Source organism: Mustela lutreola, chromosome 3 (genome assembly GCF_030435805.1).
Source record: "Mustela lutreola isolate mMusLut2 chromosome 3, mMusLut2.pri, whole genome shotgun sequence".
Classification (NCBI taxonomy): domain Eukaryota; kingdom Metazoa; phylum Chordata; class Mammalia; order Carnivora; family Mustelidae; genus Mustela; species Mustela lutreola.
In genome coordinates, this window is record NC_081292.1 from 124989392 (window position 1) to 125061480 (window position 72089).

Below are 72089 nucleotides of genomic sequence, written 5' to 3' on the forward strand. Positions count from 1 at the left end.
CTAAGCTCAAGTGATATAATAAGGAAAATGATCTGATGCTTTATTTTGATTGGGTTAAAGCCATATTCCAGATAATATTTTCCTTCCTTGATTATATTAATATTTCAGGCTAACATAAATTTGAGTTGAATTATTTAAAATATAGAATCCGTATAGAAAAGATTTTCTGTTAAAATCCTTTTTTCCAAAATTTTCCAGATTATTAGGGACTAGGGGACTTGGGCTGAATTCTTAGGTTGACCCTGGGTCCTTCTCATTGGAGAATACACCTAAAAATTTACTTGAAGATTTGATGGGAACTCATAGAAGTGTAGAAATAACTAAATGTTCATTAGCTGAACATTTTGCATTTTCATGTTTGAATACCATTGTTTTAAAATTATTTCAATATATGTGTGTTGATTTGATATGTGTGTCACATCAAATCGTATGATTATATGTCAGTTTTAGTCTTTTATTCACAAACACTTAGGGTGACCAACTTGTCCAGGCTCACCTGGCATTTCCTACCTTTAGCCAGAAAGTCCCACTTCCAGTGAAATCCCTCAGTTCCTGGCAAGCAGGTACTACACAAACACATAGGGAAAAGAGAATCTACCTCTAAGATTTGCTTGGCTTCTTGTCTGCATACTCTTCAGATTCTGGGAACTCAAAAAGCAAAGTGTTGCATCAGCATTAAGGATTTTACTCTCTTGTTATAACAGCCTATGTTAGGGTGTCAGCGCCTTGGTCACTAGGGTGAAAGATGATCCATGTGATTTTTTTCTTTTGTTTCTAAGCTCAGATGCAGGATGTTTTATCTAAAGAGAGAGAGTGCGTGCAAGCTGGAAAATGTTTAAAAAATCAAACCTATTTTCTTCCTAACTTTTCTCCCTCAAGTCCCTTTCTCTCTAGACATGCTCTAAGATACACTTTAAATCTAGCACCTTGAACGACCTCCAAAATCTCTGAAGCCTAGGTTCTGTCTTATTGCCCAGATTATAGTTGGAAAAAATTATCTACATTGAGTGACTTTCATCTTATGGGCCTCATAACTAAAGGGATTTTGCAAGTATTTTGCTACTTTTTAAATTTGTGGACAGTGACTTCTGAACTTTCTCAGGAAGGAGGTCTTAATAAAAAGCATGCCTGAATCCACTTCTTAATGATTTTTAGCTTCAGTGAAACCGTTTACAGGATTCCTCTTCCTAACAACTGCTCTGCCAAGCATTGTATAAAATAGCATTCTTCATGGTTAGATGATCCCAAGGAAGGTGACCAAAAGATTTTAAATACAGAGGAACGGAACCAGCCACTCAATCAGAATTTGTACTTTTTTCATATGTGTACTGTGTCTCTGGAGTAGCACCCTGTTTGGTGCACGTGTGTGTAAACACATAGCATTTAGCTTCAGAACGCGTCACAGATTTCTTTCCTGGTCACCATGCTGCATGACTGATCCATTTCATATGATGTGTTTAGTATGGTTCATTGCCCACTGGTCTTATTATTTAACAATTTGCATTAAATTGAATTTTCTATTTACAGGTATAAATGGAAATTTTGGCTTCTGAGAATTTATTATTTACTGGCTAGAATGCTCTTGGTTGAATTAACTCTGCCAATATTGGATTGTGTATACCTGGAATAAAGTTTGGGATATTTAATTAGAATATCATCATCGGGAAAGATCTTGTTATTTTTATGGCTAAGCTTGAGCTACTGAGGCCAGATCAGTATCATTAGTCTAGGAGACATTTACCATAATTCTCTAGAGGTTTTTAAAAAACCATGCATGTTTCTTGATGGATCAGAAGAAGTTAAATTAGTGGTAATGTGTATAAATTACTCAAAGGTTCAAAAAGCTTGAAACCTTCATCATCTAATATAACATTTTGTTGATAACTGGAAATCTCTCATTTTAAACTCTTGGTTTCCCACAGATGCAAGGAGCTAATACTTATTGACGGCCTGCTGTTTGCTGGCTTGGGCTACATCCTTTATCTATTTTGTTTCATTAAATCCTCAAAGTATCTTGTGAGGTAAGCATTACGTTTATTACCATTTTATAGGAAATGGATGCTTAAGAAAGATCACAAAGTTGCCAGCACACCTGCCCAGTGAAACAGTAGAGTCACTCAGAGCCATGGCTGTGTGCAACTCTTCCAAGTCCAAAGTGATCTCCATCTCTCCTTGTTCTCTGGCCCCTTTTCCCATGCCCTGCTCCCATTCAACCTGTTAGTGTTACAGAAGATGCTAACACCATTCCCTGTTTTGGGCTATGGACATGTGGTTCCATTCTTACCTTCTGTGCCTGACACACTCTTAGTTTGTTTTCAGCTCCAGCCCTGGAATGGTCACCCACGGTCACTGTCCATACTGGATCTAGGGGAAGTCTGGCTAAACTCCTAGGACATTGTGTGTGTGTGTGTTAACATTTTTATTTTTAGCTTCTTTCTCTCTAATTTTAAAGCAGATTGAGATAGTTGAGCCATTTTAAATCTTTTAATTGGCCCATTTTAAGCCTACAATTCAGTGCTTTTTAGCATAGTCATGGATATGTGCAACCATCACCAGAGTCATTTTTTTTTTTTTAAGATTTTATTTATTTATTTGACAGAGAAAGACACAGTGAGAGAGGGAACACAAGCAGGGGGAGTGGGAGAGGGAGAAGCGGGCTTCCTGCCAGGCAGGGAACCCGATGCGGGACTCGATCCCAGGACCCTGGGATCATGACCTGAGCCAAAGGCAGACACTGAACAACTGAGCCACCCAGGCGCCCCACCAGAGTCAATTTTATTTTTTATTTTTAAGATTCTATTTTTTTTTTTTATTTGAGAGAGATAGAGACATCATGAGCAGGGTGAAAGGGGCAGGGAGAGAGAGAGAGAGAGAAGCCAACTCCCCGCTGAGCAGGGAACCTAAAGTGAGGCTCAATCCTGGGACTCCGGGATCACGACTGAGCAGAAGGCAAATGCATAACTCATTGAGCCACTCAGGCACCCCCAGAGTCAATTTTAGAATACTTTTGTCTCCACAAAGAGAAACATTACACTCTTAGGTCTCACTGCTGCCCCATCTCCCTAGCCCTCACCAACCACTAATCTTTCTGTTTTCAGAGATTTGCCTCCTGCAGACATTTTATATAAATGGAATCACATAATGCATGCATGGTCTTGTGTAACTGGCTTCTTTCACTTAACATAACGTTTCAAAGTTCATACATGTAGCATTCGTCAATACTTTATTCCTTACTATGACCGAATAGTACTCCGTTATGTGGATATACCACCTTGTATTTGTCCAATTGGGTTGTTTCCACATTTTGGTGATTGTGAATGGTGCTGCCGTACTTTTATGTACTATCATGTGTTTGAATATCTGCTTTCAATTCTTTGGAATATCTAGGAGTGAAATTGCTGGGTCTTAAGTCTGCATTATACTTTTTGTGGAACCCCTAAGCTGTTTTCCATAGAATTTTATATTCCCATGAACAATGTAGGATGGTTCAAATTTCTCCACATCCTTGTGGAAATGACACTTGTTATTTTCTGTTGTTTTGCTTGTTGTTGTTGTTAGTGTTGTTGATTTTTTTTTTTTTTTTTTTTAGCCATTTGGGTATTAAGTGGCTTCACTGATTTTTAAGATCTTCTAAAGATTTTTCAAGCAAGCTTTATTCTATTCTCTTTTGTGCTCTCAAGAATGATTTATAATTCCTTTAAATTTATTTATTATCACATCCTATAATCTCTCTCTCTTTCTCTACCTTCTTATCCCTTTCTTGAAACCAGAATGGACAGTCTTGTTTCTTTTGTATTTCCAGGGCTGAGGACATGCTTGAATGAGTGAGTAAAGGAATGGAGGGAGTTGGGAGGTCAAGGAGTGCTGGGAAGTAGCATTTCCTTAGGATCCCTTCATTGTGCCAGACACCAACATGTGTAACACCAACATGTCTTATCTCATTTAATTTTCATAAGAATAGTAATAGCTTGTCCATTTCACAGAAGAAATGAACCAGAGACAATCTCTCATCACCCAGCCACTGAGCATAGAGATTGACTTCAGATCCAACCCTCCCTGAACCAAGACCTGTGTTAATTGTATGACAACATGTCACAACAGAAAGAAAACATAGTAAGGCCCATTCCTACTCTTACTACTTGTTCTAGGACTCCCTTCACTTATTGGATGCTTCCTGGTGTCATACATCATGACAGCTAAATTTTGGATACCATCTAATCTAATCACTTTAAGAATCTAGTGATTCAGACATTTTTACTATTTCAAATAATGGAACTGTCACTGAAATGAAATAACTGCCCAAGAATAAACAGCTAGTAAGCTGTGAGCTCAAAACCAGATTTGCTTAATTGCAAAGGTCCTTCTATCAGCATAGGGAAAATGCTTTAGAGACCTGAAAGTTTCACCTAGTTACCTGACAGTTTTGAGGTCAGTCAGGAAATCAGGCAACCAGAGTTGCCTGATTTTTTCAAGTACTTTCGTTTTCTTAATTGCTCCCAATCATGATTTTGGTGGTATAGGTATTCTACTATGTATTATGAAAAAAGTTCCCGTGACCCTAAAAGAATATTCTGACCACTGGCTTATTATATTTTAAAGCATCTTACCTATAATATATGTAAAATATACTACATCTGATCAAACCTTTTTTAGATAATAGTAAATTGGCTAATCTAGCTTTTAACAATTTGAGCATTCATTCAATATTTATGCTACATAGACATTTTTTCTTTTACTGTGTAAATTCTACCTTAGAGCTGTATGAAGTATTGGGAGGAGTCCACGGTAAAGATAAACAAGAAACATTATAACTAGTATAGAAATTTTAAAAATATAGCCGATTTTATACTAATTTATATACTTTGATTGAAGAGGATCGCTCCAGGATTCACATTACGATATTAAATATTGGGAAACCTCTGCATGGTGATATTTTGGGATTAGGTGTAAGTGGAAAAGAAGAGGCATCACATGACCTTAAATAATTTTAATCACTGTGTTTTCTCATTCCCGGTATCATGTTTTCATGTTTCATTCATTCTTGCGTCATGCTCTTCGTTGCTCTTCATGCGTTTTTCAAGGATTTTTTTTTTTTTTTTTTAAATAGAGGCCTATGTTACCATTTGGCATATGTCTCCCTTGTCAGTGACATCTTGAAAATTAAAAAAAAATAATACCTCCCTCACACGCATCCATGCAGGCTGTAACTGCACCATGCTTCAAAATGTGTCACCTTATTAAATTCTGCAAATTGTTCTGAACATTGTCTCTATAAATGTTTTGGAAGGGCTTTACTGTCAGGTCAGCTTTCTAAGGGCTAGAAATATGTCAAACCTGGCAGCCTTACCTTTATTTAAGAGCCAAAATACAAATAAGTAGATTACAAAGCAATCAATCAATACAGCATCGCAGGATGTTGTGGTTGGCATTGACCTCGGAGTCCGGCACTGTCATTTTACAGATGAATAAACTCGTCTGTGAGCTCTGCAGGAGATGGGGTTGTGCCTTGCTTGACTCAGTTGCAGCCAGTGAGGTAACCCTGGGTGTGCTGTCGTGCCTCAGTTTCCTCGTGTGGAAGAGAGGGACTTTCCTTTCATTAGGTCATCCCTCAGGCTTTTCCCCACTTGCAGTTTCTGTGGTGCATTAACAACTTTTATCATACTGATACAGTTTTAGTCCTTAAAGCATTCCTGACCCTCCACGGAATAACTCTTCCAGTATTTTATGGGGTCTCCTTACACATTCTTTAAAAGTTGGATACACTATCAATTTATAGTTATTGGGCAGAAATCATAACTTTTATCCATTGTCAAAAGAATACAAGGAACGAAGATCTTTCCCTTGTTCTCAACATTTCTTGGCTTTTTACCCCTCCCTGGTTTGTTGTTTTAGGGTTGCTTGGGGATAATAGGTTATTGACCTTTGTCTTTCTTTCGACAAGACGCTTTCACTGAAGTTTTTGTGTGTGGGGGGCATTGTGTAAGAAACAGTGACTCTCACATGCAAGTAATTAAATGGATGGAAGGCAAGAAAAAAAGGGGCACATATTTAAATTGATTAATTTTCTTCCTGGAAACTTGTGGAGCCTAATCTGAAAGCTGTGTGCAAGTGTGCATGGGCTTTCTGAGAATATTTCCTCCCTTCCGTTACTCTGAAGTCTCTGGGTGAATTTAGTCCCCCTGCAAGGCCTGGGCAGGCAAGTTTGGCAAATAATTCTAATCTGATATGATGCCTGCTTTTCTACTCAACTGTAAAAATCTATTTCATTCAGATATCACCTGCTATTCTTATGGCAAGTCTTTGGAATAGAGATCCTAAATGTGTCAAAAATATGTAATGCATTCGTGATCGAAATAAATAGAGACGAGGGGGACTTCAACTTGCTTTCACATGTGCTGGCCAGCACTTGCAGAATTCAAAGTAGGTTATGTTAGCCTTCCCACTTGCAATGGCTTTATGGATGTGGTGTTTATATACCCTAGATTTTCCAGGGCAACCTGGGTTGTAAATATTCTGTCCTGTTGTTCCCATAAGTACAATCATACTTGTCAAGCTATGTGTCATGAGTTTTGATTTGGAAAATATGGACACCGTATGTCCATCAGAGCCTGTTTTTCTGGCTTGATGCCTTATGCTGTTCCTCCCCCGTGCCTTACCCCTTGCCCACTTCCCATTCTCACCAAAGGCTTGTTTCTGCTTTAGTCCACTTGCTCTCAGACTAGTGTCTAGGGCACCGTGTGAACAGTAAACTAATCTGTGCTAATGGGCAAGCAGGAGAATATCAGGGGCAGGACGATCCACACATCTAGAACATTCTGTCTCCTCTCAGGTAGACTAAGTGGCACTTTGGAAATAGTGCCTTGACACTATTATCAATGGAGAGGATAATAAGACAATTGTAGTTGTCTTCTCTCTAAGACAAAGTCGTTCTGTGGGTGGTTGACCAGGACGGATTTCTCAAAGGAGTCAAGGAGCCCCCACGTTTCACTGTGAAGATGGCTTCTATCCTGTCAGTATCTTTGGTGGGCTCTGCATACGTGTCCAAGATATGATTAAATCTCCGTAATAGTAGGAAGGAATAAAAGGCCAGTATAACTTTACTTCTCTACCCACAATAATTTCTTCTGGTATGTGTACACTGCTCAAATGCTCTTTTTATAAAGTTGGAAAGCAAAATTGTTTTATGACAATACTTGCTGAGGCAGCAAGATAAATCTATGCCTCCCCATCGTTAAATCCCTGCCCCCCCCAATACTGAACTCTGACTTAAAATTATTCTTTAATGAGAAGGCTCAGTTTAACATCTGTAGAAAAATGTTTAGGATTATTTGAAATATTTTGTAGGTTTTGAGTTCATTGCCTGCCATTTTCCTTTCAGCCTAACTTTGTTATTTCTGTTTATTTTATGTGATTTTATTATGTAAACACAAAAGATTTCTACTAACTGTCCAAACAGCTTGCTTTTAAAATCTCTGCTTAACCACTTTTACTTGAATCATTTTTTTTTTTTTTTTCTTGTCTTGGTTTAGTACTTAACTGTGATAAATCTCAACTGGATCACCTTTAACTCTTTAAAAAATAACTTCTCATTCCTCTGTGTTAAGCAGTTTACCTTTTAGAAATTCAGTCAACATTCCTATTGGCAATTTGTATTATCTTAAAAAGCCACATTAGTACCTTGACTATTCAGTCCTGGGAGCATTTGCTGAACCAGATGCTTTCAATATCATCTATTATTTTTAATCATACATGGTTAAGTCTCAGGAACATTCTCTTGAGATTGTTGACTGCTTAGGAAACTAGAATAGCAAGCAAGCACATGATATCTTTAGAAACAGCCTACAGATTTAACTTCATTATTATCCTAATCAATATCTGAGTAATTAAGCTGACTTATTATCAAATTCAAGCTTTCCTTACAGTCTATTATCAGTTTGTTTTTCCTGATCCCTTATGTCTACATTCAGCTAATTTAATGCTAACATTGTAGAGTCACCTGGTCTCTCTTGTTAACTGTAATCTTCTAATAATTGTATTCAACTGAGAGATCAGTATGTACCAGACATAGTAACCTCTAAAACCTTAACAATAAACCTGAAAGATTGATACTATTATCCCCATTTTACAGATGGGAACATAAATTTTGAGTGGGTAAATCATACTTTTCCACCTCACAACCAGTGAGAATGAGGCTTAAGTTCAAACAAAGCCTGATTTAAAAACCCCTACTTCTAACCACTGTGCTATAGTACTTCCTATTAATGAAGGATAAAGGTGTCGGCTATGTAAATCAACATAGTCATTGACAATGCACTTCCTTCTTTTATACTGCAATATGCATCAATGAAAGCATTTATTAGTCTTGTCTGGTTTTCCTTTTTTATTTGAAAAATGCTAAACAATGTATCATCTATTCATAAAATCGTATAAAATGAGCAAAAGATTTCCCCATCCCTCTAAGATCTTACAGCCCTTAGTTTGTGTACTTTCTAAGTTCTCTTAGGCATATCTAGACATGGCACTATAAACCTTTCCTTAATGTTTTTTAAAGTCTTAAGGTTTATTACTAAATTACTCCATCTTATCACTCTTGCTTGCATAGGGAACATAAAACTTTACTTTTCTGGGCAAAGACTGTAAGTATCTTTTTTTTTTTCCTCTCTTAATAAGGATTTTGAGAGTCTAAGCTGTGAATTGGTGAGACAAATGGTTTTAAAATACTGATTTCCTTTTTTTTCTCCTGATGTTTGTCCATTGTTAGACTATAGGAAGAGAGGTTTAGTCAAACGCTTAATATTTCATAGTATCTTTTCTGTAAGTGGATGGTTGGATATTCTCATAAATCCTTTCCTCTTTGGGATCAGAAACTTCTTTGACAGACAGACATTTAACATAGGCTTTTTCAGGCGTCCATCTTCCTCTAAAAAGTGAGGGTATTTTCATATTGAACAGTGACAGAGGCAAGAATGAAACGGCTAGAGGAGTATGCTACTGGACATAGCACAGGTACGGAGTTATTTGTCCCCCAAACCTTCCACTGGACTAAGAGTGTGATCTTTTCTAAGTTCTGAGGTTTTGGTCTTAGTGGTCCCTTCTGTAACATGGACACAATATAACTCATGGCCTGTGCTGTTGTGAAGATTCAATGATGAAATGATGCAACATGCTTGGCCCTGATCTTCAGACTACAGAGTGTATTTATTTATTTATTTCAATTAAAAAATATTTCCTTGGGAGCAAAATACACATTACATAAAATTTACCACCTTAACCATTCTTAAGTATATAGTTCAGTACATTCATGTTGTTGTGCAACCTATCTATGGGGCTCTTTTCTTCCTGCAAAACTGAAACTGTACCCGTTATACTCTAACTTCCTATTCTCCGCTACCCCCAGCCCTGGGAACCTCCATTCTACTTTCTGTCTCTATGAATTTGACTACTCAAAGCACGGTCACATAAGGGGAATCTTAGAGCATTTGCTTTTTGGTAACTGGTCTATTTCACATAGTATAATGTTCTTGAGATTCATTCATGTTGTAGCAAGTGTCAGAATTTCATTCCTTTTTAAGACCAAATAATATTCCATTGTATGAATATGCCACATTTTTGTTTCTCATTCTTTCATTAATTGATCCTTGGGTTGCTCCCCCCATTTGACTATTACAAATCATGCTGCTATATCATGGGTGTCAAAATATCTCTTTGAGACCCTATTTCCAATTCTTTTGGGTATATCCCCAGAAGTAGAATTGCCAGATTTTGAGGAACTGACATACTGTTTTCTGTAGTGACCACATTACTTAACATTCCCACCAATAAGTCATGAGCCTCCAATTTCTCCACATCCTTGCCAACACTTGTTGTTTTCTGTTATTTGATCATATCTCTCCTAATGAGTGTGAAGTAACATCTCACCAACTTTTAAACCTTCAGACAAATTCTCATGTTTTACCTGCTAACCATTAGAAGTAAAGTATCTAGTATGAAACAAGTTAGGAATTACATGCGGACAAAATTAAGGAGTACTGACCACAGAATAAGATGTTTACATTCTTATTAGTTGATCTGTCATAAATTATCTGGATGTGAATTTGTAATTGTTCTTACAATGGATTTTCTGTTCGTTGAGTTCCTGTTTAGGGAAAAAGAATAGTGAAATGAAATTAGACCTGATTTCTCTCTCTTTTTAAAAAAAAATTATTTATTTATTTATTCATGAGAGACATAGAGAGAGGCAGAGGCAGAGGGAGAAGCAGACTCCCCGTGGAGCAGGGAGCCCAATGTGGGCCAGGATCCCAGGACCCTGGGATCATGACCTGAACTGAGGGCAGACGCTTAACAGACTGAGCTACATGGGTACCCTGACCTGACTTCTTACAAAGAGTATAGAGAAAGCACCTTCCTTTTCTTGGATAGGACTATTTTGACTTGTCATGTATTGCTTATTGAAAAGGGCTTTTTATTCTTACTCAGAGACTTGAGTTTTCAGACATCGCTATTTTGTTTAGACCAAAGAGGCAAAAGCATGTGAAAGATTTACAGGTTTACTGCTGGTTTTACATTTTGGAGATAAGGTATATATAGACCCTACCTTATGGAAGGAGTCTATTTTCTGCTACTGAATCAGGCCTGGGGCTTGTTGGTCGCTGCAGTGAGAGCACTAGTGAGTAAATGTGCTTGCATTTCAGTGTGCTATAATGTGATTTTTAAACTTGTTCAATCAATTCACTGTTGTCATCACATCTCTTCCGATTTTCAAGTGCAAACTTGACACCATTGTTCTTATTAACAATTAAAAAAAAGTTTTGCCCCTCAAGTCTCTATTATAAGAGACATATCCTTGAAGTTATGCTTACATTAAAATTCTTACTACAAATGAAGCCAGCTAAAAATGTTTACCAACTTGAATTGAGCTCATCATGTTTTGTTTGCTGAATAGTGTTTTGTGATTTTACCAACATAAGAATGAGTCTCCAAACTATTTTTAAAAAGTGGAGCTTTTACTCTAAAGAAGTGCTTGCCTCATTTTCTTCATGCTACTCCAAACAAGATGTTGTTTATTACTTTGAAACACTATATGTAAACCCCAGGAATATGTTAAATATGATTGAAGTCTTGGCTGTCTTTAACAAATTGAAGTTTCCAGAAATTTAGCTGTGTTTAAAAACCAAAGCCATGTTTTCAGGAAAGATTTCTATTTCCAAATATGTGGTTGCCCAAACCTTTTATATTTTCATGTCAAATTCAGCTGCCAAATAACACACACTGTACCTTAGCTATAATAGAAAAACACACATAGACTTCAGATTAAAAAAAAAAAAAACACTGCAAGAACTATGATCATATTTCTTGAACTTATGCTATTCCTATGCATATAAGTGTGTTTTAAAGTATGCTCTGTGAGGCGCCGGTCACTTACACTGGTACAAAATTGACATGCACAGCACAAGATTGGCACTGTGTAACAGCTGATCTGGGAAAATACAGGAATTCCTAGCCAGACCAAAATATGAGGTCAAGGAAGTCGCTTTTATAATAATAGTGGTTATCTGTTTAATGTGTGATCTGGCAGTGATATGATGTTGACCATAGGCAATTATGCACATTTCTAAACTGGTTGTGTGCAAGCCCAGAGTAAGAGAAACCCCCCAGTTTGTGATAAAAGGGTATTTATTGCCCTTTTATTTCCTTCATATGCTTTACTTAATCATTTATAAAAGACAAATTAATAGTGAGTACCAATTTCATTCTGAGTTTTATTCTGTAGTCATTCCTACACATTTGGGATATGTATTAATATGTGCTCTTAATAGTTTTGGCACAAGTTCAGTGTCAACGAATGAGTGATGTACACATTTTATAGTCTTCTTAAGGGATAGCAATGTGGCTCAGTGACAGTGTGTCTTGATTTCTTTGGGGGCAGGGTACTTAGATATGAGTCATATGGGATAGAGACCTATTAGCTACTTTTTCCCAGCTAGTGCAATATGGCACAATTTTTGATTCATTAGAGTGCATTTTTTTTTAAAGAATGGTACCATCAGGATTGTGTATAGATTAATGTCTAAGAAACTGGTTGATTATATGAGACTCTATTTTCCTCTATCATTTCAATGTAACTGAAAATTTATATTCTCTATTTTCATATCAATGACAATGTGATGACACAGCAAAGGAGTTATATTGGCTTGTGGCTCACATCAAATGTAATCTTCTTTTCTTTGTGAAAAAATACATTTATTTTGAGCAAGGAAAAAGAAATTGGAGTGTTTCAAGTATCAGGAAGCCTATGTTGGAGAGGATAGTGATTGGCTGTTGTTTACCTACTCCGTGGGTAGAACAAGGAGAAATGGGATTGAATTTTAGTAAAGCAGGTTTAAATTAGCCATGCAGAAGCACTTACAGAAGACACCGCAATGGGTTGCAATTGTTGCCTCCTTTATTCCCAGGGACTCCGTCTGCTGTACTCACCAGGGCTCAGCATGGTGTCTGGCACAGAGAAGGTGCTCAGCTGATATTAAATGAATAAAGAGAAAGAACAGATTAAGGAGATGCTTATAAAAGACATAGCATTTGTTCTCAATGTAAGGTATTAATGTTAAGGTTTAATGGTGCCATTGTTTTAGGAACATCTACAAGGAAATCAGAATTGTAAATATTGAAAAATCTCTCTGGAATTTTAAATTTAACAATATGCATATTTACCTACATAGTTAACAATTTTCCCCAGACGTTTTTCCTTTATATGTATATAAAAAATATATGTTTATAAAAAATAAAAAATAAAAAAAAATAAAAAAAAAAAAAAAGCAGCACAGTATAAAGGATGTGGAGCTACTGTGTAGGGAGCGATGGGCTGGGAGACTTCTAGCCCCAGCACAGTTCCGTCCAGGTAGGGAGCCTGGGCTATTAGCTACAGTGTTGCCTTCAAGAAGCCTCTGAATACTGAACAGGAAATATTAAGAGATACATGTTGTGTCTATTTATCTCTGAAGGTTTTTCCACTGAGTAATTTTTGGGGCTTTTTTTGTGTGTGAGAGGGAGTGTGGTAAATTATGCATTATTCCTTCTAATGTCAAGCTGAAACTCAAAAGAAGATTTTATTTGAAAGATATAAATACAAAGAGCTTCAGACAAGGACCCACGTGTAGCCACTAGATATTGCGGAGTTCTGTGTGCTCAGAGAGGGTATCCCATCCTCATGAGGATTGCTTGTCAGAAGACGAGTCAGTGTCAAACTATAACCAGCAAAGACCAGTTAGGACTGCACAGTGACCAGTCTTTGGGCTGAGTGTTTTGTGGTCCAGTCCCTAAGGACTGTGCAGGGTCTCTGGCGGGGAGGATAATCTGGGGCTGTTGTAGGTGGGCCTATCAAATTCATTAGGAACTGAAGGCACTCCAGAGTTTCTAAGTTTCACAGGCCTTGGAAAATATTTATGGCCTGATCACACTGACACAGGTTGCAAATTAGAAGAAATACAAAATTCAACTTAATAACTAAACAAAATGCAATATTAAGGCAGCTTCATTCATTGTCAAAAAAGTAGCATAAAAATGTCAAGACATTTGAAAAGAGTTTGTAAGTTAAACCTTTTTACTCTGAAAGCATCCATACTTGATGATCACTTGGAAATCGTAGTTATAAATCAGGCATATTACTTGAAGCCTAATATTTCAAAAACAAAATTATAAAAACCCTTTCCAAATTTTTACAACAAAATGATTGTACTTATTTGGGATATGGGCTCATTTTAATCTGTGTGATATCATTGTACTTCAGAAGTAATGGTGCATAGGGTCTGTGGAGCATTTAAAAGGGTCTTAAGTCTGGGAGACTAGGTGGGAAAAAGTAAGAGGTTAGCTATATTTTATTATTTAATATTTATTTATTTGAGGTTAAGTATATCTTAAAAGGTACTAAAAGAACCATACGTAGATGTCTAGCAATATTTCCTTATAAAATATGAAATGAACCCTTCATGTTTTTTATTGATGTGTAATCGACATGCAATATTACATTAATATCATGTATACAACACAATGATTCAACATTTCTGTATACTGTGAAATGATCACCACAGTAAGTGTAGTCACCATCTGTTACTGTACAAGTTAATACAATATTACTAACTGCATTCCCCATGCTGAACATTACATCCCCATAACTTATTTATTTTATAACTAGAAGGTTGTACCTTTTGATCCCCATTACTCATTCCCCCCATCCACCTGCTCTCAGGCAAGTGCCATTCTGTAATCTGTACTTATGAGTTTGGACTTTATTTTGTGTTGTTGGTTTGTTTTGTTTTTTAGATTCCACATATAAGTATTTGTCTTTCTCTGTCAGACTATTTCACATAATATAATACCTTCAAGGTCTACCATGTGGCTACAAATAGCAAGATTTCATTCTTCTTTATAGCTGAGTAGTATTCCATTGTATATTTTTAGTATATCTTCTCATCCGTCAATGGACTTAGTGATTTCCATATCTTGGCTATTATAAATAATGCTGCAGTGAATATATCTTTTCAAAACAGTGTTTTTTTTTTTTCTTCAGGTAAATACCCAGTAGTGGAATTGGTGAATCATATGATAGCTCTATTTTTAATTTTTAGAGGAACCTCTATATTGTTTTCCATGGTGGCCACACCAATATACATTCCCACCAACAGTGCACATGGGTTCCCTTTTTTCTGCATTCTGCATTCTCACCAATACTTGCTGTTTCCTGTCTTTTTGATGGTAGCCATTCTGATCAGTATAAATTGATAACTCATTGTGGTTTTTTGATTTGCATGTCCCTGATGATTAGCGATGTAGAACATCTAATCCTGTGCTTATTAGTCATCTCTATGTCTTCTTTGGAAAAAATATTTATTCAGATCTTCTGCCTATTTGTATAACTAGATTATTTATTTTTTATTGTTGAGTTGTATGAGTACTTTATGTATTCTGAATATCGATCCTTATCAGATATATGATTGGCAAATATCTTTTCCCATTCAGTAGGTTGCCTTTCATTCATTGATGGTTACCTTAGCTCTACAGAAATGTTTTCTTTTTCTTTTCTTTTCTTTTCTTTTCTTTTCTTTTCTTTCTTTCTTTTCTTTCTTTCTTTCTTTCTTTCTTTCTTTCTTTCTTTCTTTAAAAGAGAACAAATCTACACCTTTATTTATTTACTTTTCTGTAAGTTTAAATCCTTGAGAGGTATAGCATCCCATGGATTGTGTGGCCAATGGCTTTAGCGGGAGATTTGTTTTGGAATTTGGCGCAAACTATGCCACTGTTTCCATGACCATGAGTTACTCTTCTCTAGATTACTCCAGTTTTGTTTGGTTTGCCACCAGGAGTCACTGTGTTTTTCTTTGCTCTGTACGCATAGGCACATTTCTTACCTGGATGGAATTCAGTTTCATTTCAGCATAAACACCTTCAAATTTAAGAAGAGTTCTGTGCTCCCTCTGGTTCTAGAGACCCCACTTATAGCCAGCAAAAATGACCTTGGACCACAACCTTCCAGACCTATTTATCGTTTTAGGTGTCCTCTTCCCTCCACAGGCTCCAAGATGGTAGAGAAAGTTATGCAGAAGCTTTTTAGTTTGATGTAGTCCCATTTATTTATTTCTGCTTTTGTTTCCCTTGTCTCTGGAGTCAGAGTCAAAAAACCATCACCAAGACCAATATCAGGGAGCTTACTGTTTATGTTTTTTCCAGGTCTGACAGGTCTATGTTTTCAGGTCTAGCATTAAAGTCATCCATTTTGTGTTGATTTTAATATATGGCATAAGATAGTGGTTGGTCCAGTTTCATTCTTGTGCGGTAACTATTTTTTTTTTTTTAGCATCATTTATTGAAGAGACGATTCTTTATCCATTGTGTATTCTGGATGCCTTCACCATAAATTTTTTTGATGGTATGAGTTTATTTCTGGATTCTCTATTATGTGCCAGTTTATTTCTGGATTCTCTGTGTGTCTGTTTTTATGCCAATCCATATTGTTTTGATTATTGTAGCTTTATAGTGTAATTTGAAATCAATGATCCTGATACTTCTGGCTTTGTCTTTTTTTCAAGACTGTGTTGCTTCTTTGGAGTCTTTTGAGGTTCCACACAGATTTTAGAATTATTTATTTTAGTTCTGTGAAAAAAGCCTTTGGACTTTTGATAGAGATTGCACTGGATCTATAGATTGTTTTGAGTAGTATGGATATTTTCACAATATTAATTTGTCCAAACCATGAACATGGAATATCCTTCCACTTGTGTCATCTTTAATTTCTTTCAGTTTGTATATTATAGTTTTCAGTGTACAGATCTTTCAATTCTTGGGTTAAATTTATTTCTAGATCTTTTGTTCTTTTTGATATGATTGTAGATGGAATTTTTTTTGTTTCTCTTATAGTTCATTATTAGTGTATAGAAGTCCAACAGATTTTTGTATATTAATTTTTTATCCTGCAGTTTAATAAATTCATTTATTAGCTCTAATCATTTTTGTGGAGTCCTTAGGGTTATTTAAATATAATACTGTGTCATCCACAAATAGCAACAAATACTTCTTCTTTACAGTTTGGATGCCTTTTATTTCTTTTTCTTGCCTAATTATTGTGGCAGGACTTTCAATACTTACGTTGAATAAAAGTGAGGAAGGGGCACCTGGTTGGCTCATTTGGAAGAGCATGCAGCTCTTGATTTCTGGTTCAAGCCCCATTTTCAGTGTAGAGATTACTTAAAATAAAAATTTTTTTTTTAATGGAAATAGTGAGCATCCCTGTTTTGTTCCTGATCTTAAAGGAAAAGATTTCAGGTTTTATATCAGTGAGTATAATATTAACTGTATTTTTCATATATGGCTTTTATTATGTTGATGCACATGACACACACACACACACACACACACACACACACACACACACATTGTTGAGAGTTGTTTTTTTTTCCTTAAGCATAAATGGATGTTGAGTTTTGTCAAATGTTTTTTCTGCATCTATTAAGATGATCATATAATTTTTATCTTTCATTTTTTTAATGTGATGTGCCAGGTTAATTGATTTGCAGATGTTGAGCCATCCTTGTATCACTGGAATAAATCACACTAGATCAGGGTATATGAACTTTTTAGTGTATTGTTGAATTTAGTTTGCTAACATTTTGTTGAGGATTTAAAAAAAAATATTTTATTTATTTATTTATTTGAGAGAGAGAAAGAGAGCGTTAGTGAGTAAGAGAGAGCTCAAGCTAGGGGGAGAGGCAGAGGGAGAGGGAGAAGTAGACTCCTTGCTGAAGTAGGAAGCCAGATGCAGGGTTCAAACCCAGGACTCTGGGATTATGACCTGAGCCAAAGGAGATGCTTAACTGACTGAGCCACCCAGGTGCCCCAGAGATTTTTGTATCTATGTTTAATATCCCAATACAAGGATATTGACCTATAATCAATCCTCCTCTCTTTTTCTTCCTTCCTTCCTTCCTTCTTTCTTTCCTCCTATTTATTTATTTATTTATTTATTTATTTATTGGTGATGTCTTTGTTTTGTTTTGGTATCAGCATAATTCTTGCTTCAAAGGAAGTGTCTGGATGTCATTCCCTCCTCTTCAGTTTTTTGGAGAAGTTTGAAAAGGGTAAGTATTAAATCTTCTTGAATGTTTGGTAGAATTCACCAGTGAAGCCATCTGGTCCTGGACTTCTGTTTGTTAGGAGGTTTTTGTTTTTTTTTTTTCTTAAAGATTTTATTCACTTATTTGACAGACAGAGATCACAAGTAGGCAGAGAGAGAGAGGAGAAAGCAGGCTCCCCGAGGAGCCGAGAGCTCGATGTGGGGCTCGATCCCAGGAACCTGGAACCATGACCTGAGCCGAAGGCAGAGGCTTTAACCCACTGAGCCACCCAGGCGCCCCTGTTAGGAGGTTTTTAATGAGTACTCAGTCTCCTTATTGGTCTTTGTTCTGTTCAGAATCTCTATTTCTTCATGAGTCAGTCTTGGAAGATTGTATATTTTTAGGTATTTATCCATGTGTTCTAGGTTGTCCCATTTGTGGGCATTTAATTGTTCATAGTAGACTCTTATAATCCTTTGTATGTCTGTGGTATCATTTGTTCTTTCTCTTCTTTCATTTTTGATTTTATTTATTTGAGCTCTCTCTTTTTCTTGGTGAGTCTAGCTAAAGGTTTGTCGACCTGATCTGTCTTTTCAAAAAACTCCCAGTTTCTTTGATCTTTTCTATTTGTCTTTTTAGTCTCTATTTCATTTATTTTGAATCTTACTTTTATTATTTCTTTCCTTCTACAAACTTTGAATTTTGTTTATTCCTCTTTTTTTTAGCTCCTTTAGAGTTACATTGTTTATTTGAGATTTTTCTTGTTTCTTGACTTAGGCCTGTATTGCTACGAACTTCCCTCTTTTATTCACTTTTGCTGCATCCCATAGGTTTTGGTTTGGCATATTTCTGCTTTCATTTATCTTTAGATATTTTTTGATTTCTCCTTTGATTTCTTTGATGACCTGTTGGTTGTTCAGTAGCATGTTGTTTAATTTTCACATTTTTGTTGTTTTTCAAGTTTTTTTAGTTTCCTACCATTGTGGTTGAAAAGGATGCCTAATATGACTTCAGTCTTCTTGAGACTTGTCTTGTAGACTAATATGACCTCTCCTGGAGAATGTCCCATCTGCTATTTAGAAAAATTTGTATTCTTCTGTTTTTGGAAGGAATGTTCCATATATGTCTTTTAATAAAGTCTGTCTAGTCTAGGTGTCATTTAAGGCTGATATTTTCTAAGATTATTTATTTATTTGAGAAAGAGACAGAGTGAGAGAGAACATGAACAGGGTGAGGGGCAGAGGGAGAAGCAGACTCCCTGCTGAGCAGGGAGCCTGATGCGGGGCTCAATCCTGGGAATCTGGGATCACAACCTGAGCAGAAGGCAGACACTTAACCAATGGAGTCACCCAGGTGCCCCAAGGCTGATGTTTTTTTATTAATTTTCTGTCTGGATGACCTATCTATTGATGTAGGTGGGGTGTTAAAATTTCCCACTCTTATTGTGTTGCTGTCAATTTCTTCCTTTAGGTCTGTTAATCTTTGCTTCATATATTTTAGTACTCCTATGTTGGGTTCATAGGTATTTATAAATGTTATATGTTCTTGCTGGATTGACCCCTTTATCATTATGCAATGTCTTTATCTTTTATTACACTTTTTGTTTTAAAGCCTATTTCATCTGAGGTAAGTATAACTACATCAGCTCTTTTTAAATCTCAATTTGTTTGCAATATCTTTTTCCACCCCTTCACTTTCAGTCTGTGTGTATGCTTCTGAAGTGAGTCCCTTGTAGGCAGCATATAGATGCATCTTGTTTTTTATCCATTCAGCTACTCTATATATATTTTGATTAGAGAATTTAATCTGTTCACATTTAAAGTAATTATTGTGCATAGGTATGTATCTGTTGTCATTTTGATAATTGCTTTCTGGCTGTTTTTGTAGTTCCTCTGTATTCATTTTCTTCTATTCCTCTCTTCCATTGTGGTTTGATGTCTTTCTTTTTGTTATGTTTAGATTTCTTTCTCATTTTCTTTTTTGTATTTACTATAAGTTTTTCCTTTCTGGTTCCATGAGGTTCTTATATAACATCCTAGTTACACAGTGGTATATTTTAAATTAATTACACTCAAATCTGAATATATTCTCAAAGTATATTTTTACCCCCATTTTATGTTTTTGATGTCACATTTACATCTTTTTATGTATCCCATCACTATTTATTGTAATTTTAGTTGACTTCACTACTTATTGTCTTTCAACCTTCATACTAGCTTTATAAATGACTAAATATGCCATCTTTACTATATATTTACCTTTTCCAGTGAGTTTTTTTTTCTTTTGTATGTTTTTTTTTCATTAATTACTGCTATTTCTTTTTGGCTTGAAGAAGTCTCTTTAACATGTCTTCTAAGGCCAGTTTAGTGGTGATTAACTTTTTGCATATCTACAACAATATCCTTATATTCTGAATGATGACCTTGCCATGTAGAGTATTTTTACTTGGAAGTTTTTTCCTCTTTCAGTACTTTAACATATCATGCCACTTTCTTCTGGCCCACAAAATTTCTACTGAAACATCTGCTGATAGCCTTAGGGGATCTACCTTGTGTGAAACAAGTTGCTCTGTTGTGCTGCTTTTAAGATTCTCTCTTTGTATTTAACTTTTGAGATTTTAACACGTGTCTTGCTGTGAATGTTTTGGCTGCAAAGGAATTATGGGCTTTCTGGATTTGGTAGTTTTTTTTCCCTTTCCAGATTAAGGAAGTTTTTAAACATTATTTCTTCAGATAAATTTTCTGCCCCTTTCTCTCTCTTATCTCTTTTTGGGAGCCCTGTAATATGGATGTTATTCCACTTGATGTTGTTATTTTAGTCCTTTAAGGTATCTTCACTTTAAAAAAAATTTTTTTTTCTTCCTGCTCCGTCTGGGTAAGTTTCAGTGCTTTCTCTTCTAGCTCACTGATCAGTTTGTTTTATCTGGTCTGCTGTTGAACCTGTGGTATATTTTTTTAGCCCAGTTATTGTATTCTTTAGCTCTGTGACTTCTGTTTGGTACTTTCTTATTATTATTATTTTTTTTTATCTATTTGTTAAAGCTCTGTGTTCATTTGCTCTTCTACTGAGTTTGGTGAGCATCCTTATGATCATTACTTTGAACTCTATCATGTAGATTACTTATCTGCACTTCACTAAGGTATTTTTCTGAGTTTTTTTTTTTTTTTCCTTGAAATTTCTTTTGGAACCCATTCCTCTGTCTCCTCACTTTGCCTCACTCTCTCTGCTTGTTTCTATATATTGGGCGAAACGGTTACCTCTCCCAGTCTTGAAATAGTGGTCTGGCGTAGATGTGATCTATGGGATCCTTCTGGGGTCTTCCTTTTCTTCCTCTTTCTCTTTTTCCTTTCTTTCCTCTTTCTTTCTTTCTTTCTTTCTTTCTTTCCTTCTTTCTTTCTTTCTCTCTTTCCTTCCTTCTTCCTTCCTTCCTTCTCTTTCTCTCTCCTAGCCTCCCTCCCTCTCTCTTTCTCTCTCTCTCTCTCTTTCTTCTAGTTTTCCCAAGGAATGTATTTGCACATACCTGGGCACTGGAAGGCTCTACATCTAAAGGAAAGTTTTGGTTAAGTATGGCTTGTGATAGCATTTTAGGACACAGTTGGTCAGTGGAAACTTGATCTTGGAGTCGTGGAACTGCTTGATTGCTGGTCAGTGGCACTTGCTGGCTGCAATCTCCTCCACCTTCATTATCTAGATTGTGCTGGGTGCCTGTGTCTCAGTAGCACTGGGTGACAACATTTGCAGTGTTCAGGTACCAGTATTCCTGGTATGTATTGTTGGTTCCACTGTGGGATTCATAGTATAGCCAAGTGCTGAAGTTCTTCATCTACAAGGGGGATTCCTCCAATACCTGTCCATAGTAGATAATTTCCCCTGAAGACTTCATCTTCTTTAGCAGAGACATGAAGTACTAGAAGCAGGACTTGGTGACATAATTAGGTGCAAATGTTTGCATGTGATAGAGGGGAAGAATGCAGAATTTGTGTATGGGCAGACAGTACCAATCTGTACTCTTATAATGTGCTTGAGGCCTTCATGGCACACACTCTGCTCTTCCTGACATCCAAGAAAGGGAGCCCTTTACTGCCTTTACTGTGGGGCTTGAACACATGACCCTGAGATTAAGACCTGAGCTGAGATCAAGAGTTGGGTACTAAACCCACTGAGCCACTCAGGTACTCTGAGAGCCCTTTACATTCAATGAAATCTTTTATGGTATGGATACGTGTAGCTTTGAAGGAAGTAGATCTAATCCTTTAGTACGAAGTACTTGTAGACAGTCTGAACGAGGAAAAGGTAAGAGTTTCACCTTGTATAAATAATACTGTGCAGTGCATCTTATGATGTATGCTTTTATGTTAAAATGCTGGAAACTTGTTTAATTTGTACAGTCAAGTGCTCTTTGTTTTCCAGTTGTCTATATTCCTTTGGTATAGCTTGTGAGTTGGGGAAGGGTAGTGACAATTCTAGTTTTACTTAGAAGACTTGCAAGTGAATGCAGAACTCTCTCTGGGATAGTTATTTCTTACCATCCTCTGACCCTAGGTTGATGATGTGAAATGACTATTTTGATGTTTTATTCCATACATAACCACACTGTGTGCACATAAACAGATAAGAGTACATGAGTGCTGCCATTTCAGGCTATTCCTAATTATGTTTTTAACATTCCATAAGGGCCGAATTTGTAAATCAGTGAGTCCTTCGGTGCTAGGCATTAAATGTTGTTAATTAATATAATTGTCTAGTGTTTAGGCAAAATAAATTGATTATTTTTATTTCATTATTTTGTTTTTTTTTTTTTTTAAGTAATCTCTACACCCAGTGTGGGGGTTGAACTCATGACCCTGAGATCAAGAGCTCATGTTCTACTAACTGAGCCAGCCAGATGCCCCTCATTATCTGTGTATTTAGCACAAGTTTCTAACTATGAAAGACACTCAGGTATACTTATATAATAATAGCTTTAAGGCCCATTTTATCAACATGCACATGTTTTAAAGGGAATATTTCCATAATATTTTTAGCTTTCACAACTTTTTAAAGTCTTTCACAGAATATTATGATGTATTTGTCACATATTAGTTTCCTTCTTGATAGATGACATAATCAAAGGCATGGACTACTGAAAGAATTACAAGGCTATAGTCTTTATTTAATCCCCAAGGAAGGACTGGCTGCTCTTCAGATTCCCAGATGAATTGTCTCACAGCTTTTGGTGGAAAAAAAAAAGGCAGCATGTAGAGTTTTAGTTATTAATTCTCCAGCTCCATGTTTTTTTCTTGAGTTGACTAAATTAAGAGCATCTTCTGTAGAGGGTAACCCACAAGCTTTGTTAGGAAGGGGAACTGTGCATCTTGTATAGCTGTGTTTCCTAAGCATGAAACTGTAATAATTACTAATAGATATTGCTGAACTCAGTGACTGAGTGAAATAATGAATGGGAGGAATGGCTCCTAAGAGAGGTTAGCCAATGACAACTGGTGCTCTTTGCAAAGCCATGAATGGTGGACCTCCATATGGCCAGTGAACTGACACAATCTATGAGCACACCATGGCCCAACTGGTTCTCTTGGTGGGATTTTGCCTGTTTTGTTCACTTCACTCATTCTCCTCAGGCCAGCTTGAGACTAGGTCTGGTGCAGAAACCATCAGTTTCTATCTGTTCTTTTGCATCAGAAAAGGTTAGGAAGTGTGAATTGTGTTCAGATGGAATGAGTAAGTGGAAGGGGCTAAATGCCTTCCAGGTGGAGATGGGTTGGGTGTCCTAGCAAAGGTATTATGGGAATCAGCATTAGTATTGGATTTTATGCAGGACTTCCTCACTTTCAGCATCATTCTCTTGTCCCTTTGGCCCTTTACCTGAGAAAACTAGCATGCTGTCCCCAAAGAACTACTGTGACTGAATTCTGCCCCGAGCAATGCTGCCACCTGGCACTAATGAATGATGCACTCAATAGCCCAAGCAGTGCATTGGTCGGCAGGCTGAGAGCATATTTTGAGGTGATTGTTCCCTGTTCTGTGCTGTGTCTTCTGAAGGAGGGCCACAGGGACAAGTTTCTCTATGATCTCCGAACCAGGAAGAATTGTGTCCTCCCGAACAAATGGCATGTTCTTTGTTTTAGGGACACTCTGATCCTTGTAATGAATCACATTTCCCTCTTCACGCAGCCTGTCTGAAAACTCAGATTCAAATTTATAGACCATTCTTGGCAAGTATAGAAGACTTCCTTGGAATAATTTTGTCTTTTAATTTCACTGAATTTTCCCTTAGGCTCATTTTGTACACCAATTTTAAATTTAGTTTATTTTATTGTTTCAGATTTTTTGTATGTTTAAAAACCAATTAAATCCTTTTGGGAAAAAAGAAATAAAAATAAAGACTAATATATTCATGCAATACCTTTACTTTAGTTTTTTGGTATCCCAGGTCTTAACTTTACACCTTTTCCCTCTAATCTCAGTATCGATCTACTACTTCTTAGGGGCATAATCCTTTCTGGATTTTTTTTCCCTTGTTTTTGTTTTGTTTTGTTTTAAATAGGAATTTAACTATTAAAAGTAAGTCATTGGGGCTCTTGGGTGGCTCAGTCGGTTAAGCGTCTTTCAGCTGGGTCATGATCCCAAGGTCAGGTTCCCTGCTCAGCAGGGAGCCTGCTTCACCCTCTTTCCCTCTGCCTTCTGTTTCCCCTACTTGTGCTCTCTCTCTCTCTCTGTCAAATAAATTAAAATCTTAAAAAAAAAAAAGAGTAAGGTGTTAGTAGCAATACCTACAGCTTTCTGACTATGTGAATTTAACTAGATTATTAGATTATTTAATCTTTTTCAATTATATAAGAAGAGTAATACTATTTATTTTTTGTGATTGTTGTGAGGGTTATACAAAATACTGCATTAACATACATAGTACCTTATTTGACACATAGTAGGCCTTTTGTTTAAAAGTTTTCTAAGTGGAGGGGTGCCTGGGTGGCTCAGTGGGTTAAGCCTCTGCCTTTGGCTCAGGTTATGATCTCAGGGTCCTGGGATGGAGCCCCACATCAGGCTGTCTGCTCAGCTGGGTGCCTGCTTCCTCTTTCTCTCTCTCTGCATGCCTGTGATCTCTCTCTCTGTCAAATAAATAAAAATAAAGTATTTTTTAAAAATTAAAATAAAAATAAATAAATAAATAAATAAAAATAAAAGTGTTCTAAGTGGGAAATGCACTGGATTTGCAGTGAAATCTCTTTTTTTCCTCCCACTCATTAGTTTATGATCTTGGGCAAATCATTTTACTTCTTTGGAGATTTTTCTCACATATAATTTTATGGCTTGGTTGAGAGAGCCCTTAGGATTCTAGCTATGCTATTCTTGGATTCTTAAGGTTGTCCTGAGTAACATGTGAGAATATGTCCTCACTCTGTTCACAGTAGGAATGACATGAAAACATTCACCTGGGCATAGAGAGGTCTTGGTTAGAAGGGGATCCAGATCTGAAGCAGGAAATTAATAGGCTTATTGTGCTGGTCATTAATGTTCTTCACTGGTATCGGTTATGGTATTTGCAGAGGTAGTAGCATCTTCTGGAATACGCTGAGTTGTTAGTGATTATAGTTCTGAATTCAAGTGGATTTCAAAAGATGTGTTATTGTGGATGTTACTCTCTGTAGTGAATGGTTTATAACTGGCTGCTTGGCGAATACTTGGAGATGTAGCAGAGGAACCACGGGAGCTACTGCTTCTGGTCAATGACCATGATTGCTAATGATCACATTTGGTTCAGTCGTGGAGTCAATCACAACAAGTGTCTGTGTCCAAGATAAAGTTACCATTAAGGAAATATTGGGCAATAGGAGATCCCCCCAAAAAGAGGAAACTCATTTATCAAGAAGATAAAGGAAGGGTTTGTAGTAGATGTAGAATAATAATCTACAGTGAAATGAAGCTACACTCATAGCCGTTCATGAAGATGCAGGGTATTTTCATTTTTCACAACATTTTTCACTGTGTGGTTTTAGCCAAGTTATTTATCTCTCAAAGCCTCAGTTTTCTCATATGTTAAAGGGATAGTGATTCTTACCTCATACGGTTGTTCTAAGGAGATAATGTAAGTGCTGAGATATGATAGTTATAGGTAACTGGTATTATCAAAACTATTAGTATTAATATAAACTACAAATTCACACTCAGCTTCAAGGTTTCGCTATCCCTAACCTAATAAAATATGCAGACTATAAGAATAAATGTAAAAACAAAGCATTTAGAGGGGTGCCTGGGTGGCTTGTTCAGTTGAACATCACACTCTTGGTTTTGGCTCAGGTTGTGATCCCATGGGTTATGGGATCGAGCCCTGTGTGGGACTTCATCCTCAGTGGGAGGTTGGCTTGAGGATTGTCTCCCTCTGCCCCTCTCCCCCTGCCCCTCTCCCCACTCTCTCTGTCTTTCTAAACTAAATAAATCTTTAAAAAAATTTAAATGATTGAATGATCAGAGTAGAGTGCATATGGAGAGAAAAAAGTTATAATAAATTTTTGAATCAATGCATTGTGTCCATTAGTTTTCATCCTATCGTTTTATCCCAGGGATCTTTCAAAAGGTAGCCATCTACTTGTGCTTTTGATTAATTTCATTCTTTCTACATGAAGTGGGATTATAAATTAAAGACACTAGTTTCTATAAATTTCCGTCATTATTTCATAGTCCCATTTTGCCTACTTCTTATGAGGTTTCTTTCTCTTGCTTTTCTGTGGGATAAATTTAAATTTGCTCACCTTGTTCAAAAAGAAAACATTATGACACTTAACTCTGAAAAAAAATCTCTACTTTGTAATCTAACTTTTTTAAAAATGGTAAAAAAATAAAAATAAAAAAAAATAGCCAGAGTAAAGTGTTAAACAAAACAACAAAAACTCTGAACAAAGTGAGTGTTAAGATATGGCGGAATTATTGTTACAAAAACAGAGAAACCACTGAAAACTACTCTGGTTTTGTTTCAAGTATTTTCGTCTCAATGAGCTTCAACTTTTGCTTGGTCCACTGAAATTCACTGAATTCAGAGAAATGTTGAGATTTGAAAGGGTAACAATGGGTGGTAGTTACAGCCTCAGAACACAGCACCTGGGAGTGGTGGTTTTCTTGTGTTTCACTGTTTGAATCTTTCAAAAGAGAAGTGAAATTCTATAATCCAAAGTTCATTGATTTATTTTGTTTTGACCTGCATTTTCTTGTGCAATTTCTCAAAAATTAGTCTGTTTAGATTTGAAAACTGTATAGACAATTTTTTAGGCAGTATTTTCATAGAAAAGAAATTAGGACTGAAATCCAAGAACTTGGTTGCCTAACACTTAAAAATTAGGATAACTTTAATTCAGTTTTCAAAAAATGTTCCATAATTATTAATTTATTATTGAGTTAGATGCGCTAATTCTTTCAAGCAGTTTTACTGTGTTATTTTTTAAATTTAAAATTATTTTTAATTGTGGTAAAAAAAAAAAAAACACATGAAATTTGTCATCTTGACCATTTTGAGTTAACTGCAGTTGTGCTATAGATTCACATTGCTGTGCAGGAGCGCTCCAGAACTTTCTCATCTTGCAAAACTGAAACTCTATAATCATTAAATTAGAACTCCCCATTTTCTCATCCCCCAAACTCTGCTCCATTCAGTTTTTTTTTTTTTTAAGATTTTACTTATTTATTTGATAAAGCAGAAGCAGGTGGAGGGGCAAGTAGAGGGAGAGGGGAGGAGAGGGAATGACAGGCTCCCCACTGAGCAAGGAGCCTGGTGCAGGGCTCGATTCCAGGACCCCAGGATCATGACCTGAGTGGACGGCAGACGCTTAATGGACTGAGTCACCCAGGCACCCCCAGTTTTTAAGTGAGGCATAAATGTTTTGTGATTATAATTTGATAAGGCCAGAGGTCATTTAGGTGGATTGCAAACTGTAGGGTATGGTGCTTTTACTTGAACATGTGGACACATGGCAGGAAATGAATGTTCATAGTACTTTTATTAGTTGAACTATAGGCTACTACTTAATGGCACATTTGAAGTACTTGAAAAGTAGGCATCACTCATACTTTTGAGTAGTGAAGTTTACAATCCAAGTTCGAACCAAAACTGGAAGCAGGCAGCAAGTCCTGATAATAAATGAGAGTAACTTTTGAAATATAAAAATAATTGAGAAGTTATGGTATTATTTTCTGTTGTGATCTTTAGAAAGGCAAATATTCATTTCAGTATATTTTTGTCGAGGTACTACTAGCATGCCAAGGAATATGTTCACAGGTCCTGAGTTATCCCCTCCCTGGACTTTTCAAAGCTGTGCCTAAGGAGGCTGGTGTGGCCACAGTACAAGACAAACTCTAGAAGGAGGAAATGCTGAGATGTAGATAGTGATATCTCAGAGCCCTCATTTGCTTAACTGAAAGCATTTTTTAAATGTTCATGGAAATGAATATGATAGAAGAGCTTTCAGTGCCAGAGAGAGTGAGGGCCCAACTGCCTGGTGAAGTTCTCCTCCATTTACTTAAAATGTCAAGGTGATGAGATACCATCTTACTGGCTACCCCCTGGCATCATCTTCATAGCCTCCATGTTCTAATATGATGGGCAAAATAAGGCAAGATGATGGTGATGATGATGATGATGATGGTGGTGGTGGTGGTGGTGATCCTGAGAACAGTGATCACCCAAACTCATGGATGTTCTATTCTTACCTCAGGTGTTTTACCTCAGATTTTGGAAAGTCAAGGCTCAATGATACTTTTTAAGCCTCTACAGGATTAAATGTATAGATCTTACAACCCAGAGCTGTTTAACACTTGCTTCTAGTGTGTTTCAGGTACATTTTTACATTAAACAAGTTTTTATGTGTCAATCTGGGAATGTAATTATCATTTATAAACTTGTTTCCTCACTAAAAATGTATTTTGAGTCCAAAACAAATAAATTAAAAATTTTAAGGAAATGACCCTTTTTAAGTAGGAAATTGTTTCAATTTGTTCTTGTAATTCTATATCAGCATTTCATAAAATATTTTAATTTGGTTTTGGAATGAAAGCTATAGCTTAATTTTAATAACGAGGAGAATGGTAAGGTAGCTAAAAAATGAACAGTATTACATATATTAATTTCTTGATACATATTGGTTGAATTAATTAAGTACAAAGTCATTTATATTTAGTTATTTGACTTTGAAATATAGGATAAGAGTTTTTTTTTTTTTTTTTTTAAAGATTTTATTTTTTTATCTGACAGACAGAGATCACAAGTAGGCAGAGAGGCAGGCAGAGAGAGAGAGGAGAAAGCAGGTTCCCCGAAGAGCAGAGAGCCCGATGTGGGGTTCCATCCCAGGAACCTGGGACCATGACCTGAGCTGAAGGCAGAGGCTTTAACCCACTGAAACACCCTGGTGCCCCTAGGATAAGAGTTTTTAAACTACAATTGAATTTTATAATGGTACTTACTTTTATATTAACATGAATTTTCACATTACTGAACTCACTTGTTTTGCCTCCTTTGGCTTTATTTGTATTTGGCCACTACTTATTCTGAGTAGAGGGGAAAGTTAACCTAAAGCTATAAATATTGTTCAGGCAATCTACAAATCCAAGGACAGATAATCATGTACAATAGGTGTTAAAACTGCTTATGTAGTGATAAGCTACAGGACAATGTGAGGGAGAGTCATTTAACCAATTCTGGGTTGCTAACATGCTATGGAGAAGGTCTTTTTTTTTTTTTTTTTAAATTTGAAGATTCTTCCTGTGGTGGAATATATAGAGATAAACTCGGTATTAATGATAGCATACTGGCATATGAGGGAAAACTATACGTTACATCTCTCATCTCGTTTCTTGCTGGAAATGATCAGCTGATTTGGCCTCCCCACCTGGGTTTTTTTCCTTTCTCAAAGTCCTATTTGATTCTTTCTCTCAGTTGGTGGGGATAGCTTTCCTGGTTAGAAGAAGACCGCCTTCAAGGAAAGAGAATATGGGTGGCTGCCCTCTTCTACTAGGACCTAAACTAGAGTTAACACAGCGAGCTCACTCTTTCACCCAAATGGTCATCTATACCCTGGAGACATTAAACAATGTGGAAAGGGCCCAGGGAAAACCAGAAATGGCCCCTGGTTAGAACCTGAGAGACCTTGTGGATATGTGTAAGGACACGCTAATAATTTCATCAGTATTTACCATTAATTGAATGTTTTCCATGTGCCAGGTGCTATATATATCACCTTGTTCAAACCCCTCAAAATCTTATAAGGTACGAGATATCTTATAAGATTAATTTTCTAATTAATCTCATTTCAAGATTAGAAAAAAAAAAGAGATTTAGAAAAAAAACAACAACTGTGTTAAAACATATCCCTCAAGCTGATGCAGACAGTAAAACAGACCTAGAATTCACTCGAAGATTGTTAGACCCCAACACAAATATGTCAATTATTCTGCTAGTGTTCACTACCATGGTGGTGGGGATTCATTACAGACATTGTTACTACAGACATCGTTACTATTCTTTGTGTGACTGTTTAATCTAGTTCTTGCCAATTAGTTAAATTTAAAGTTCTTTACATTTCTCATTTGCTCTCCTTCCTTCTTCTTTTTCACCTCTGGTCATTTTCTTCCCACTTCTGATATCATCCCCAAGTTGGTAGCAAAGGCCACGATTCCTGCCCATTTTCTCCTCTTACCACAAGACCTGGATTAATTAGGACAAAGGAACCAAAAGTACGGTAGCCAGTCAGTTTCTCTTTCTGTGTGCTTTAGCCCAGCTCTCAGGATGAATTTAGATTACGCATACTCAAGGATATCCATGAGTAATAACTATAAGCTTTGTCGTAGATAACTGTATTGGGTGTGTTTAAATGTACAACTCTGTTTTTCTATTATTATGTGATATTTCATGTTGACTTGTCAAACTGAAAAATACCCATATTGATTTTGCAGAAAGCTTCACATGTGAGATAAATGCACTCAAAGACTCCTCACAAGTAGCTCTTTGGAGCTTCAGATGTGAAATGGATCATTCCTCAATCTGTAATAGACCCTTCTGTGAAGCTCTTCAATCAAACCTGAGAATTCAAGGTGAAATTGAGGGGAGGATGGGAAACCCCTACAGGGGGATTTGAGTGGACTAGCGGAGAAAGGAACTGGGGGTATTTGCTGCCTCTTTTTCCAGTTTTTTTTTTTTTTTCTTTCTTGAGCATAGGAAGCCTGTCAATCATTGTGTGACCTTACACGCTGTATAGGTATAATACCTGGGCACAAGGAGACAGCCATAGAGGTGCTCACAGAGCTGCTGTCATACATGCCTTTGATTTCGTTCTGCTTGTCATTTTTTTCCTAACAATTTTCAGGTTATTTTTAAAGTGGCTATTTTTTTTTTTTTAAAGATTTTTAATGTATTTGACAGAGAGAGATCACAAGTAGGCAGAAAGGCAGGCAGAGAGAGAGGGGAGGAAGCAGGTTCTCCATGGAGCAGAGAGCCCAATGCAGGGCTGGATTACAGGACCCTGGGATCATGACTTGAGCAGAAAGCAGAGGCTTTAACCCATTGAGCCACCCAGGTGCCTCAAAGTGGCTATTTTATTCAGATTTATTATATAGGATTTCTCTTTCCACCAAATCATTTCTATTGTTATATTTGATAGAGCAAAATTGTTATTTTTTGTGAAAAGCATACATAATCTTTTAAAAAATTAGTGACATATAATAACTACTTTAGTTAGAAAGAATTGTCATATTTTGTTAAGTAGTGATCCTGGTAAGTGCATCTTATTTAAGAATCATGTTTATAGATCATGTAATGACTTTCAATTAGTTTGTTCCCAGTAAAGCAGTAAAAGTTACCTCTTGTAAGGAAAACAGCATCTTCTGAAATTGTTTTGGTGTCACATTTTTAAATTTATTTGGGTGCACATTTTTCGTTGGACATTTCTAGGTTAATTAAAAAAAAAACTCAAAGATTTTCAATGGGCTATTTAGTTTGGGGGAGCAGTGAATCCTTGACACCAAACTAAGTAATAAAAACTATGCTTTGGAATTTATGCTTAAATACCAAATGTTTGATAATAGTTTTTGATGCTCAAGCTGCTACGAAATGATTGCTATCCCCTCGCTGTGTTGTAATTTTTCCTAAGCCATGGAAACGGTGTTGTTTGTAAAGCTCGCATATTAGTATAATCTTAAGAGCATATTAATTGCCCAGGAGGTTTATGTATTTGTTCTGCACATGTGATTAAAGATCACGGCAGCTTATACGGCATAATTTTAGAGATGGAGAAAATGACTATTGTAATATTGCTACTCTCAGTTTCCTCTACAGCAATGCCCTTACACCTTTCTTTTTCAGGCATTTTGTAGCATCCTAAACAGAAAGATATTGAAGGGAGCTGATTCTGCTTTGATCCTTGCGCTTGTTGTCAAAGCGCTTGGGATTGAAGAGACTGTTGGCTACAATTGACTGTGACAATTAGGAGATGATCAGAGCCCTAGAGTGGAGCACTTAAAGGGTAATTTACATGTCAGTTTGTCGAATAAAAAAAAAAAAGATATTCAGCTAAGATTTTTTTTTTTTTTTTTTTTTCCCCTCAGAGCCTTGTAAACTGCAATTTGTGCTCTGGTAAGAAAAACCTGGCAGAGGAGTTAGGATAGCCATTACCATTTGAAAAGAAGCAATCATAAGGCCGCTGCTGAGCCCTTTGTCCACTAAAAATGCTGATTTGCAGGCAGTGAGTGAAAAAAGTGGAACCATCACTAAATAAAACCTTGAGCTAGGTAACAACCGCCCCCCCCCCCCCCCCCCGCGCCACCCCCACCCTTGCTGGCTTTTTAAATGTTGGTTAAAGGTGTTTTTAAAAAACGTATCTTAAATCCAATACTTACTATCATTATAACATTGTTATTGGTCATGAATGTCCTTTCCTAAAAGAAATAATATAAAGGATGCATTGAGGAAGTGGTAGGTGGAAGAGAGGCCAACAGTGAATTCAGAGGCTGATGCAGGTTATCAGTTGTATCTTACTCTGGTGCTTTATACAGCATCACGATTTTCCACCAGTCAGTCCTTTACCCTCTATTTTCCCCCTACTCTACCCTATCACTGTGCTCCCGGGTTTCCCATTTGTATTTATACTTTGATTTTAAAGTGGGAACTGTATTTCTAAACTTCACATATTTTAACTATTTGGGTGCACTTGGCTAAAAATATAAAGCACTTTCCGTTATGATTTGCTCTTCATATGTCGTCATCTGTATACTTTTCTGTTAGGTATCCATATACAGAAGTTAAAAAAAAAAAAAAAAAAAGCCAGAAAGCAAAAAGAAGACAATTGCCAGTAAATATATGGAGATAGCAGTCACACATCATCTATTTGCCAAAAAGAATAAGAAAAATCAGTTATTTCAAGAATTTTTGAGTCCCCTACCTGGAAATCATCGATAATAATAATAATAATAATAATAAACATGTAGTTGCAAGCTTTTCATATGGAAAATTACCTAAAAAATAAGTTAGTGTATCAACACAATCATCCTGTCCAGACATACGCAAGTTTGGTGTGTGTATCTAATTCAGGGATACATGTTAACTTTCAATGGCAGATACATTTTATATTGTATTTTTTGGATACTTGGCTATGGTGACAGGCATTTCCAGAAAGGCAGCAGGTTAGAAATGTCTTTATCAACACCAGCTTTACTGATGAGAGCTAAGAGTTTGCGTGGCCTCCAAAAGCCAGATTTTGCTGCACCTGGATACTGTGTGTTGGGTTTTCAGGCACCCTTCCATTAAAGACATTCACACTTCCAGGTAAGAGGGCTCTATTTCTCATTTGTATCTTTTTTTTTTTTTTAAGATTTTATTTATTTGACAGAGAGAGATCACAAGTAGGCAGAGAGGCAGCAGAAAGAGAGAGAGGAGAGAGAAGGAAGCAGGCTCCCTGCCGAGCAGAGAGTCCGATGCGGGACTCGATCCCAGGACACTGAGATCATGACCTGAGCTGAAGGCAGAGGTTTAACCCACTGAGCCACCCAGGCGCCCTTATTTCTCATTTATATCTAATACCTTAACAACAACAACATTTTTTTCAAGGGATGCCTTATGAAAGGACTTGCTGGGACGCCTGGGTGGCTCAGTTGGTTAAGCAGCTGCCTTCGGCTCAGGTCATGATCCCAGCATCCTGGGATCGAGTCCCACATCGGGCTCCTTGCTCGGCGGGGAGCCTGCTTCTCCCTCTGCCTCTGCCTGCCATTCTGTCTGCCTGTGCTTGCTCTCCCCCCCCCCCCCTCTGATAAATAAAATAAAATCTTTAAAAAAAAAAAAGAAAGGACTTGCTTTCTACTTGTGGGGATTTCTGAAAATCACAATAGTCAGTGGGGCGCTGGTTGAGAGAAGTCAGTAATTCACAGATACTGACACCTCCTCTGACTGCTTTACAGGAAGGCCCTGAACTTCTTTATAAAGTTTTTTTTAACTCTAGTTTTCCTTCCTTGCACGCCCCTCTTGCAAAGAAGAATACAAGAGCCAGGGAAAAAATAACAATGACTAGGTTAGTAAGTGCTAAGAGGATAATGAGACAGGGAGTCAGAGAAGGTCTGGGCTTCCTTAGCATGTGTCTGCAGAATGCAGGCAATGGTAAATCTGTATCAAAAATCAGGCACAGCAGGAGGTGTTCGTCTCCCAGGTAATGGGTAAATGATGAGCAGATGAGCCATCCTTGTATCGATTTAAGCATTTTGTTCCAGCCAGTCACAATTAACTTTGATTTGTTTTTACTTTCCTCTTATAGGTTTGCATTTAAAACACTCTTGGAGAACTAATTGTATAAAATTCTGGTAACTGCACATTCACTTTTTAGAGAGGTAATGAGCGAGTGAATGAAAAGGCAGGGATTATTTGCCATTCTAAGAGCTGGGATTGTCAGAACATTTCTACTTGACTGAAATTGTTTTGGAAGGTGAGCTGGAACAAGAATCCTGCAAATAAAATGAGGTGACTCTGCATGTGATTTTGGGATGTTTCTCTTCATCAAAGAATTCTGTAGAACCGCTCTGGGACTTAAGTTGATTTAGATTTTATTTATGAAAGAATATTTAGGTGAATCCTATGAAAACATCTTAAAGTACACATATTTGACTCTTAACAAGTAAGTGGCAGTTTTTTGAAGGCTCATTTGGTATTATTTGAAAAGAGTTTCCCTATTACTATCACAGTGTTTTTTCACTCTACAAATTGCCATGTTGTGACAAAATAAATTATTGAAATGCTTTGAAAAGTTTTTAGAAATGTGCCCAAGGAAACAATATGTAAATTGTTAAAGTTAATTCACATGTCAGTTTATTGAAATGTTGCTGCTACTGAGAACTCCAAGAACCTTTAGCACAACATTCCAGAATATTTGCAGTTTTATTTTAATGAGTAGCTCTTTCTTTGTATGTGCTTGGAGGTGGCAATAGAGTTGCCAGATATAGCAAATAAAAGTAAAGAATTCCTAATTAAATTTGAATTTCTGATCAATAGTGAATATTTGTTCATATAAACATGTCCCGTGCCATGTTCACTTTTTATCAGGGAACCCTAGGTGGCACTCTGATTGGGTAGAAATTGCAACCACGCATTGAATGGACAATCTAATTATTTATAAATTATAAATTGTCACTTATAAATCATCTTACCTTTCACTGTCAGATTAGATAGGGCAATGAGCTTACCCCCTTCAAATAGAAGCCAAATGCTTTTTAACTCATTAATGTTGAGTTTAATTTCCCCCATCACGTTCCCTGCATAAGCTGTGACTCGTCATTTCAAGTATATAGTAATTTCTGCCTGACTAATATAATGGAGATTTCAGAGGTGGTGGCAGAGGAGTCTGGCTTACCCATACTGATCAGGCTCTGACTGGAGTGTTTCCTGGTTATGGGGATAGAGAACTGAATGAGGCATTGAGAATATATTATCTTTGTGAAGCCACATCTTTCTTTGGTGGCAATATTATGACTACATAGGTAACCAAGTTGGAAACCCCTGCAATTCAGATCCCAGTTGGAGCTTCTGGGAAAGTAAAGATTCTGTGTCCCTACACTTTTATTTTATTGCACTGAACTTTGTTCATCATAATCTACTTGCTATGAAAGAACCTAAGCTAGAACTTAGAGAAAAGTATGTATCTGATGTATCTTTGAAACCAGTGTTCAAGTCTCTCAATAGTTTGAGCTGCTATCACAAAGTATCATAGACTGTGTGGATAAACAACAGAAATTTATTTTTGATGGTTCTGGAAGCTGGACGTCTGAGATCAGAGTCCTGACATGGCCAGGGTATAGCAAGAGCCCTCTTTCACATTGCAAATGGCCATCTTCTTTTGTCCTCATGTGGGGGAGAGCAGGGGACTCTGATCTCTTCAGTCCCTGACAAGGGCACTAATCCTGTTAGGGAGCACTCTACCCTCATGACCTAATTGTCATCTCCTAAAGGCCGTACCTCCTAATACGTATCATCACATTAAACATTAAGGTTTCAACATATGAATTTGGCAAGGGAACACAAACATTCAGTCTGTAACAATTTTTCCCTGTCTTGGCGCTTTTTATGGTCTGTCAGAAAGACTATTTGTGCAGAAAAGTTTTAGGGTCCTGTTTCTCATCCTCTAGGCCCCCTTCCAGTTTCAGCAGTAGCTTCAGGAATGGTTCTTCACAAGCCCAGGCCTCCAGAGTATTGTTTGAGTCTTCCTAATTTCTGTCTCAGAGCCTTTTCCAGAACTGGAGAAGCCTGCTCAATGCTTCCTCAAGGTTGGCATGGAAATGTGGGAGATAGTTAACACCATCAAGGGCAGCCCTCAACGGATGGGAGGCAGGAGCTTGTGGACAAACATTTCAACCACTTACCGTTTAGATAGGTAGATCTGAGAAGCACTCAGCACGGTTATGTAGGTATCTATCTTATGCAGGGATCTTATGTAGATTGTTTGGATTTTCCACCAAGCCTTCTTCATTCTGTACATTTTCTTCAGCCTGTTTCTAGGGGTAACCAACATGCATCCAGTTCCTCATCTCAGGCTCTGTTTTAGGGTAACTCCAACACCCCGATGCTATCTTCTTCCCAGCACCATGGCCCTCTCCTAGCTCTGAGTCTGGATGCTTTGCTTCCTTTGTTCCACCGAAGTTTGCTTTTCTTATTATCAGAGGAAGACCATTCTGCTGATGTCCCTGCTATTAAAACAGAGTCCTATTGCTTTAAAAGCACATCATGCACATCCCCATCACCTAACCTCCATTACTTTTTATTTGGACACATACTCCATGTGAGGGTACATGCTAAAGGATACATGAATAATGTTTTATTTAGTCCTCAACGTATCACCAAGAAAGAATCAACATTTCTATTTCATAGACGAAGAAATTGAGACTCAGAAGGACTAAGGGATTTCCTTCAAGACCATGAAGCTAGTGAGTGGTAGGATAAGCATTGACTTCTGACCTGACTCCAAAGCCCATTTTTTAAGCTACTATTCTATAGAAACTACCATATAAAGCTCTTAGAAATTAACATTTCTTTGACAAATTCTAGTATGAACAGCTAAAGAGATGATTGGGTAGGGAGTAGGGACCAGAACTGGTTTATATCAAAGAAGGCAATTTTTTTTTTTTTAAGCTCTTGTTTTAGAGCACCTGGGGGGCACAGACAGTTAAGTCTCTGACTCTTGTTTTTGGCTTAGGTCATGATTTCAGGGTGGTGAGATCAAGTGCCACCTTGGGCTATGCATTAAGAAAAAATAGGAAGATTTTGGTTACTAGGTTTGGTCACAATGTTTGTGCTGTTGGTGACATTCCTGCAGTCTGCTTTATGGTTGTTTAAGTGGTCAATCCCCCTCTCTTTTGGCTTTATATGAAGGCAAGAAGGAAAGACCAAGATCATAGTTTTTTTTTTTTTAATTTTTTAAAAAAGACTGTATTTATTTGAGAGAAAGAGGGAGAGAGAAAGAGGAGAGGGACAAGTATATTCTACACGGAGTGGAGACCCTAATATGGGGCTCGATCCCATAACCCTGAGATCATGACCTGAGCTAAAATCAAGAGTCAGAAGCCACCCAGCTGTCTGTCAAGATAATAAGTTTTGTTCATGAAATATAGTAGTGATGAATTTTCATACACACACACACACACACACACACAAAGGCAAAAAATGCTTCCTCTATCAACTTACAGTTGAGCAAAAATTTGAAGTTTTGGTTTTATTATGAGACCTGGAGCTCTATGAATCTATGTCTGTTCTGGCTCGTGGTATCTTACACATGGTAGGCCTTGATAAATATACACTGAATGAATTAACTGGAGTCTTGTGGAATATAATTTAAATTGACTTCAGTAAGTTCAAACTTTTAGTGATCTGCTTTACTAAACAATTGACTTTAGCATCTTTTAAGATGTGTTATTTGAAAAAGGTTATATAATTTAAGACATTGTCTGGAACAATGTAATAACATGGTCCTCAATGAAATATGGTGACTTCAGTTAATTTAAATCTACTGGAGGCAAAGAGAAGTGGAAAGATTTCATCTGCAGGCACATGATTAGAGCGGTATGGGCATGCAAGAGTTCAATGGTCAAATAGAGTAAACATGTGCCTTTGTGGAGACAGGGAGAGGCTACTCAGAACAGCCACAACTGTTCTCCATTTAGAAAAGGGTGGAAGAGTTACTAGTCCTCCTTTACAACTTAGGTTGGGAGGAATGTTTCCTTGGCAGCTTTCCTCTGCCTGACTCTCCCAATCTTCTCAAAGTTAACATATTTCATAAATATTAAAATTTTGACCTTCTTACAAACTGACTGCATTTTGGGATCAGTTCTATAAACCTATCATCTTTATCCTATTATATCCCTTGATGTAGAGGTAGGGGTTTACCCATGCAAATCTTCCTGAATTTCTATTGGTAGAATTTCAAATTCTCTTCAAATTGCCATGTAGTGAGGAATCCAACTGTATGGCAGTTTCTAAAAACTTCATGAGGTTGTTAGCTTAGAACAAGAGAAGGGATATTCGTATGCAATTTCTGTTTGTGCTTGTTAGTAACTGTTAGTTTCTTGTGGCAACTATAGTAACTGGTAGACCCTCAAGACTGAAAGTGGAGATTACCACCATCTCAGAGCCATCTCTACTGGCAGCATTAGCTATACCAATGAAAAATAACATACTTAATCTTCCTATAGTTACTAATGGAAGCTATCTAACAAGCAAAAGTAGATTTTGTATATTAGATTGCAGACTATAAAAGAGAAGTCTAGTGTTCTGCCATTCAACATGCGGGGAATACTTTCAGATTCCATAGAAACTAAAGGAACCTCAACATGTGTACAAATGTTTAAAATTCTACTCAATTATATAATTGAGTACTCAAATATATAATTATATGTAATAATTATATAATACATATAAATTTTTTTTTTAAGTAAGCCCTAGGCCCAAGGTGGGGATTGAAGTCATGACTCCAAGATCAAGAATTGCATGCTCTACTGACTGAGCTAGCCAGGTGATCCCAAAGGATAGTTTTGAAGCTTTTGTACAGCAGAACCAAACTTCTCCTTGCCTACAGGTTAAATTATTTTGATTGGCTGAATTGTAGTGGATTATTTAAAATGTAAGTAACAGAAAATAATATGTTTAGTTATGTACCAATTACTATATCTAAACGCTAATTAAGATTAGGATATTCGAGGGGCACCTAGGTGGCTCAGTTGTCTAATTGTCTGCCTTTGGCTCAGGTCATGATCCTAGGGTCCTGGGATCAAGCCCTGTGTTGGCTCCCTGCTCAGTGGGGAGTCTATTTCTCCCTCTTCCTCTGACCCTTCCTGCTTGTGTGCTCTCTCTATTTTTCTCTCTCAAATAAGTAAATAAAATCTTTAAAAAAAAAGGATTAGGATATAGGGGCCTCTGGGTGGCTCAGTGGGTTAAAGCCTCTGCCTTCGGTTCAGGTCATGATCTCAGGGTCCTGGGATAGAGCCCTGCATCAGGCTTTCTGCTTGGCGGGAAGCCTGCTTCCTCCTCTCTCTCTCTGTCTGCCTCTCTGCCTACTTGTGATCTCTGTCAAATAAATGGATAAAACCTTAAAAAAAAAATAAAGATTAGGATATATGAATCACTGTGGCTGAATGTGAATAAACAAATTTACATAATAGACCCAGGTAGGAAAATTAGACTCATATACACCTTTATGTAACTAATGTTCACAGTGGGAAGCACACTCCATCCAGAATATTTCTTAGACCAAACTTAGGAAAGTCCAGAGCATCTTGTCTCAAAGTGCCTAAAGCCATATCTGACATTCAGTATCTCTATATTTAAATTGTTCTTAGGTTAATAGCACCCAACCGATGTAAAGGCATTAGATAAATATCATAGATGGTAAAGCTGTATATAAGAACTAAGAACTATTCAGTATCATCATTGGGTAGACATTTGTGAATTTTACTGATGGAAGCTTTCCCTTCTCTGTACTTATGCCAAGCATTATTTGCTTCAGAACTTTTTGATTCTTGGAATATAAACGTCTGATGAACCCATACCCTTTCACAGCAAAAAGAAACATGTTTTCTTCTACACATCTACTACCTATAATGGGTGGCAGAGTTGGGACCACTGCCAGAAGTTAGGGATAGAAGAGATGAACCATGGACCTCCACCAGTTACTATGTAGATACCAGTGAGCATTTTGGGAAGTAGCTTAATCGGCTTGTGGGATCGCCATGCTTTATCACCTTTAAACTTAGGACTCGGGAAAACTGCTTCAACTTTGTTAAGTAAAGATAGCTTTACTTGGGAATATTGGCTGTTCTATTTAGAAGATGCCAAGAAGATAATAGTGGACTGTAATGAACTTCTAGCTCTAAAAAGCTCGGACCTTTTACTACCTTGCAAGTCAGTGTTGACTTTGATATAGGAAAGCTCTCTAGTTCTTCCTTAAATGAGTCATCTGTGGCATGGTTAGGATTACAAAGTGAGTGTTTTGTCCCTGGATCTCTTCGGTCTCAAGCCAGATCAACATCCTTGGTCCCTATATTTAAGGTATTCTTTGGTTAACAGCATCCTTACATAACTTCTGCTTGTTACCAGGGACCTGATATATTATCACATAATTAACTTACTGACTAATAGCTTAGTTAGCTTAAAGAGGTGCTGGCTTTATAGCTAGGCAACAATTTAGGAACTGGAACTGGCAGAATCTAGTTTATTAATTTTTTTTTTTTTTAGATTTTATTTATTTGTCAGAGAGAGAGAGGGAGGGTGAGCGAGCACAGGCAGACAGAATGGCAGGCAGAGGCAGAGGGAGAAGCAGGCTCCCTGCCGAGCAAGGAACCCGATGTGGGACTCCATCCCAGGATGCTGGGACCATGACCTGAGCCGAAGGCAGCTGCTTAACCAACTGAGCCACCCAGGTGTCCCTAGTTTATTAATTTTTATATCATTATACAATGATTTTCTAAGTGTGATATTCTCTGAACTCTGTATTAATAATATGATAATATAATACTTAGCGAATAGGTGACCAATAACTTAGTCCACTGTCATCAAACACTGCAAGATTTGCAAACAAAATGGTCTGGTAGAATAAAGCAGACCTCAGGAAATACAATTTCCCAGCAATCTAGTTAGGTGAAGTTGCATAGTTCTATTACTTCTCAGATCTCCTTTCCCTAATATTTTAAGTAAATGGAAACAAATGATCTCTTATTTTTTCCCCCAGTTCTATGTCCTATGCATTTGCTGAATGATTATTAAGAACATCATGACATCATATATACAGGATATATTTTCATATTTCTTGACTGTTTCAAAGTTTGATTAAGTTTAATTGAGGCTGAGTACTAACATTTTCTGCAGAACTCTAAGAGTACCTTAAGCTTATGACTAAAACTTTTGTTTTTATGAAGGATAGAAAAAAAATAAGGATTTATAAATGTTTCGGCTTTCTTCACATGTGTGAAAAATCCAGCAGTAAAAATGAGTACTTACTTCATTTTGAGAAGGGTACACAGGGTTTTGTTAGTTTCAAGATGATAACAGGGTGTAGAATCACAGGATGTAGGTCGACAGATTTGTGTTTGGTACACTGCCAGAAAACTACAAGGTTGAAAGAACATGTCGATTTATGTATATTCTCAAGATTTTGTTATCTAGTCTTCGCTGGCTTGACCATTTGCTGTGATTCATATTCTATTTCTAATTCTTAACTTCAGACTAATACTTAGAATAAAAATATGATTGACTCAAGGTTAGCTGAATACAGATGGCAAGAAGGGTAAAACATCAGGAAAAGTTAATTTGTCTGACCAAAACTCAGAAAAAAATTAAATTTAATGTCATGTATTGGAACATACTTGGAAAACATACTCATTCATCAGGTCTGAAAATGTGTTCAGATTTTGTTATTTTAAATTATTCAGCTATTAACTTTTGTGTTTCTGACCCATAGCTTCTTCCTTGTTTTATAGTCACTGTATTTTTGAAGTGGGTCACTTTTATCAATATTTCACACCTAGGATGGCAAGTTTAATAATACTGATGGTGTCAATAAGCTAAGATTTGATTATTCTGATAACTTCAATTGAGCAGAGTTTATCATGTTATTAATGTTTTTTGGCACTTTAATGCTGTAGATTATCTTCTTATAAGCCCATATCCTATACATATTGTGCCTTTCCATGTTATTATAATTGATACTACTTATCATTATAATGTGTCAATAATAAGGCAATAAATAGTATTAATACCATGCTCAGCATTTGTAATTTCCAGAGATTCAAATACCTAAGGGACCTATGCTGGGGCCAAAAGAAGGAATGAAGGAGCCACTCTAGACTCTAGATAGAAAACATTCAAAAATTGATTTGGTATCAAATTTAAGGAAAAAATATGCCAATTAAAAATGCAGTTTTTAGGATCCGGTTCAGCATTTGTTACTTAATAGCATTTGTCATTTTCCAATTTTTCATATGTAGCAAATTAATTGCAAATCATTTTGCTCTTCCAAATGCCTTTGTGTTTTGTGTTTCTTTTTTCATATTCTTTTGGATAACATTTGAAAAGAAAATAAGACTACAACAGTCATTGATTACAGTCAGGATGGAAGACAGTTGTAAGACCGAGGAACAGGTGGGGCATGGATCATGGGAATATTCACGTTTTGTGCCACCATTTTGTAGCTGCTCAAAAAAAAATTTTTTTTTTCAGCAAATGGTGGATATTGTGTCTTTACAAAAAATGGTTCTGTACTGGATCCATCTGCGAAGTATAAACATGTCATCAGCACTCATTTTCCATCTCCAAAAAACATTCCCCGTGTCCATATTTGATTTTCAAGTGCATCTGTGCACTGGTGGAAACCCTCCCAACATGCTGCCACACAATTGCAAAACCCACACATTTCTGTCTTTGAATCAAGCTTTCACAAGAGCCTGGCCTCCTCTGGGTATAAGCTTGTTTCGAGTTGCAAAGGTCTGCTGGGTGACCCCGATAAAAGGAGCTTCAATGTCCGTGGTAAGGCGAAATTATTCCTTTTAAGGGGAGGATTTCATTCATGCAATTTCTTCTACTTTGTCCCAAAACTTTTTTATTTTATTTTATTTTTTTGCATCTTAGAATTTCTCTTTTCCTGCCCACACTACACTCCCCTAATTATTAACATTATGCTGTTGAGTTTCTCAATGACTAAACTCATATTGAAGAAAGAAAGTTAGTTTGGTTATTCTGAAAGTTTAAGCAGAAAAAGGGAGTTCATCTCAGAAAGTTGAAAGGCAAGCATCCTGAATTCTCTCTGAGTCCCTACCATTATTGATAATCACATAACCTAAAAGAATTTCAAACATCACTGGAAAAATTTAATCTTACCATAAACACACATTCAGAAGGGAAGTCCTTGGTAAAAAAAAGGAAATTTCCTTTTACCTCATTATTTTCCCTATGCAGAGCTGGAGTTACCTTCGCTATAGAGCAATAGAATAAGCCTTGCCTGTCATTTTTAATCAGGTTGTTTTAGGTAATTTTTGTTATGCCCCTCATTACTGAATTGTTTATCAATAGGTGCAGCAAGTGTCACTAGCTTTTCTCATCAAACCAGGTCTGACAAAGCAGCACAGTGCATGGGAAAGAGGCAGCTAGGTGAAACTAATGCCATAGATGTTTGATTCATTAGGAGCTTATTGTTAACGGGGATGTCTGATTGTAAAGGCTCAGTCAAGCAAAAGAGTGCAGAGTAATCAGTCGGATTTATAGTTTGCAGGGCTCAGAAAAAAATCAACATAAACCTTTGGATATAGCAGAAACAGAAAAATCCCCTTTGGGCAGCCCTAACCTGGAACCAGCCAAATAAGGTCATGCTACATGAAGGTTTCCTGTTAGGTGATGGGAGATAGAGGCGGATTAGAGCCATATGGCATGGCCTATCATACCTTCTGACTTAAGATAACAAAGCCAAGCTTTGTGCTTAGCTGTTTTTGACTGACATCATCAATTTTATTTTATGTTGGTCACCTCCGGTAACAGGAAAAAATGGCCTAGGGTTGATAACACATGCTTTTTTTTTTCTTTTTCTTCTTTTTTTTTCTTTTAGTATTAAGATGCCTAGAAGCTAGTTTTGTGCTGTTAAAAATTTCAAAGAATTAGTAGCTTACTCTTCTATCACCCATCCTCCAGCAACTGTCAGCCCCCCTCCCCCTTGTTTTCAGTTTGTACCTTGCAAATGAGAGGCAGCCTTATTCAGAACCAGATGTAAGGCTCCTAGAGAATGAGCATAAGCTGGTGTACTTTAAGCCTAATGGGAAGTTTTATATGCAAGGGCCTTGAACTGATTAGTATAATTCCCTCTTTAATACAGCTGTCCCTCCAGATTAAGGTAAACCAAATGTTGCAATCAGAGATTAGTGTACCTTGCCAGTTATTAACATCCCCGGTGCTCAGCAAGCACGTCAGACGCTAATGCTGTGTATTTATTTGCCATTTCCCCACTGTAACTTGAACTTCTGCACCTGTCAAAGCATTCCAGTGAAGAGAGGGGCATTATTGGAAAGCAAGAGTTTTATACCTGTACACCTGTTTTGTTTTGTCACAGCTTAGATTTTCTTTTGGCCTGCCAAGACTGCCAGGTGCTTTAATCTGCTACTCTCCTGGTTTTGTAAAGAAAGACTTTGTGTGCTAAATTGCATTTGTTACTTTCATATGCTTTCTTTTATGCAACTGGAGAGCTGCTCACCTAAACTGATGGTGTGCGGGCACGCTCGAGTGCGGACGCGCGCATGCGCGTGTGTTTTCTCTTGCTGGAGGTAAAGGGTGAGGTCTCTTTCTCAGAAAACACACCTATGTCCTCTGTGCTCCTCAGCTTCTGCAGTGTCTTAAATCACAAGGTGGGTCTCACAGCTGTAGTATATTTGGCAGGATATCCTGCCTTCTTGCAGCCCAGATGTCAAGAAAGACAAAGTCCTGGCTATCTCAGAAAGATCTGGCTCTGTTTCTTTCCCTCCCCAGCCCCCATCCAGGGCCTGCTTGGACTTGCGGGCTGAACATACGTAATAAGCACGCTGGAGAAGTTTGGGGCGGTCCCTCCGGTTGTGTTTTCAGTAACTGGTCCAGTTTGGGTGTTCGCCGATCCTTTTCATCAGCGTGGCAGATGGGCCAGCAAGTAACGGGAAAATAATGGCAAGTTTGATGAAGAGGCCTTACATTTGTGGCGTGAAGTGTCTTTGTGATTTTTATCAGCACTGTTTATTACTCAGAGACTGAGAATGAAGAGGTGCTTTTTCTGAAAAATGCAGAGCTTGCTACGGAACCACTAGGGTCATCTCAGGGTCTGTTTTTTTTCTGGTGTTTTTTTTTGTTGTTGTTGTTGTTGTTTGCCCCCCACCCCCACCCCCCCATATGTGGGATTAAAGCATGTAGGTCTGCTCTGACGGAGTGATCACCTGATGTCAACAGCACTGGGGTACTACCAGCTCCCACTAAATTCTGCCACAGTGTTCCAGCCAGCCTGTGACACCGGAAGCAGTCCCGGGTCGGGGTTAGCCTCCGCGCTGGGGCGCACTTCCTTCCCTGCCGTCCTCCTCCCCGGCTCTGTCTTGGTGTTTGCACGTTGATTGCCTGGTGCAGAGTTTCTACATATTCTAGCTTAGTTGCAGATTTTTAAAAAAGACAAAAATATGTTCCTATCTTAGGAATTATGTCTTGCAGCCTACTAAATATGCTAATGCAACACTAAGCAGGGATAAAGTTCTTGCCATACCCCCCAACAGTTGCGTGGAACCCGCTGCCAAGTGATTGTTAATTGTGAAGCACAAGCAGGCTTTGCAATCCATCTTAATTGTCATACTTACTTCAGGTTTCGTGATAAGGCTCGATGTTCTGTTTAAAGTGACAATGTTGACAAGGGGAAAGGGTGTGGGCCTGAGCCTGTGGTTCTGAAGGGGTTGCGTGCTCTGACCTGCCGAAGGTTGATACGGACGGTCTGCGAAGGGATTTTAGTTGTCATGGGGTCCCCAGGCGGTTGAATGGAGAGACTGTCTGTCCTGCTTTTTCCTGTTAGGATCCTGACACGTGGAGCATTGATGAACTCAGCACAACGTTGAATGGGAGCTTTTTGGCAGCTGAGACACTGGGGCTAAGCTGCAGGTCAGAGATAACACCAGTGCGGATCTCCTCCTGCACAGTTACTAGCGTGCTTTCTTCTCTCCTGAGTGCAGGAAATGGCTCATGTTAAATACGTTCACTTTTCAGTTTTCCTTTCTTCTAAAATGGAGCTTGACAGATTGGACTTTTCAGCTCCCCCTTTTTTCACCACCTCTGCTTTCTACCTCAGAAATACTCTTCAGGAAGCAGGAGTTAATCTTGGTGAGGAAACGATAAGGTGATGCTTGATTTTTCAGGGGAAAGCAGAAGGATATGGCCGCCTCGTTGCTGCACATAAACTTGTAACTCCCCACCTTGGAGGCTTTTCCCTTCCCATCTCTTCAGTACAGACCAGAAGGGGCGCGGAGTGGAGAGCTCCCTACCTAAGACAGGTGGAGGGACTGCTTCCTGGCATCACGGAGTGTTAGATGCTAAGAAGGACACATCTGGGAGGCAATGCTGATGTTTAAAGAGGGGCCTCTCCAGCATCTGTGTGGCCCTGCTCCCCACGGGCACATTGCTGCTACCACCAAAACAGTTCCGCTTTGTTTGACATGTAGCCGAGTTGTTGCAGGTTCCCAAGTCATGGAGAACAAAGAGAAACTGGCGCAAGGGTTACTCTGGTCATCTTTTGCCAGCCGTATTGAAAGAAGTGAGGCAGAAAAAAAAAATTCTGGCTTGTTTTAGTACCTGCCCTTAAATGTGGGCTGTCCAAGCTCCAATTAAAGAAAAGTTATTTGAAACGGATCTCTGTGTGGTATTGAGGAGTAACTGCGAAACTAGTAAGTGGAAACTGCCCCCGAACCAGGTCAGGTTCTGACTTGGGGTGTAAGTACATGACTTCAGTGAGGTCTGAAGGCTGCCTTTTCTCTCTGTTGAGAACTTGATGCCCTTTGAAGCAACAGGGCTACATGCGAGAAGGTGTGTCTGTGTGAGTGCGTGGGCACATAGAGGGGATGAGATAGGAAAAGGAAGACAGGGTGGGGAGAAGGGCTTGGGGAGAGGGAAAGGTTTCTGATCAAGCTTCGGTACATATCAGAAAACAAAAGGGTTGTGGGTAGAAGTGAGAGTAGCAGGTCAGCCCTAGGGCTAACACCTTGGGACAAGCAGGGTGACGCTGCCCTTTGATCTGTCACCTCTTACCAATTCCGTGCACCCATTCTGTCTCAGGAGAGCAGAGGGTAGAGCTGAGAGGGATGGAGAGAGAGTATGAGTGAGTGATCTGCGTGAGAACCAGATAAGATGGGTCAATAACCCTGAAGAGAATGATTCAGGTTTGGAACTCCATCCGAATTTGCTCTGATGCGAAGTCATGACGCGGGCCTTCCATAATAAGACGATTTTCCCATCTTCCTTATCCAATTGTACTATGTAGCCTTCATCTGTCTTGAAGTGACTGGGGCTGGGTTACTCCTGGACTTATTCTAGATCTACCTCTCTGACTACTGCTGGTGGGGGACTCCCTAGGAATTTTGAATTTCTTCAAATTGAACTTTAGAGAGAGTAGTCAGGACTGAACCGCCTCCTAAAGGATCCCAAAGAAACAGAGGGTGAGGAGTGTTCAGGGTAGTCACTGACACATTGTTGATGCTGGGGTAAATCCTCGCTATTCCTCTATGAAGAATGAAGCCAGTCGAATTTGTTGTTAAATACTCTGGCTGCGTTTTCAGCTGTAGCACTGCCTGAGGAAATTGGAGAGCTTAGAAGGGGCTCCCGTCCTAAAGGAAAGGTTTAGATTTGGTTGTGGTTTGTATCTGCTTGGTCCAGATCCAGTGTGAAGGTTTGAATTGACCTGAAACATTCTAATCCTAGACATATGTGGTCAATTGTCTTGAGGTCGAAGGTACACAACTACCCATACAATGTGATTTCCAGAACCAGGGAAATCCCATGTGTCCTCCAGCTCGCTCCCCAATTCACCATAGCACCTGCCAATGAGCTGGTATTTCTGCTGGTAGGGTGATGCCTCTGAGTAAACACGTTTTCTTGATAAATGTCTTTTTGTTGCAATTATGATCCTTAAGAGAGGCCACCTCTTATTATGTGGATAATGTTGATTTCTTCTTTACTATTCCTGTGACAACTGGAAAGGGAAAAACTGGACACAAGTAGCAGTTTTGTGAAGACTGACACAACTCCTCCGCTTCAGGACGGGTCGAGGAGGTTACACTAGGTTAGGGTCTGTTTTCCTCCAGATAATTTTGGATCAAGATAGGGAGCTAGGAGGAGTGCTTCCAGTCAGCTTCGGGGAGCAAAAAAGAGCTTAATTTGGAGTCCTTTCTTTCTTTTTGACAAGACCTTCCATTTCTGATCACCCTAGGAGAGAGATGGCTTAATCCCGTATCGTTTTGGGCTATCCAGAACCCTCGGCCTGGAAGATGGTAGGTGAGTGATCCTTGAGCATTCTCCTGCTCCAGAGGGCACATTCACACGTCGGACACTTCCATGGGCATACCTTGATTGTGGTACAAGAGGCATTGTATTTCAACATTAATTCGAAATAGGTCTCCTTGTCCTGACATCCTTCTGGGTCCTCTTGGGAAGGGCCACTCCTTTTCCTCTGTTCCTGTTCTCCCTTCTTCACATCTCGTCAGTCTGTGAGAATTGCTGCTTAAGTGATGTCCTAATTAGGGGCGCTTTTTCTTTTTCACATGGTTTGTGTGCCTCTACCCTTTCTCAGGGAGCCTCACTCCCTGTAAGAATGTGTATAGGCACATGTATATGTTGTATGTGTAGGTTTAGGCACACACACGTGTGTATGATTATTTAGTAAGAAATAAGCCCATCCCATGTGTTCTGCAATAGATTTAGGTAAGTGGTTGTTTTAAACAATGAAGACTTTTAAGTCACCAATATGCGTTCTCTCCTTTGCCCATGTAATCTTAATTCTTTAAGTTTTCTTCATCTATCATCTGATTTTTACCCTTGGCTTTTCCCCCTCGATTTTAAAAGTATATGTATTTTTATTGTTATTATTATTTCTGACTGCACTAGTTCTAAATACTTACTGTAGGATGTTTGGAAATTACAGGTGAGAATAAACTCACCCAAAATTTCACAATCTAGAGTTATCTGTTGTTACAATTTGGTTGTATCTTTCTACCTCTTGGCTTCATGGGTTTAGGTTTTGAGGATGCCTGGTCACTCTATAATTTTTTTTCTCTTTCCTTTTTCAGACTTTCAACTCTCTAAGCTCTCCTTATTCCTTTTATGTTGATGGGTCCCAAGTGGGACTGATATAGTTCTTTAGTATCTAAAGCTAGATCTGACTTGTATTCTGGGAAGGTTAGCTCACAGCCTCTACATACTATATTTTGAGCTTCTTAATATGCATTTTCCTGCTCTGAATCAGTGATTTATTTTTTGATCTTTGTTAATACTTCTTTTCAAGCTTGAAACAAAAGAAATTATCTAAAAATAACCAAAGACTGTTATCCAAGACTTTAAAGTAATGTGAGCCAATAGGTTGACACCTTTGATCCTTAGGTAAAAAGTTACAGTTCTTTTGTTGGCTTTCTGCAAAAGGAGGAAGTGGGGGCAAGTTACACAGTTGATACTATTTTATGCATTAAGGAACCTACTTTTGACAGCTAGTAAACAAGTTTCAACATTTTTCTGGGTAAAGAAGCTCACTTATTTAACATTTATTTATTGAAGTAACCTCTGTTATGTGACAGGCACTGTCCTAGGCATGGAGATTCAGCAGTAAATAGACAAAATTCACCTTTGTGGGAGCTTACTACTTAAGAAATAAGGTAGATGAACTTTTTACTTTCTATTTAAATTTCCACTTAGAGTAATTGTACTTCAGTTTCTAAATTCTGAGTTAGTTTTGAAGCAGGTGGGGAAAGAGCTCTATTATTACAATAATTCTATGTCAGATAATATCTTTCCTTCCAGAAATATCTTTTACTCATTGCTCTCCATGTTCCAGTTTTTCAGTAGACAAAAGGCCAACAAATGCAGTCAAAGATCAATTTTGACAAATTAAAATAAATATCCTTCATTTTAATATACGTTTTATTGAGGAGGGAGATTAAAAAACAAAACCAAAAAACAACCAAACAGGAGGGGCAAGAGTGGATATGTTCTTACAGCTATTTTGAGGAGTAAATATGGGAGGCAAAATTAGGAGCGGTCCGTCACTTTCAGAATAGATCTGAATACTTAAATGTATTGAGATTATGGTTTTGGCATGTAGTTAACTGGAATGGTAATGGAAAGATAACTACTAGTAGCTAGGCAGAGAAATAATCCATGAGGAAGAAAGACATAGGCCAACATTTTATTTAATTGGATTGTGTAATCCAAGGAGGCTCTACTAGAGGTGAATCTCTGAAGATACAAAGAAGTATGTAGAAACTAAGAAACAGAACAGACAATAGTTATCTCATCAAGAGACAGGGATTATACCGATAGAATTGGACAAGGTGTTTTTTTTTTGTTTGTTTGTCTGTCTGTTTTTTAAATCACAATTCAGGGTCTGCCATATAGGTAGATCATGACATGGAAATATTGAGAGTTAAATGGATGCTCCGTGGGAACTTACCCTGGATTCTGGAGTTTGTGTGTAAGAATGGAGTCTTTGTTACTTGTTTTAGAGGTTGATGAAAAAAGTATGTGTTATAACTCAACCAGGGAAAAAAGAGTGTGTATTAGAGACAAGAACTTGCACAGTTAAATAACTCAATCTGTGGAAAAGAATATAGCTGCTGATGAGTGACTGAAGACACAGACGGTCAGCTGGAAGGGTTGACCAAATTATTCACAAGTGCTGGAAAATTCAGAAGGAAAAAGGAGAGAAAAGAAGGAAGAAACGAAGGACAGAAGGGTGAACGAAGACAAAGAAAACAGAAGAACAGACAAAAACTACGGTGGGAGTATATTGGGACATAATTATTATGGGCTTTGATACTAGCTCATCTGTAGGGAAAAATGACATTCTTTGGGTAGGGTTGTATGATTTACATCTGTAATTATTGAGATGTGGGATAATAGAGGGACAAAGTTCAGGACATTATGTTTACCAGAAACTATAGGAAATCCTTGTCAGAGTAAGTGATGCTTTGTGAAGAAAGAGGTAGAGACTCCAAGTTTATCTTTTAATCGTTTTTACCCCACTTTTAGCATGCTGTCTTTAGTTTTTTAAAAACTAAGCCACAACTGATCCTTCGATTAGTTTCAAATCCACATTCTTCACCTCTATTTCTCTACTAGACTTTGTCATGTTGCAAAGCCCATCAAGATCTACCTATTCACTAAAGGGTTTTCTTCTCTTGTGAGATGAGATACAATACTATTCATAAATCTATAGAGATATGTGTGTTTTTTATTATTTACTATGGCCATGAGTGATGTCTTTCTTAACAGGTAAGATAGCAGACATAGTGTCTTCACATTTAGAAAATGTGTACAAGACACACAGCATCCATGCTTTGTCCAATAAACATTAATTGATGTAGATGAGAGAGCACATGTCACTAACAAGAACCTCCTGCCTGACTCTGGGTCTTCAGAGGCCTGAAAATTTCTGTGAACTGGAATGATGCCCCATTGTAATTCCTTCTGTTTAGGTTAAATGAAGAGATAGTTTTCTGTTTCTAAATTCCTGGTGAATTTAGCATGATATATGCATTACTTGTATTGAACAGGAAGGTTTACCAATTCAGAAAATTTAAAAATTATTTAAAATATAGACTGTATACTATACTACACAGTATTTGTGCATAATGAGCAATGTGGAATTTTAAAATAGATGAAAAGGTGTCATTTCTGCTTTAAGAAGAATCAATGTATTTGGGAAAAAGAAATGAAAATCCTTAAAATTGTTTGTTTGTTTGTTTATTTATTTATTAAAAAAAGATTTTATTTATTTATTTGACAGACAGAGATCACAAGTAGGCAGAGAGGCAGGCAGAGAAAGAGGAGGAAGCAGGCTCCCTGCTGAGCAGAGAGCCCCATGCGAGGCTCGATCCTAGGACCCTGGGATCATGACCTGAGCTGAAGGCGGAGGCTTTAACCTACTGATCCACCCAGGCGCCCCCCTAAAATTGTTTATTTTATGTTCACCTTCATTCATCAATAAATATTCATAAAATATCTACTAAATAGAAAGATCAAGAAAGCACCAGTATATTTTCTGGGAGCTTTTAATCTGATGGTTAAAGGCAACCACAGTATAGACTGTTTTTTCCCAGAAAGCCAAAGAATGCTGAAATGAAAATAACAAAAATATGGAGTACCAGAGAGTCCTTACTATGTGTCAGGGGCTATGTGATATATTTCAGGTGTGTTATCTCAATCCTTAGGACTCTGAGTTACAGGTACTCTTATGTCATCCCTTGCCTCACATATACTTTCCAGATGAATCCGCAGAGATCTATACATATTAATGAGTTACCCAGGGGCTTGCAGCTTAGCCCGAGGCAGAGGTGGGCCTGTGAACTGAGAATCTGACCCCTGAGCCTGAGACATCAACCATTATACTCCACTGCCTCCTAGGGGATGGGAGAGAGAGATCACCTCTGATTGGGGAGGGGTCAACAATGGGTTCTTGGAAAGAGGTCCCTTGATCTAGGTCTTAAAAGATTGACTGGACTGTGTGGCAGGTGGAGCTAAGGAGAGGGGGAGTCTTTCTGGAACAGTAATGGGTGGGGGGAGAGGGAGCCAAGCTCAGGGTGGGTAACACAGATCTTGGTGGGCTGTTGGGAATATGTTGCATTGGGAAGTAGGCCTGGGGGGGAGGTGGGGGTTTGGGGGGGCTGGAGGGTCTGAAAAAGAGAGGAAGGCCAAAGGATCTTGTCTCAATTCTGTAGAGCTAAGTATAAAATAGAGTAAAAGATTTAAAATAAAAATGAAAAGAATGGATATTAATAAGGCATTATCATTAGGAGAAGAGTTTTAATCAGCAAAATCTTAGAGGAGCTGGATATTAAACTAGGGTTTGAAACTGATGTAAATGGAGTAGAAAAACATGCCAGCAATCTAGAATAATGTGATTCAAATAGGACACTAGAACATAAGGAAAGCTGATAAAAGTCCATTTTTCATGTGTCCAAGGACCACTGAGGGACGAATTTGGTTAAGTGAGTCTCTACCTTTCACACCTAGAAGAAAGGGACTAATATTCCTCCCAAACATTTCCATCTGTTATGACTTACCATCTACTCATCTGTTCAAGTGAAAAAAAAAAAAGGGCAGTCATTTTTTTAAAATCCTTTTTCTTGTTTTTACTCTCAAATATATCTTGAATCTGCCCTTCTTGGATCCTTCCTTAGCCTTTGCGAGGTTTGGAAGTCTCAGTCAGATGGAGTCACTTGCTTGTCTGATATCCTCCAAAGGCTGTCTGTTGCGTTTAGAACACATTCCAAGCTCCAGGTCCTTCAGATTTCCAGGCTTACTTTATTTTGCTTTTCATTATGCTTCAGGCTTCTTGCTTCCTTTCTGTTCCTTGGAATCACCAAGCTCGTTCTCACTCTAGGGCATTTTACTCTTTTTTCTGTTTTTCTTTTTCTTTTTGTTTTTTGACTGGCTCTTCTAACAGAATATCAGCTCAAATATCTTAGTCTTTGAGAGCCCTTCTCTGGACAACCAACCTGAAATGTTATAACCATGACTATTTTCTTCCCTCACTTGTTATGAAGGTCACTATTTTCAAATTAGTCTGTGTGTCTCCATCCAATTTTTTTTTCTTTGTATTTCTTATAACTTCCCAAAGTTATTTAAGACAATCTCCATCTTTGTCTGTTTCTCTCCAGGAGAATTTTGGCTTCAGAGAACGGGACTGGCTTTGTCTTCTCCAGTGCTACAAACTCAGTGCCTAGCAAAGTGCTTTGAATGTAGTAGGTGCTCAATAAATACTTGTTAAATAGATGAAGAATGAATGAAAAGAATGGGAATGAGGATGGCTTGAGTAATGGGGAGAAACTTAGGTTTTATCCAGTAAGTGAGGTAGATTGTGGACTAAATTATGCGGCTATATTTTCTAATTATGTTCCATTTCAACAATTGACCAAGTCGCTTTCTTCTTTGCATACCAGCTAACCGAGGGTGGTTAGGTAGACGAAAAGCATTTTGTGTTGTGGGGTGGGGGAGTGAGGGGGACAAACCTGAGATTTAAAAGGAGAAGAAAGTGGTGTTAGTTAGTCCACAGGGTGGGTGAGAGCTCAACTGGAATGCTCTTTGGAATCCAGGCAACTCAGTGACAGTAACACTCTCATACAAGTGTTAGGGAAATCAGAAGAGATGAGTCTGTGACATGTGCAATCACTCTTGATGGGTTTGATTTTTCAACAGTATTTTGTGGTGACATTTAAATTTGAATGGGAAATGACCTCCTTGTTCCCAGTTCCTTTTCTAGTCAGTTTGGGATTGCTCCTACAACAAATATTGGTATGTTTTGTCCAGTAGAGTTCTCCAGTATCTTAACAGATGGGGTTTACAGGTTTATTTTCTAGCAGAAATAGTGACTTCAAGACAAGAAGGAGGTTGTAGGAACTATTTATTTTTACTTTTTAAAAGGAATACCTTCCTGGCAAATAAGCGAGTATGTAAGCAAGCAGACTCAACAGCTTTCTTGGAAGGAGTCAGCCGCTGCAGGTATGGGAGAATTCCTTTGGCCAGCCTTTGCCTCCCTGTGCATTTCTCACACTTGTGTTGGCACAGTTGGTGGAGTTTATTATTAGCGGTGTGTCCTACAAGCTATTCATTCATGGAATATGGCCCCGGGAGAGGAATCTGTGTGAAATAAAAGCGTCATCGTTTTTTTTTTTTTTTTTTTTCCCATTGGCTTAGGGGGCATCTCGCATAATGGAAGAACATCCTTAAATAGAAAAATCTCGATTCAGGAAAATTTAAAAAAAAAAAAAGAAAAGAAAAGAAAAGAAAGAAAGAAAAGGTGAGACGAGAGAGATGTTCTCAATGGAATCAGCTTGGAACTGAAAAATTAAGATTTTGTTTTGTGCAATGCTAGTTGCCTTGCCAGTCTCAAGCTGGCACTGTGGGCTTGCTGTAGCTGCTGAGTCTGAGCTGAGGAGAGGAGACAGTTTGCTTCGGTTTCATTGCTCAGCCTCACCATGCGTCTCAATATGTTTTTGATTTCGTATTTTAAAAATAAGGTGAATGATCTCAAAAGGAAATCATAGCAGGCGATTTTATTCTTTGCTTTTTCTAATGGACAATTAAAAAGCAATCCTGGTCCTATTCCAGGGATTTTCTCATTTCTTAGTACAACTGTAATTTAGGCACGTATAATAGCGCAATGGTATTATTAGATATTATCATGTTTATTTTATTCATGAAAATGTGTGACACACCTTATTTGTATTCTTTTTGAGGAAATGTCCTGGAATGGGTTTTTGTCCCAGCTCCTTTTTGTGCCTGTAAGAAGGTGTGTGTTGGAATTTCTGTTCCTAGGAATAAGAATAGTATTTCTTTTGGTGGGGGGAAGCATAATGATTTTGAGCTTTGAGGAGTTTCAATGGGTTATTGTTGCTTGTTTTTTTCTTTTCTTTTTTAACAAGACTCCAGACCACCAAGTCCTACCATGACACACACTTCCTATCTGCAATGGCAGATATTTATATTTCAAATGAAATAAAAATTATAATTAATTTTCTTTTGAAAGTTTTTTTTTGAATTTTGTTTTTTTAAGATCTATGAGGCAATTGGAGATACCCCAGGCTATCACAAAACTAGGGCTCGGAATCACTGCTTTAGTGATTAGCACTTTGTAAGCCTTCAAAAAATATTAAAACCAGGATAGATTGTCTAATTTCTTGTGGGTGGATTCACTTTAGTATAATGTAATGTGTTAACAAATGCTCAGAGAGGAGGTTGTGGATCCAGAAAGATGGCTTTTGTAGAAGGCTTTTATCCAAATTAATTCAAAGAATAACAGGAACAGTTGTGTATTGGGGCAGAAGGAATAAGGTGACTCAATTAAATGATAGAGAAATCTCCAGGAAAAAAATTGTCTCATGTCAACCCAATACTAACAATAAAATTCTCATTACTGAAATCGATAATCCTGTAATAAATGCATAATAACTTCAAAAAGGATTCTTTTATTAAGTATTTTTTGTATGATTGGCTATGCACCAAATATTGAAATCAAATACTGCTTTGCTTTACTTTAAGAATGATAAAATTCCCTACCATGTCTCTAAAGAGAATCTTAAATGAGAAGCTTCAAAAGCGTAATTTGCAAATAAATTCACCTGCTGAATTTGCGCCCGAAACTCCTATATTTACCTAATTCATTTTTGGCTTTTGCTTAGCTCTAGCCATGGTGACACTGTGAGAAATGAATGTCAAGTTCTCCTGGGTTGCTAGAATGTTTGCACAAGGCAGCAGTGAAGAAGTAAGGGCAGTGCAAGCCTCAGGGTTTGGGTCCCACTTGGCTGGGGGTCTTGGGGGTGTTGGTCTTCTGCAAAGCTCGAAGAACCAGTGTGTGGTCTGGCTAATGGGTACTGCTAGCCTGTTGCCACTTCATGGATCTGGAAAGACATTTCAGTCCTTCTCCACATTTGGAGCTGGGCATAGAGCACTTGGTAGCTCTGGATTGGCAGAGTTCAGGATCTGTGTACTTGATACCAAAACCGAGCTCAGCTGTGTAGCTTTCTGAGCTAGATTAAGGACATTTTCATAGTGTTCACCGATACACAACTGTATCTGCAGTTTGAGAAGAAATTTGAGTAACTTAGGAAACATTCTGGGAGAGAATATGCTGCCCTGAGAACACTTCTGTTTTTTTGGCAGTGGCGTCTGTTTTGAGCTTCCTGAACTTTTTTTTGCCTGGTGTTCTGCAGGGAATTTTGTATTCCAGAAGATAGGCCAGGCTGCCTTCCGGGGTCTGAAACTTCTAGAAGGTGCTCGGATAGAATAGAGACTTCCCCAGCCTGTTTTCAGGAGATAATTTCCCCTCACCTGGTGGTGGGTTTGTGTCTGGTTAACATTACAGTTGTTCTGCATATATTTTCCCTAGAACGTCTCCTGTGCAATCAGGGTCGTTACTTCCTTTAAAAGAGGATATCCATCATATCTCAATAAACCTAAAAAGAGTGAGAGTGCAGGAGAGGGGTGACTGATATTATTTGGAGAAGGATCGCTCTCATTTTTACCTTTCTCTATGTCTACCGGCTTGACCTATACCACTAAGACAAGGGAGGAGACTCCGCATGCCCATGAAGATGCTGTGGTCCTGAAGGTGCCGGCCTTGGTACGCTTTCCCTTCGTTCATTTTTTTCTTACTGTGGTTAAATTCTTATTCATGTAGTTTACCTCTCAGCTCTCTTAGTTTTGCCTTTATATTGCATATGTTACGGTTTGCTTGGAATGTAAAATATGCTTCAAACTTGAGAGACAGCGATGCTAGGTAAGTTCATGAACTATAATGCCTTCTTTCCTCTTCCAGAATTATGTAGAAGGGAGTGATGGAGCTTTTTGGATTGGTCCCATTCTGCTTTGGGCTACTGTGGCTTTCAGTGTGCGGTTCAGTTCATTGGCACCAGATACCGAAGAAACGAAGGTCAAGGGTGTGAGCCTCACTTGGGCCAGGAGGCTGCGTACTTTTCCAACAGGTTGTGTGGCGATTCAGTCTGGTCACGGTAGAAATGCTGGCCTGAAAGGGGGCTGGTGAACATGTGAGTGATTGGGTGAAAAGCCAGCCCCATTCCCGGAAAAGCAAAGCCGGAGCCCTACTGTCATTTTTCCAACTGGAGAGAATGTACCACTTAAAATGTGAGCTTGTTACTCAACCTCCCTGTGTCTCTGTGTCCTCATCTGGAGAATGGAGATAAGATTTGCTTGCTTTCTACCTCACCAGGATCTGAGAAGATTAGATAATGGCTATAAAGTCCTTCTACAAAGGTATGAGCATTATCATAAACAAGGAGATTAGTCAACAAATAAAGAAAAAATTTTCTTAAAGGACCTCCCAAAGTGTGTTACCTAATCATTTTTTGATTCAATATCAGTAGTTTGCAGTCTCCCCCCCCACCCCTTTCGAATTTGGTTTAGCTGCAAAAAGTTAGGTGTGAATGTTTGACCTTTCTAGTTGTTTAGAAGGTGAAAACATTGTTTGATAGCAAAAATGTCTATTAATCAAAACAAAGTGGGCTTTGAATCCGACACAGGTTTTCTTTGAAAAAGGAGGTGAGGGCAAGCGTCTCTAGGAACATACATGCCACTGAGGAATATTTGCATGCATTTGATCTGCAAGCGCGCTTCGGTGATTTTCACAGTCTACCTTGGAGTTTAAGTTGTCGCCGTCGCTCAGCGGCACCATCCTCTCTCTCCAGCTTTATTATGGCACACAGCGACAACTTCATTTTTAGCATTAAAAAAAAAATCCTCTTCACTTAATTCAGACAGTGACCTGCAGGCCTCATTCTGACTGAAGGAGCCATTCAGAATACTTGCAGACAAAAGCAGGGCTTTTTCCTAGCAACCAGATCAAAGCCAAATCTCCCAGAATAGCTCCCTCCCAGGTTTTCTTTGGCGCATAGGTTCACAAGGCTCGTGGTATCCAGTTCAAACTACTCTTTCAAACTGAAATGGAAAGGAAAACTCCTGAGGAATTTTCGCAGACTCTGAAAACTGGCGAGCGTTGCGAGGGCACTTAATCTTGGGAGAACACGGTGGTCATTTGGAGCATCCCTAACTTTGTTATCGCCGCATCTGCATGAACATTCTGTCGGACTTCCACAGAATGAGGTCTCTGTTTCCTTTCTGCCAGTACCTAATATCAGCTATGCCCAGGAGCCGGCTGATGAAGACTTCCTGTTTGTTTTGAGTCACTGTTAGAGTGATAAATATACTTTAGCTTTCTGCTTCAAGAGGAAAGAAACCAGCTGCCCTGAACTACAGAGAAAAATGCAGAAATTCCACTGAATGGCCCTGTTATCATGGAGCTTCAAGGGCAGCATCAAAATGAAAACTATAAGCCAGGGCAAAGTAAATAATTTCCATATTAAAGCATCGTGCTGCATGCTTGGACCTAAGTTGTTTGTCTTTAATCATTTAGGCGAGCGTTGCATTTTTCACTCTTCTAAGGCCAACTCAGCGATGTTTAGAGATTTTTGAAAATGTAAACTTACGCTACAGAATAATGGTGAGCTATATAAATAAACAATTATAGTTGTGGTTTTTTGATCTGACCACAAGCTTTTAATGCCATTTTTGCATGAGCATATAATGCTTCTGGATAAATGATAATGTTTATATTGTCAGTGGCATCTACTGTTGTACTGAGTCATTTACATATGTGATTATTTGGATATAGAGTAATGCAAGAACAAAAGAACACTATAAAATGATTGAAAACAAGACCAACAGGAAATCCTTTATAGCTTAAATAGCACTTCTTAAATAAAGCCATGGAGTTTTTGTGTTTTGATTTTGTTTTTGTCCTTTTATTTTGAACAGGTTTTGGATTTAATGACTCGAATGTCCTTTGAGTGGAATTTCTTAACTGTGGTCTGAAGGGTGGTGAATTTAGGAAGCCTTATTGATCTGAGTGTCTTAACTGCTGCTTTCTGGCTTTTGTCTGTCTGTCTGTTTTTTAAGCTCAGTATAGACTTGACTTCCAGAAGGCATTAATTGGAAAAGACGGCAACAACTTGGATGTGCTTAGAGTGAGAATGAATTGCTTATTTCCTCCCAATAGCTATGGTCTCTCCCAACAATTTCTAATAGTAAAGGAAGAATACACAGTCATGTACAAGAAGTCTTTTTGTCCAGGATAAAGGAAATGGTTAATAAGCAAGATGAAGTTAGGCTGACAATGGCCTTTTAGGCCGTCGGATTTGTCATGCGGATGTGGAGGCAGCATGGTGTGCACTGGCCTTAGGACAATGTTTCTGATCATATGTGTAAACTGAGACTTGAAAGTGCACATGAATTGTTGGATATAAAGAAGGTGCCCAACACACTGAAAGTCAGTGATCGGAACATCAATCCAGTGGCTTCCTGGGTGAGAGAATTATGGTGCTAACAGCTTTATGGAGATTGGGTCCTTATCTCATAAAAACTCATGTTAAAGAAATTCATGTGTCATTTGGCAAATCATAAAGGAGGACATGCGTTTAGGAAAATTCAGCACATTGGTTAAAACAAAGCCAAATACTCTAAATATTGTTTTTGCTTTACAAATATGTGGTGCGTGGTATACGTCTCTTTTATATTCTCATCTTACTGCCACAGGAAGAAAAGAAGAAAGTGTCTTTAAATATGATCAAGGAGAGGATGGAAAGATTAAAGTACTAAATAATATATTTTCTATTCCAGTGGAGACCTGTATGCACATAAACCTAGAATAGCATCAGAAAATGGCTGGTATTAGGAGGAGAGAGAACAAATAGTGGAGCCAGCAATTTCTGTGGGTAAGAAAGAAGGGTATAAAACAAATTTATGAGATAAAATGTATTTGCAAAGATAAGTATGCCAGGGGATAATTTTCATGGGTATATCAGCCTCTGTACTTTAAAGAAGAGGTTAAAATTAAATAGAAGTATAGACCGTAGGGGTTTCGGTGAGGTTTTCGGTAAAATCTATTATTTAAAATAAATTGGAACCCTAGCTGGGTGGAACCTATCACTTACCAAATATAAAAAGGCGTGAAAAAACCACCCATTACCTTTTTCATTGCTATTAAATGCCAAGTATCTGGTGCTGAAGTGAAACTATTATGGTCAGATTGATGCCGTACATGTCAAGCCACCATTCTCAGCAATGGCAATCGCTTAGATTGTTAAAACTAGCTTTGGTTGTGATAGCACACTTATGATCCAGCCTTAAGGAATTCTACCCACTGACAGCCAACATCCACTCCTTCATGACGGAACAACAACACAAAAGTCACATCTTCTATTGCACATTACATTGCTGTTTATAAAATGCTTTCGTTTGCAACCTCTTCCATGATCCTTGGTTGTATCTGGTTCTGGTTGTACACGGGAACAGTTACAGTGTGTCATCTGTCCTGGGCCCTGGTGATAACTTCAGCAACCTGGTCTCTTTCAAGGGGGCAGAAATATTCCTCATGCTTCCTCATAACATTTCAGGAGCATCTTCTTTACGAAACAGATGCTGCAAATCAGTATTTTTAAGTATAGTCCCTTGAAGTGAAGTGAAATGAAAGTGCGTTCCGGAGCAATGAACCTTCTTTCTCCCTGAACTTATCATGATGCCACATTTTGGATCCTAGGAGCTTTAGACATTCTGTTGGAGATGGGGAAGCATAGGCCTGGGGAATAAGGACGGTGGGATATTTACAATCATTTTGTCCTGGTAAAGGTTTGTAAAAAAAAAATAAAGCGTTTATTAGAAGAAATGGTGGTGGGGAAGGGGCAATGTTTTTCACACCTGTTTTCACACTTCTGAAGTGATAAGTCCAGCCCTCACAAAATAAAATGCAGGTTTCACACTGAACCCACCCAGGCATATTCCTATAGTGTCCTAAGCCATTTATTCTTTAAGAATAGATGCGCCTAGCTGGCTTAGTCAGAAGAGCATGCAACTTTTGATTTTGGGGTCATGAGGTCAAGCTTCACGTTGGGTGGTTGGGTATAGAGATGACTTAAATAAATAGAAACTTAAAAAAAAGAAAGAGAAAACAAGGTCTCTTGTACAAATCAGCAGCTGGAAAGGTCTCCACCATCTTTGCTTTGTACTCCTGTCTTCCAGATGTGTGAACCATCTACTATATGTCACGTATGGATCTCCAAGGCAATCTTCTAGGTTTCCAAAGACTTTGGCTCTAGATAAACAATCTTTTTCTTTGTCTTTTTTTGATCTAAATACTCAGTGAATCGGGCACCCGAGTTCATGATTTTACCAACGAGATTCCCACGTCTTTTATACGTCTTAGCTTCTCTTGGCCACCGTTTCTATCCTTCCCCAGTCACTCACTGACATGGGTATAGCTTATTTCTCACCATCTTTCATCTCTCAATAGGGCTTATTTGATCATAACCTAAAGTCACAGATGTTGTAAGAGGAATTAACCTCAGAAATCATGTAGGGCAGTATCTAACAACCAACTCACAGAACTCTTGATTTACCAACCCTTCAAACTCGATCTTTACCATTTTTCTCCAGCTCAGTAATTGCCAACCTCATCTGTGCTGGTGCTGGAAAGAAAAACTAGGACTCATCTTTGATTTGTGTTGTCTTTACCACCCTGGGTCCAATATATCAGTAAATCTTATCTTTTTGCTATCCTGAACATGTCTAGTACTATTCCAAGAGCCACTGTGATCTCTTGCCTTGATAGAGTAAGAGCGTAGAATTCATCTCCTTGCAGCTTAATGTCTCACCTTTCCCTGTGTTATTTTCTGTAAACTACTTTTTGAGACTTTGTCTATTGATTTTCTTCCTTTACAATTTTCTGGCTCTGCTCCCCTTCCTAGGATGTAAGTTCCAGGAGACTGGTAGTGTTGGGTATAGAGTACACTATTTAACACATGTAATTATGCCTGGAACATTGTTGGCTTTCAAGGAATAGTTGCTGGATAAATTAATCTCTTCCTTCACAGACTGGAAATATGGGTCACAAAGAAGTTACATAAATTTCCTAGGCTCACCAGATTAGTTTGAAAGTTTACAACTAGAGCATGGGTCTCTTGACCTAAAGAAAAGTGAGAAGTAAGCAGTCTTCTCAGCACTGCCAGGAAACCTTGTCATAGATTGGGTAGATCTGCCTGGGGAAAGAGACCTCATCCAAGCACCAGGAGGAACTCTGATTAGCTGATTCAGGGAAACAATAAGTAAAAATAACATTAGGTTTTCTTTCTTTCTTTCTTTCTTCCTTTCTCCCTCCCTCCCTTCCTTCCTTTCTCTCTCTTTCTCTCTCTCTCTTTCTTTCTTCCTTTCTTTCTGTCTCTCTCTCTCTTTTTCTTTCTCTTCCTTTCTTCCTTTCTCTCTTTCCCTCCCCCCCCCTCCCTCTTTTTCTTCAAGGAGCAAAGTTACCAGAGTTCTTGCAAGTGTAGAGTCCAAGCACCTGCTGTGAGTCTCAAAATCAGAGGTATAAAAAGTTTCTAGAAATTCACCTGGATACTCAGTACCACGAATGTCTCTAGAAAAAGGGAGGCTATGCAGTAATGGAACTCAAGCAGATCCTAGGCTGTGCTCCAACCTACTGCCTTACCACCAAATGTTCACTGCTGTACCTACTCAAGCACAAACCTCCAGCTCCATGTTTAATGTTTACTCAACTCATACTTAGTGAATAACATACCTATAATGGCTTTCTCCTCACAACTATGAATATTTTTGAAAAAAGAGGTTCAATGTTTTATATTAATCAGAATGCTACCAACAGCTAGTTATTGAAAATTAAATTGGATCAGTCTTAGCCTAGATTATATATGAAGGTCTTATATGACCTTATATGGTCTTATATGAAGTACCATTGACATTTTGAGGCCTCTGAGGTAACTTGGTATGTGGTCCCTCAGGGTTTCACTTGCAACTAGGATGAGTTTTCTTGAATAGAGACTCTATCTCCTTTCATTGTTTTGTATTGTATTTATCATCTTCTTATCTTCACTATGTGCCAAACAGTTTTCCATGGAATGATTTATCCTAATAATTAAAAGAAGGCAATATTCTTTTGGTGGATGACTGTTTTGTTGGAGTTATAAAATATAATTTGCTTTTTTCATTGTACCATTGTTCCAGAAGAGATTCATCTTTAATTAGTTTGAGGTGTACTGTGGCTTACCTTTGTCTCCAAGTAAAAGGTTTTTCTTTTTCAAAATCAGATGAATTCTGAGTTGACAAGGTAAAAAATCTGCAGTAAGATTAAAAATGCTAGGATTTTCCATTAAGAAGCTGCTTCTAGAAGTTGCTATAATTTAGCACTTCAGGTACTGAACACCTATTAAAGAAATGCTTGTTTGCATTATGCTAGATATAAATTAGGTGACTCACTTTCTCCATCTCTTTCTCTATATTTATTTTTAATCCTGTTCTAAAGCAGGAACTAGGACCAAATGAAATTAAAGCATTCTTTTGGTTTGATTGGTCTAATATTCTTCAACAAGCTGAGTATGACTCACAGCCTATCCCCCTTTTATTAGTAATTAAACTGAGACACTGAAACATTATGTAAACTCATAATAGCAGATTAAATATCAAGGCTGTAGCCCACTGAACAGCACAGCTATGTTTAAACTGATACCTTCAATCCTCAGAAAAAATTTAATATTTCACCTTATAGGATTGCTACAGAAAAATGGAGTGATTAAAAACAATCATTGTATTTTATTTTCATTTTTGTTGGACAGGGGTTTTCACTTTGAATGGTAAAGAATGTGAGATAAATAATGTGCCTCTAACATTTTGTTCTGTTTTGTTTTTGCTGTACTGACAAATGCTTCTGTAGTGTGGTGGTGGCCATTTCTTCTTATAAAAAAAAAAAAAAAAGACTTTTTCTCTTAACCAAAATAATTACTATCCAGTACAGGAACTTTAGAAAGTATAAGCATATAAAAGTAAGAAAGTAAGGAACAACTCATAATCCCACAATGAAAAAGTAACCATTGCCAGTATTTTGGTTCACATGCTTCTAAACATTTCATCTATGCATGTTAGATTATGTGCACTTTAAAGATGTAACTCCACTGTAAATTTTTTAAAAATCCCTTTTCATGTAAGAACATATATTGAATGATTTCAGTGTCATTAAGTAGTCTTTCACCATGCTGTTTATCTTGCTGTACCATTTTTTATTTAATCAGTCCCCTATTGTTGAGTATTAGGTTGTTTCCAGTCTTTTTCAAGATTATAAATACCATTGGCATAAATGTTCCATGTAACCAAATGTTTGCCCATATTCTTGACTGCTCTTTTAGAATAGATTTCTAGAAGTGGATTGTTGAGTCAGTATGTATGGACTGTAGGCTTTTAGTTCATATTAGCATCCTTTTCCTCAGAAATGTTACACTAATTCATATGCCAATTTGATTATGGCTTATTATTTTGGTATTTTCACACAGCTATTCTTTTTATGGCAACCAAACATACTGGCTGTGAGGTGCTCTAAACTGCTCGTGTAAGAGGGTTGAAAAATAATTGACAAAATTCTACAATGCCTTGATTATTTCAGTTATATTAATTTGGCATAATTCTTCTTTTGGTCTGCTTTTGGCTAGTTGTATCTGGATCCATCATATGTTTTACTATCCTTCTGTAAGAAGCCTCCAATAAATTGAAAAAGGGAGCCTGTCAGTTGCAGTCTAATATGGTATATTAACACTCAATCCAAATTCAGGCAAATGTCATCTGTTAATCGTAGGCCAATATAAGAAGCAAGAGTTGTGAGGATATTAAACAGGAAAAGGTTCCAGGATAACTCTGAAGCAGAACCTGTAACCTATTCACCCAAGAGGATATCATACAAATTAATGTGCTCACCGTTAAAACAGGCAAAGGTTCCAAAGCTCAGCTAGATTACCTGCTCAGATGGCATCAGTAGGAAGAAGGCTCAGACAAAATTTCATCTCTTAATTTTATTTCTTGTCTATTCTAAGCTTACTTCCCTTTTTAAAAAAAAAAAAATCTTAAGTGGGTTATGGTAGAGATTAGGCATCACTGACACTTTTTAGATTCCAAATTATGAAAAAAACAAACAAACATTGATACTGGTATTTTCATGAGTATCTCTTAACCTCTCTATAAGTTATAAAGTCTGTTCATGAGTCATGCACCAGCAGATAAAAACAATTAAAATATCAAATCTTTTCCCGCTTCCAGCCCTAAAAATGTTTCTAGGTTCAAAAAGGAACTAGGTTCTCGGCAATTTTAACCTAAAATGCTTCTTCAGCTTTTCTTAGACTCTGGCCATCTCAAAATGCAACTGAAGACAAAATTGTCCCATAAGTTTAATTTTTGGTGATTGAACTTACATCTTAAAAACTAAGCTGTTTCACTTCCTTAGAAAAAGCAGATTTCTTGAAGATCGGTTTCCATTCCATGTTTGTGATTCCTAAAGCGCCTAATCTTGGTATATATTTGTGTGGAATAAATAAGAATGTTCTGTGGCCTCATAGAAGCAGGATAGAACAATTACCAGCAGCATACGTGGTGGGGAGCACACCTAGGTCTATGCAGGGTTCAGAATACCCAGCTTCTCTTTCCTGTTGTGCCAGTTGACTCGCAGGGTCACTTTTGACAGTTAATCAATCTCTTCGAACTTAAGTTTTCGTAGTTATAAAATGATGACACAAGTTTTCTTCCTTGAGAACAGATTGTTTTGAACATCAAAGGAAATGAAATGGAATATTGTGTAAGGTGATTAGTACATTTCAAATGAAAATTATTACTATTTTGAAGACATATGTTTTCCTTATTGGAGTTCTTTATTCTTATTTTCCAGTGTTGGGGTGGAATGATAACTTAAGTCAACAGTCTCTGTATATAGTCTTATTTTATCTTAAATTTTGTAAGTAGAGGTTTTTACTAAATATATATATATATATATATATATATATATATATATATATAGTGATTTAATTATCTTTCTCTTCCTTTCCTTCCTTTTTTAATTGAAAGATAACACACTTCTATAAAAATACCCAATTCATAGATGAAGAAGCCCATGTAAACAGCATTGTAATCTAGGGATAGCACTCCTGCAGGTTGCCTCACACTTTTTCCAACCTGCTACCTAATTCTCCTCACCTCCAGGGGGCCAGGATCCTGGATACCAGGATCCAACTCTATTAACTTATTTCCCTGTGATGTCATGCCAAAATGGAGTGGAATCAGGGTGCCCACTAAGCTGTGTGACATAGCAAGTTGCTCATGGTTTCTTGGCACCAATTCTCATCTTTAAAAATAAGGAGGTTGAACTTTTAAGGGACCCACCCCCATCTCAACATTTAAAGATTCTTCCGAAGGGTTGCAGTTTATGTAAGTTCAACACGTTCTGTGATTTTGTTAACTTAGGTGGAGCTTCTCAGAATCCATGTTTTAAATGAGAGGTAGTCAATTAACTATCCTCTCCCATAAATTCAAACAAACCATGAACCCTATGGACTGTGTGATAAACGTGGTCCCAGGAGGAGTGGGTGAGTGAGGACTAATGCGTGGAGGAGCTGTCCCCTACAGCACTGGGAGGATTGCCTCAGAGGATTCTCCTCTGTGTGATGAACTGGTCAATATCACAGCAGCGGCAGAAAATCCTTTGTATTTTGACTGTCTTCGATCCTTCATTCAGGTTTGGGATGGATATGGACTCCTGCCATTTAGCAACTAAAATACTGTCTGACAAGCAAAATGGAATACTTAAGTAATAAGATTAAGATTTCCTTTTGCCTCAGTGATACACTATCAAGAAGGAACCTATAGTTCTATGATTTCTGTCCTCAGAATCTGAATGAGATGAGGAAGAACAAATGAGGATAACTTCCTCCAAGAGTCAAAACAGTAGGCATTGCCACCTTCCTCCACAGTCTTGTGACACGTGCTCTGAGTCGAGTTTCCTATGGTTTTAAGAGCCTCTTTGCATGAAGGATTTATTTAGATACTTTTATTTTGTTATCTCTCTTGAATGGTTTCTTCAAAGAGAAAGATTTGTATTTAATACCAAGCAAACAGATGAGTGAATGACAACCTACTTTTCAATAGGACTAGAAACTGGATACTTATACCCCTGAGGGAAAGTGTACAAATCTCCAGGATGCAGGGGGCAGGTTACCCACGTACTTCCTGTTCTAGGCTTGAAGGAAGACATACACCTTTCTCTGTGACCCGAAGTGAGGTTTACCTCAAGAAGCTCATATAAGTGAGGTAAGAAGTCAACTCTCTATTCCTTGAGAAACACTGGATAGAACCACATGGCCCCAAAAGAGAATAAGAAAATGATTGTTCCCAATCATGGTGGCTCCAAGTACATTTTTCAGATCATGGTTTTGGCTGCCCAGGATAAGGGCATGGTGAGCCGCAAGTTCACAATACGGTATTGTCACATCTTGATCCAACTTTAGCAGAGATAGGAGACACAGTTTCTTCTCTGGACTCTTGTGGAATGTGACTTTCAGCTCCTCCTACATGGAAAACCCATATTCCACTGGCTATGGGCGTTGTCTCTCTGAAGCCTTGTTGCATGAGGAGAACACTTTCTGCTTACCTTTGAGAAAATTGCTTAAATACAATGGCACTCCCAACCAGCATTTCCCCCAGCTCCTCTGATGTCAAACAAAAAACCCAAACCCCAAATCTAAACACCAGACAAGTAGCTTGAAAAATGAAAATAAATTTTCAAATCCAAAAGCCGTGTGCTTCTGTGATTGAAAATCTTTTTCTTAGCGCGTGGGAGCTGCTTTCATCATTGCTGGTCATATGTTTTTGTTTTTCATTTCTGGTGGAGAAGTTTTCTAGGGTATTTTTCAAACTTTCCAGCTTAGCAAAGCGTTGGCTAAAATTGAAAAGAGAACTAGGCGTTGGGTCGGAGGCAGCATTAGGTTTGTTCTGGTGGAGGGTGGGGGGGCAGGTTGCTGACACAGCGAAAATAAGACAAAACATTTGAAACTTCTGGCTTTGTACTTCTCAAATGCCTCTTTTAGAAATCGCTTAAGTCGTTATTAACATCCACCACCCACCTTCCCTTTTTGGTCCTGACATTGGGTAATAATAGATAATGTTGACATATGTTCCCTGCTGGTCAGAAATACTATACTTCTGTGAAAGGTAACATTTTCAAGCTATGACAAAATGTATTTTACTTGGACAGAACATTCGTTATTGGACTAATCTCAGAATGTGGGCTGTGGGGTAAAAGTTTTAACATTTTAGTTGTGGGAGAAAGTTTGTTGGAAGAGTAAAAGCATCAGTATGGGGTGTGTTTAGCTTTCACCATTTCTAGAGGTATTGGCTTGATGTCAAACTCTTATGTCCTTAGGAATGTAAAGGAAACATTCCCAGTATGTATGAAGAACAGCTGTCCATGGACACAGCAACTTTTAAAAATGATTATACCCAACTTTACTGCAGTATGGATTATGGAATCAAAAAATATTTTTCACTGTGTACCAAAGAATTCTGTTTTACGGGCCAGTTTTAAAGCTTTTAACTGCATGAGACATATGCTGCAGTTCTGTTGTTTGTTCTCCATGTGATGTACTCTGAAATATGTAAAAGAGAGAGAAAGAGAGAGAGAGAGAGGAGAAAAGCATGCAAATTCTTCTGATCAAATGTGGTCCTCAAAACTACTTTTGAAACTAATTTAGGGGATGAGTAAGGAAATGCCCCAGCTGGCTTCCATGCTACTGAAGTCTGAACAGCACTTTGCAAAACTGGAAAAATTGATTTTGTTTTGAAGGCTCACACAGACTTTTGTGTTGTGGAAATTGGACAGAGTTTTTATTGAATCTGGTCCTTTGTGTTTTATGACAGTCTGAATGGGTGTTAAGATTCCACGAATAAATCTCTTGCCGTTTCTGAGATTTCTGATATAAACATGGGCTCTGTCAATTTGTTCTCTGCACAAATGTCTTTTTGAATGTTAACAAACATGGCGCATTGACGGGTGGGCTGGCCAATGGGAGAGCAGTCTGCCGTACTTGGTAGGACATATTGTTGATTTTTCTTTTGTTTCTCGAAGTTGTGGCCCTTGAGAAGTAGTGGTTGCTGATGGGGTATGGTGGTGGTAGAAGAGAATGAGGACTCCATGACAAAAAAGAGGTTAGGCTGTTGGGGAAGTGGTGTTAATGGCCTTCAATTGAAAGTCTGGCCAAGATACCACAATAAGGCGATTGTGGGCTGGCCTTCAGGAAACGAGTTAGTTATCTTCCTCAGGGCCTCAGGTGAGTCACTGAGAGGAACATAGATGGTGATGGCGAGAATACGTTTTAAAAATATAATCTTCTTACATTCTGCATCAGTTTGTAATTTTTGAGTGTCCTTTAAACTCGAATGTCAAATGGATAATACCCTAAAATTAGTTTCCAAGTAAATACTGTAATTTAAAGCAGGCAAGAAAGCCAAAAAAAAAAAAAAAAAAAGGTCTCCATTTTTATAATAAAAATTAGGTCATGCTCTATATAAACACTTTTGAAAAAGAATCACGATTGAGTTTCAGGACATGTTGTGTTCCACAATTAATGGTAGTGAAAAAATACACATTGTATAATTTTGAAGTTTTCTAATGTATAACTATCATTATAGTTATCTTTCTGAACCTAGTATTGGGTTTTCATTTTGAAACACAAGTCCAAGTCTCAGTGGCCTAAATCTTATTCTTCAGATATTTAATGCCCAGACTAGAGATGTGATGGCTCCTTTTTCTTGCATCAATAAGAATTTATTATGTGGTTAAATTGCCAAACAACATTCAACTCTTTACTTAGCTTGTACATAATTGCCCTCCTAGCGTGGTCAGCGGGTATATGGAGCCATTGCCTCACCATATTCTGCCCTACACGCTGCCCTTCATGGAGACTTGGTAAAGGATCTGAGTAGTCATTTTGGTGGAATTTACATTCATGATAAAATCAAGGAGCTAATGGGGATGCTTCATGGGAGATTTTAATGCACTCTGTTATTGGCATTATAAATTGGGCCAGTTACTTGATGTGCTTCTCTTTGTGGGCCAAATTTTGCCCTCTGTTTCTTACTTGAGATTCCCACTGAAGTAGTAATTACCAAGTGGAAGAATACTAAAAATGTTCAGCCAAATTTTGTTCTAAGTTGCTATCATCTAACTCCCAATGAAGTTAATTATGACTTAGTAAGAACTAGTGCTACAGCATCTTAAGGGCTTTGGAATTCTGTGATCTGCCATCCAAGACACCAGGCCAACAGTCTGCCTTTAAATATCTCATTTTAAGAGGCAGATTGACTCTGTAGAAGGTAGACATGGTTATTCTGTAACTACATATGAAATGGGACTTAAGTAGTAGAATTTAACATATTTGAACTCGAGAAGTTTGATCTTGTTGCAGTTTCCCTCTTTGGGGGAGAGTTTGTTTTATAGAAACTTTAATTCTCTCTTGCATAAGAATCCATTGGTATGAGTTACCTCCTGTCCCATTTTCCCAACATCCCTTAACTGTAATAATATGTAATTTTTATTTCCATTAATTGTAAAACATTTGCTTAAGTCATCACTGCATAGCTATTATTTCCTGGAGCTAAACCATTATCTTCCTTAAATACAGATGTTTATATTATGCATAATATAATTCCTGTCATAAGAATTCATTATAACTTTTCAAAATAGTTTGGTCCTCATTTAGCATATGTCTCAGTTTAGCCTTTTATTATTTTTTAAATGGGTAAAAAAGGGCCCGATGACCTATTGAATTTGTAGCCTTTTGTCATTGTGCGCATGGGGTAAAAGGGGCAGGCCATATTGCCCATAGATTTGGTGTGAGCAGAATATACTGCAGTTAGAACCATTTATTGGATTATCTCAGATTAAGAGTCTTCTGAAAGTTGGTATGTAGAGCTGCCCAGCCTTTGGGATCTGCTGGTTTGTTCCTGAGACTGGTGGTCTAGGGAGTTTCTTGAGGTATATATATTAGGAAGCAGACAGGTCAGGGAAGGTGGTACATAATGACCAGTTATAGATCCTGTAGGAACTCCAAATTGTGACTGGATTCATATTAAAAGCCATTCTACGTTAGGCTGCAGAGCAATCAACTCATCCTTAGAGAAGACTGGGCGTGATAAGAACTGATTTTACTTGACTTCAGGGTTGCCGAAGTTCAAAGCTGGCTTTCTATATGTTGCTAACAAAGCTATCAGGGTAAAAGGGGCATTGAGAATTCAATGTCAAAGTTACAAGTCCTAGATATCAGGCTAGAAGAAACATCCATCTTTCCTCCCTTCTTCCCATCCGTCCTCCCTTGCTC

General features: G+C 37.9%; 1 long non-coding RNA gene and 2 pseudogenes across 1 annotated transcript; 1 reads left to right on the forward strand and 2 right to left on the reverse strand.

Moving 5' to 3' along the window:
• Window positions 1-15198: 15198 nt before the first annotated feature.
• Window positions 15199-18669, reverse strand: LOC131827913 (large ribosomal subunit protein eL33-like; annotated as a pseudogene).
• Window positions 18670-21143: 2474 nt separating this feature from the next.
• On the reverse strand, window positions 21144-21634 carry LOC131827914 (large ribosomal subunit protein eL20-like; annotated as a pseudogene).
• Window positions 21635-28290: 6656 nt separating this feature from the next.
• On the forward strand, window positions 28291-59629 carry LOC131826982 (uncharacterized). The gene is made up of 11 exons (XR_009351831.1): window positions 28291-28420; window positions 30534-30671; window positions 31939-32098; window positions 34376-34543; window positions 48554-48618; window positions 53991-54074; window positions 54754-54831; window positions 55027-55129; window positions 56511-56593; window positions 57392-57451; window positions 57647-59629. It is a non-coding gene; the product is annotated as an uncharacterized LOC131826982 (long non-coding RNA).
• The last annotated feature ends 12460 nt before the right edge of the window (window positions 59630-72089 follow it).